Below are 72,089 nucleotides of genomic sequence, written 5' to 3' on the forward strand. Positions count from 1 at the left end.
TAAAATCCCGATTTCACCCGGAACACTTCCGATATCCAAATATAGGCTTCCAATATATCAATCTTTATGCCTTGACCATTTCGAGACTCCTCGTCATGTCCGTGATCACATCCGGGACTCCGAACAAACTTCGGTACATCAAAATGCATAAACTCATAATATAACTGTCATCAAAACCTTAAGCGTGCGGACCCTATGGGTTCGAGAACAATGTAGACATGACCGAGACACGTCTCCGGTCAATAACCAATAGCGGAACCTGGATGCTCATATTGGCTCCCACATATTCTACGAAGACCTTTATCGATCAGACCGCATAACAACATACGTTGTTCCCTTTGTCATCGGTATGTTACTTGCCCGAGATTCGATCGTCGGTATCTCAATACCTAGTTCAATCTCGTTACCGGAAAGTCTCTTTACTCATTCCGTAATGCATCATCCTACAACTAACTCATTAGTCACATTTCTTGCAAGGCTTATAGTGATGTGCATTACCGAGAGGGCTCAGAGATACCTCTCCGATACACGGAGTGACATGCATCTGAAGTGGACTGTACGTGGAGAGGCCGACAACTGGGTCCACGGCCGCACACAAGGAAATGCCTCCTTATTACGCGCAAAATAATGATTCCTCCACCTGACATCAGGACCCACCGAAAGGGCCTCTGTATTTCACAAAAAAACATTACCGCCGCTGACAGCTCGGACCCACCAGCTATATCTTCGCACGCAAGGAAGTGCCTCCTTATTACGCACAAAAAATGAATACTCCCCTGTTAGCTGGGACCCAGTATAGTGGCAGGCTGACTTGTGGGCCTACTAAGTTGACGGGGATGGAGGGCTTTATCAACTTAGTCAATATGCACGATTCTAGCTCCAGTGACTGTACGATGTCCATCCAACGGCCGTAGTGCTTCTTCAACCTCTGGTCTTCTTGCTCCAGCCACCCAAACCAACGCCGGTCGTGCCTCGTGCTCCTGCCTCCCATGGCCGGCTGCGATGCAGCGGAGGCCTCACCGCCCCCTACTACTCCCACCGCTGGCCAGGCCATCCCTCTACTCACCCACACCCCCTGTTATTCTGCGGCGATGGCAGCCTCACACCACAGCGAACCAATGAACCCTCGTACTCCTCTACGCGTGGGCATCCACTACTGCATCTTCCCCGGCTCCGCGTCGTCCCCTTCCTAGGCCTCGCCGTCGTCCACCGCCCTGGTGCTCTCGGCGCGGTGTGGTCAACGTGTCAAGGAACGGCTTCCATCGGACGTGGACTATACGTGGAGAGGCTGACAGCTGGGTCCACGGCCGCAGCAAGGAAGTGCCTCCTTATTATGTGCGAAATAATTATTCCTCCAGCTGACAGCGGGGACCCACAGGACGGGCCATCGTATTTTGCGAAAAAATGTTCCCCCCCTGACTGCTGGGACCCACCAGCTACACCTTCGCACGCAAGGAAGTGCCTGACAGTCGAGACCCACCTGGTCGAAGCGTACGTAGCGTTGTCATTCTGGTCACGAACGTGTACGTACATATATACCGGTGGATGTAGAGGCGCGCACGTGTCGTAGTAGAGGCGCGGCACGTAGCATGTACACATACGTACAACGGCCAGGGTGCAAGAAAGAAAATACGACCACGTATGTGTACATACGGTCCGGGGTCTCGAACGCCTACTCGCGCATACGTACGGCCATGGCTCGTGTACATGGACGGGTCGGAACGGATAAACAACATCGTCGTCATGTTCATGGGGAGGCAACGGAATATTTCGTGTTCATGGGCAGGCAACGGAATGCGTCGTGTTCATGGGGAGGCAATGGAATGCGTCGTGTTAATCGGGAGGCAACGAAATGTGTTCATCAGGCGATGGAAACGAGGCCTGGCATACCGCAAAACGGAGGAAACAAACCTCCTATGTTCGGAACGGGGTCCTGTTGATCATGAGGGGTGTGGCGTACCGCAAAACGGAGGAAACGGACCTCCTACAGTCGAAACGGGGGTCCTGTTGATCGGGAGGGGTGTGGCGTACCGCAAAACGGACGAAACGAACCTCCTACGGTCGAAACTGGGGTCCTGTTCATCGGGAGGGGTGTGGCGTACCGCAAAACGGGACTCCACGGGATACTGTTCATCTCCACCGTCGACCTCCACCAGCCTCCACAGGCTACCGTCGACCTCCTCCAGCCTCTACGGGCTCCTGTTCATCCAACCTCCACCGCGGCTACTCCACCGGCTACTGTTCAACCACCCCTCCACGGGCACCCCTCCACCGTCTATTGTTCATCCAGCCCTCCACACCATGGGGTCCTGTTCAACCACCCCTCCACGGGCACCCCTCCACCGTCTACTGTTTATCCAGCCCTCCACAGCACAGGGTCCTGTTCATCCAGAGGCAACACCACCGCTCACTGTGCATCCACCCCCCCGTGCAACGCTCACTGTTCATCCAATCGATCGGCTTCAGTTAGCAGCAGTAGCGAAGGAATCAATCGATCGGGTTCAGTTAACAGCCATCGATCGATCGCTCGGGTTTAGTAACGCGTAGCCTGCAGTGCAATCGCTCGGGTTCAGTTAGAGCCCAATACCTCGCTCGGGTTCAGTTAGAGCCAACGCCTCGCACACACGCGCGTACGTGTACGAGAGAAACGCGCATAGCTTGGCCCCGACCTCCCACCGTAACCGGGAACTCCCCGAAATTTTCCTCCCCCTCGCTTCTACCATGGTTTTTTCCGTCATGGACGGCCCAAAGAATGTCATGTAGCTGCGTCTCCGGCCCGCCCAGGACGAAAAGCCCATTTTCTGTCATGATTTTTTGTCATAGAAGTAGGCGCCCACCACATCTATGATGATACCGGGTTTTGTCACAATTATCATCATAGAAGTGTCATATGTATGACATAATTTTTTTTGTTCGGCCCAAAATGTCACGGATGTGTCCTTTTTTTGTAGTGCATAGATTGCAAAAGGGATGTTGTTACTATCGGTTTAGATGATATGACTCATGAATTTAACTTTTCTAAATTTAGTAGACAACACCGTGAAGAAGAATTACCTAGTAAGGACGAAATTATTGGTCTTGCCTCTATTGCCGTACCTCCTAGTGATCCTTTAGAACAATATTTGCTAGACCATGAAAATGATATGTTTATGAATGAAAAAAGGGAAATAGACGAAGTATTCTTTAAATAGGAGCCTATTCTGAAAAACAATTTGCCTATTGAAATCCTAGGGGATCCTCCTCCACCCAAGGGTGATCCCGTGTTTGAGCTTAAACCGCTGCCTGATACTCTTAAATATGCTTATCTTAATGAGAAAAAGATATATCCTATTATTATTAGTGCTAACCTTTCAGAGCATGAGGAAGAGAGATTATTGAAAACTCTGAAGAAGCATTGTGCTGCTATTGGGTATACTCTTGATGATCTTAAGGGCATTAGTCCCACTCTATGCCAACATAAAATTAATTTGGAAGAAGATGCTAAACCAGTTCGTGACCATCAACGACGGCTGAATCCTAAAATGAAAGAAGTGGTAAGAAAGGAAATACTAAAGCTCCTTGAGGCAGGTATAATTTATCCCGTTGCTGATAGCCAGTGGGTAAGTCCTGTCCATTGTGTCCCTAGGAAGGGAGGTATTACTGTTGTTCCTAATGATAAAGATGAATTGATTACTCAAAGAATTATTACAGGTTATAGGATGGTAATTGATTTCTGAAAATTAAATAAGGCAACAAAAAAGGATCATTACCCCTTACCTTTTATCGACCAAATGCTAGAAAGATTATCCAAACATACACATTTTTGCTTTTTATATGGTTATTCTGGTTTCTCTCAAATACCTGTGTCGGCCAAAGATCAATCAAAGACTACTTTTACTTGCCCTTTTGGTACTTTTGCTTATAGACGTATGCCTTTTGGTCTATGTAATGCACCTTCTACCTTTCAAAGATGCATGATGACTATATTCTCTGACTTTTGTGAAAAGATTTGTGAGGTTTTCATGGATGATTTCTCCGTCTATGGATCTTCTTTTGATGATTGCTTGAGCAACCTTGATCGAGTTTTGCAGAGATGTGAAGAAACCAATCTTGTCTTGAATTGGGAAAAGTGCCACTTTATGGTTAATGAAGGTATTGTCTTGGGGCACAAAGTTTCTAAAAGAGGTATTGAAGTTGATAAAGCGAAGGTTGATGCTATTGAGAAGATGCCATGTCCCAAGGACATCAAAGGTATAAGAAGTTTCCTTGGTCACGCCGGATTTTATAGGAGGTTCATTAAGGACTTCTCAAAAATTTCTCGTCCTCTGACTAATTTATTACAAAAATATATACCATTTGTTTTTGATGATGATTGTGTAGAAGCATTTGAAATACTTAAGAAAGCATTGATCTCTGCACCCATTGTTCAGCCACCTGATTGGAATTTACCCTTTGAAATTATGTGTGATGCTAGTGATTATGCTATAGGTGCTGTTCTAGGACAAAGAGTGGATAAGAAATTAAATGTTATTCAATATGCTAGTAAGACCCTAGACAATGCTCAAAGAAATTATGCTACTACTGAAAAAGAATTCTTAGCGGTTATATTTGCTTGTGATAAGTTCAGACCTTATATTGTTGATTCTAAAGTAACTATTCACACTGATCATGCTGCTATTAAATATCTTATGGAAAAGAAAGATGCTAAACCTAGATTTATTAGATGGGTTCTCTTGCTACAAGAATTTGACTTGCATATTGTTGATAGAAACGGAGCTGAGAACCCCGTTGCAGACAACTTATCTAGGTTAGAAAATGTACTTGATGACCCACTTCCTATTGATGATAGCTTTCCCGATGAGCAATTAAATGTCATAAATGCTTCTCATACTGCTCCATGGTATGCTGATTATGCTAATTACATTGTTACTAAGTTTATACCACCTAGTTTCACATACCAGCAAAAGAAAAAGTTCTTCTATGATTTGAGGCATTACTTTTGGGATGACCCACCTCTTTATAAAGAAGGAGTAGATGGTGTTATTAGATGTTGTGTACCTGAGCATGAACAGGAATAGATCCTACGCAAATGTCACTCCGAAGCTTATGGAGGACACCATGCTGGAGATAGAACTGCACATAAGGTATTGCAATCTGTTTTTTATTGGCCTACTCTCTTCAAGGATGCCCGTAAGTTTGTCTTATCTTGTGATGAATGTCAAAGAATTGGTAATATTAGTAGACGTCAAGAAATGCCTATGAATTATTCACTCGTTACTGAACCATTTGATGTTTGGGGCTTTGACTATATGGGACCTTTTCCTTCCTCTAATGGTTATACACATATATTAGTTGCTGTTGATTATGTTACTAAGTGGGTAGAAGCTATTCCAACTAGTAGTGCTGATCATAACACTTCTATTAAAATGCTTAAAGAAGTTATTTTTTCAAGGTTTGGAGTCCCTAGATATTTGATGATTGATGGTGGTTCACATTTTATTCATGGTGCTTTCCGTAAAATGCTTTCTAAGTATGATGTTAATCATAGAATTGCATTCCCTTATCACCCTCAGTCTAGTGGTCAAGTAGAATTGAGTAATAGAGAACTCAAATTAATTTTGTAAAAGACTGTCAATAGGTCTAGAAAGAATTGGTCCAAGAAACTTGATGATGCATTATGGGCCTATAGAACTGCATATAAAAATCCTATGGGTATGTCTCCGTATAAAATGGTCTATGGAAAAGCATGTCACTTACCTCTCAAACTAGAACATACGGCTTATTGGGCTATTAAAGAACTCAATTATGATTTTAAACTTGCCGGTGAGAAGAGGTTATTTGATATTAGCTCACTTGATGAATGGAGAACCCAAGCCTATGAAAATGCCAAGTTGTTTAAAGAAAAAGTTAAAAGATGGCATGAGAAAAGAATACAAAAGCGTGAGTTTAAAGTAGGTGATTATGTATTACTATACAACTCTCGTTTAAGATTTTTTGCAGGAAAACTTCTCTCTAAATGGGAAGGTCCTTACGTTATCGAGGAGGTCTATCATTCCGGTGCCATAAAAATCAACAACTTCGAAGGCACAAATCCGAAGGTGGTGAACGGTCAAAGAATCAAACATTATATCTCAGGTAATCCCATAAATGTTGAAACCAATGTTATTGAAATCGTAACCCCGAAGGAATAAATAAGGGACACTTTCCAGAACGTTTCAGACTCCGAAAAGGAATAGGTATGTGGTACGGTAAGTAAACTGACTCCAAAACAATTTTAAGGCAATATTTCTCCGTTTTGGAATATTTAGAAAAACAAAAAAATAAGAAGCAGTCCGGGAAGGACACGAGGGCTCCACAAGGGTGGAGGGCGCGCCCCCTACCTCGTGGGCACCTCGTGTGCTCTCCGGACTCCGTTTTCGTACACGACACATATTTTGGTCCGTAAAAATTCATTATATAATCTCCCGGAGGTTTTGACCACCGTATCACACAAATATCTCTTGTCTTTGTTTCGAGCTTCCCTGCTGCAGATAGAGCAACATGTCATCCCAGGATTCGGAAGGAGAAAGCTACGTGGCTGATTACCTTGCAGATCCTAAGGTCTATGGGGATGTGGAGCATTGTGGTTGGACTACGGAAGAAGAAGAGGACTATGAACCCAAGGGAAAGGAGGAGACGCGCACAAATGAAGATGAAGTCCCACTACCTCAACCTAGGGACATGCATGTGGAGTTCAAAAAGTCCAGCCTCCCGGATGGAGTAAAGAAACCTAAGATCGAGTTTATACCTTTTCGCCTCTTGCAAGAAAACAAGCAGGAACTATGCAAAAAGATACTGAGCTTGGAGCAGGAGATCGATGACCTAAGGGACCAAAACTCTGTCCTCAAGCGCAAATTAAGGAAGAAGCCTACGCCATCAACAAAACCATCACCTTCTCCACCAACAAAGAAGAATTGAGTATCTGGTATGGGCACTCCCCTTGGCAACTGCCAAGCTTGGGGGAGTGCCCCGGTATCGTATCACCATCACTTCTACCTTTACCGTATTTCTTAGTTCGATCCTTTTGGTAATATCTTGATCTAGTAGAATAAAAGTTCTTAGTATGATCTAGTTGTGAGTTTTGCTTTATAATCCTTCTATGTAATCGAGTCCGTGAGATATATAATAAAGATTAGTGTTGAGTCAAGGGCTTGATTATTTTGCCATGATCCTAAGTGAATAAAAGAAGAGAGAAAGAATAAAAAGAAACAAAGAGATCATGTGGATCTTATGGAGAGTAATGAGCTCACATAGAAAAAGTATGATGAATAAAAGTTGTTGAGAGTTGACAAACATAGTTTTGGTCATCGTTGAAATTAATAGGAAGTAATAAAGAAAGAGAGGTCTTCACATATAAATATACTATCTTGGACATCTTTTGTGATTGTGAGCACTCATTAAAATATGACATGCTAAAGAGTTGAAGTTGGACAAGGAAGACAACGTAATGGGTTATGTTTTCTTACATCTGAGATAAATTATATTGTCTTGGATCCTCCAACATGTTGAGCTTGCCTTTCCCCCTCGTGCTAGCCAAATTCATCACACCAAGTAGAGATACTACTTGTGCTTCGAAATACCCTTAAACCAGTTTTGCCATCAGAGTCCACCATACCTACCTATGGATTGAGTAAGATCCTCTAAGTAAGTTGTCATCGGTGCAAGCAATAAAAATTTCTCTCTAAATATGTACGACTTATTAGTGTGGGAGAAAATAAGCTTTATACGATCGTGTGATATGGAAGAAATAAAGGCGACAGACTGCATAATAAAGGTCCATATCACAAGTGGCAATATAAAGTGACGTTCTTTCGCATTAAGATTTTGTGCATCCAACCATAAAAGCGCATGACAACCTCTGCTTCCCTCTGCGAAGGGCCTATCTTTTACTTTTATCTCCTACCTTGCATAAGAGTCATGGTGATCTTCACCCTTCTTTTTACATTTTATCCTTTGGCAAGCACGGTATGTTGGAAAGATCCTAGTATATATGGCTAATTGGATGTGAGTTTTCATGAACTATTATTGTTGACATTACCCTTGAGTTAAAACGTTGGGAGGCAAAATTATAAGCCCCTATCTTTCTCTGTGTCCGATTAAAACTCCATACCCATAAGTATTGCGTGAGTGTCAGCAATTGTGAAAGATTATATGATAGTTGAGTATGTGGACTTGATGAAAAGCTCTTATACATTGACTCTTTCCTATGTTATGATAAATTGCAATTGCTCCAATGACTGAGATTATAGTTTGTTAGTTTTCAATGAAGTTTACGATTCATACTTGAAATTGTGATTGAATTATTACTCTAGCATAAGGGATTATATGACAAGAATTATATAAGTTGCTGTTCTAAGAATGATCATGATGCCCTCATGTCTGTATTTTATTTTTATCGACACCTCTATCTCTAAACATGTGGACATATTTTTCGATTTCGGCTTTCGCTTGAGGACAAGCGAGGTCTAAGCTTGGGGGAGTTGATACGTCCATTTTGCATCATGCTTTTATATCGATATTTATTGCATTATGGGCTGTTATTACACATTATGTCACAATACTTATGCATATTCTCTCTTATTTTACAAGGTTTACATAAAGAGGGAGAATGCCGGTAGCTGGGATTCTGGGCTGGAAAAGGAGCAAATATTAGAGACCTATTCTGCACAAATCCAAAAGTCCTGAAACTTCACGGAAGACGTTTTCAGAATATATAAAAAATACTCAGCGGAAGAGATTCACCAGGGGGCCACACCCTGCCCAAGAGGGTGGGGGCGCCCCCTACCTCGTGGGCCCCCTGGTGGCCCTCCGGTGGCCATCTTCTGCTATATGAAGTCTTTTGATGGGAAAAAAATAACAAGCCATCTTCTCGGATAAAACTCCGCCGCCATGAGGCGGAACCTTGGCGGAACCAATCTAGGGCTCTGGCGGAGCTGTTCTGCCAGGGAAACTTCCCACCCGGAGGGGGAAATCATCGCCATCGTCATCACCAACGCTCCTCTCATCGGGAGAGGGCAATCTCCATCAACATCTTCATCAGCACCATCTCCTCTCAAAACCCTAGTTCATCTCTTGTATCCAATTCTTGTCTCCAAGTCCGGGATTGGTGCTAGTAGGTTGCCACTAGTGTTAATTACTCCTTGTAGTTGATGCTAGTTGGTTTAATTGGTGGAAGATCATATGTTCAGATCCTATATGCATATTAATACCCCTCTGATTATGAACATGTTTATGCTTTGTGAGTAGTTACATTTGTTCCCGAGGACATTGGAGAAATCTTGCTATTAGTAGTCATGTGAATTTGGTATTCGTTCGATATTTTGATGAGATGTATGTTGTCTCTCCTCTAGTGGTGTTATGTGAACGTCGACTACATGACACTTCACCATTATTTGGGCCTAGAGGAAGGAATTGGGAAGTAATAAGTAGATGATGGGTTGCTAGAGTGACAGAAGCTTAAACCCTAGTTTATGTGTTGCTTCGTAAGGGGCTGATTTGGATCCATATGTTTCATGCTATGGTTAGGTTTACCTTAATACTTTTGTTGTAGTTGCGGATGCTTGCAATAGAGGTTAATCATAAGTGGGATGCTTGTCCAAGTAAGGGCAGTACCCAAGCATCGGTCCACCCACATACCAAATTATCAAAGTACCGAACGCGAATCATATGAACGTGATGAAAACTAGCTTGACGATATTCCCATGTGTCCTCGGGAGCGCTTTTCTCTATATAAGAATTTGTCCAGGCTTGTCCTTTGCTACAAAAAGGATTGGGCCTCCTTGCTGCACTTTATTTACTTTTGTTACTTGTTGCTCGTTACAAATTATCCTATCACAAAACTATCTGTTACCACTTATTTCAGTACTTGCAGAGAATACCTTGCTGGAAACCGCTTATCATTTTCTTCTGCTCCTCGTTGGGTTCGACACTCTTACTTATCGAAAGGACTACGATAGATCCCCTATACTTGTGGGTCATCAGGCATTGAGTCTGACTCAATTTCACACCTTGTAGCACAGGCAAGAACCCTTTCTTTGCTTGATCCGTTTTGAACTTCTTGAAAACTTTATCAAGGTATGTGCTTTGTGAAAGTCCAATTAAGCGTCTTGATCTATCTCTATACATTTTGATGCCCAATATATAAGCAGCTTCACCGAGGTCTTTCATTGAAAAACTCTTATTCAAGTATCCTTTTATGCTATCCAGAAATTCTGTATCATTTCCAATCAGCAATATGTCATCCACATATAATATTAGAAAATGCTACAGAGCTCCCACTCACTTTTTTGTAAATACAGGCTTCTCCAAAAGTCTGTATAAAACCATATGCTTTGATCATACTATCAAAACGTTTATTCCAACTCCGAGATGCTTGCACCAGTCCATAGATGGATCGCTGGAGCTTGCACACTTTGTTAGCACCCTTTGGATTGATAAAACCTTCAGGTTGCATCATATACAACTCTTTTTCCAGAAATCCATTCAGGAATGCAGTCTTTACATCCATTTGCCAAATTTCATAATCATAAAATACGGCAATTGCTAACATGATTCAAACGGACTTAAGCATCGCTACAGGTGAGAAAGTCTCATCATAGTCAACTCCTTGAACTTGTCGAAAACCTTTCACAACAAGTAGAGCTTTGTAGACAGTAACATTACCGTCAGCATTAGTCTTCTTCTTGAAGATCCATTTATTCTAGATGGCTTGCTGATCATCGGGCAAGTCAACCAAAGTCCACACTTTGTTATGGTCAAGTAACATGACCTCCAGAACAGGATTACCGTACCACTCTGGTGCGGATCTTACTCTGGTTGACCTACGAGGTTCAGTAGTAACTTGATCTGAAGTTATATGATCTTCATCATTAGCTTCCTCACTAATTGGTGTAGGAGTCACAGGAACAAATTTCTGTGATGAAATACTTTCCAATAAGGGAGCATGTACATTTACCTCATCAAGTTCCACTTTCCTCCCACTCACTTCTTTCGAGAGAAACTCCTTCTCTAGAAAGGATCCATTCTTAGCAACGAATGTCTTGCCTTCGGATCTGTGATAGAAGGTGTACCCAATAGTTTCCTTTGGGTATCCTATGAAGACACATTTCACCAATTTGGGTTCGGGCTTATCAGGTTGAAGCTTTTTCACATAAGCATCGCGGCCCCAAACTTTAAGAAATGACAACTTTGGTTCCTTGCCAAACCACAGTTCATAAGGCGGCGTCTCAATGGATTTAGATGGTGCCCTATTTAACGTGAATGGAACCATCTCTAAAGTATAACCTCAAAACGATAGCGGTAAATCAGTAAGAGACATCATAGATCGCACCATATCTAGTAAAGTACGATTACGACGTTCGGACACACCATTATGCCATGGTGTTCTGGGTGGCGTGAGTTGCGAAACTATTCCGCATTGTTTCAAATGAAGACCAAACTCATAACTCAAATATTCTCCTCCACGATCAGATCGTAGAAACTTTATTTTCTTGTTACGATGATTTTCCACTTCACTCTGAAATTCTTTAAACTTTTCAAATGGTTCAGACTTATGTTTCATCAAGTAGATATACCCATATCTGCTCAAATCATCTGTGAAGGTGAGAAAATAACGATACCCGCCGTGAGCCTCAACATTCATCGGAGCACACACATTAGTATGTATGATTTCCAACAAATATGTTGCTCGCTCCATAGTTCCGGAGAACGGCGTATTAGTCATCTTGCCCATGAGGCATGGTTCGCAAGTACCAAGTGATTCCTAATCAAGTGATTCCAAAAGTCCATGAGAATGGAGTTTCTTCATGCGTTTTACACCAATATGACCTAAACGGAAGTGCCACAAATAAGTTGCACTATCATTATCAACTCTGCATCTTTTAGCTTCAATATTATGAATATGTGTATCACTACTATCAAGATTCATCAAAAATAGACCACTCTTCAAGGGTGCATGACCATAAAAGATATTACTCATATAAATAGAACAACCATTATTCTCAGATTTAAATGAATAGCCGTCTCGCATCAAACAAGATCCAGATATAATGTTCATGCTCAATGCCGCACCAAATAAAAATTATTCAGGTCTAAAATTAATCCCGAAGGTAGATGTAGAGGTAGCATGCCGACCGCAATCGCATCGACTTTGGAACCATTTCCCACACGCATCGTCACCTCGTCCTTAGCCAATCTTCGCTTAATCCGTAGCCCCTGTTTCGAGTTGCAAATATTAGCAACAGAACCAGTATCAAATACCCAGGTGCTACTGCGAGCATTAGTAAGGTACACATCAATAACATGTATATCACATATACCTTTGTTCACCTTGCCATCCTTCTTATCCGCCAAATACTTGGGGCAGTTCCGCTTCCAGTGACCAGTCCCTTTGTAGTAGAAACACTCAGTCTCAGGTTTAGGTCCAGACTTGGGCTTCTTCACTTGAGCAGCAACTTGCTTGCCATTCTTCTTGAAGTTCCCCTTCTTCCCTTTACCCTTTTTCTTGAAACTGGTGGTCTTGTTGACCATCAACACTTGATGCTCCTTCTTGATTTCTACCTCCGCAGTCTTTAGCATTGCGAAAATCTCGGGAATTGTCTTATCCATCCCTTGCATATTATAGTTCATCACGAAGCTCTTGTAGCTTGGTGGCAGTGATTGAAGAATTCTGTCAATGACACTATCATCTGGAAGATTAACTCCCAGTTGAATCAAGTGATTGTTATACCCAAACATTTTGAGTATATGCTCACTGACAGAACTATTCTCTTCTATCTTGCAGATGTAGAACTTATTGGAGACTTTGTATCTCTCAATCCGGGCATTTGCTTGAAATATTAACTTCAACTCCTGGAACATCTCATATGCTCCATGACGTTCAAAATGTCGTTGAAGTCCCGGTTCTAAGTCGTAAAGCATGGCACATTGAACTATCGAGTAGTCATCAGCTCTGCTCTGCCAGGCGTTCATAACATCTGGCGTTGCTCCTGCAACGGGTTTGGCACCTTGCGGTGCTTCTAGGACATAATTCTTCTGTGAAGCAATGAGGATAATCCTCAAGTTACGGACCCAGTCCGTGTAATTGCTACCATCATCTTTCAACTTTGCTTTCTCAAGGAATGCATTAAAATTCAACGGAACAACAGCACGAGCCATCTATCTACAACAACATAGATATGCAAATAGTATTAGGACTAAGTTCATGATAAATTTAAGTTCAATTAATCATATTACTTAAGAACTCCCACTTAGATAGACATCCCTCTAATCATCTAAGTGATCACGTGATCCATATCAACTAAACCATGTTCGATCATCACGTGAGATGGAGTAGTTTTCAATGGTGAACATCACTATGTTGATCATATCTACTATATGATTCACGCTCAACCTTTTGGTCTCAGTGTTCCGAGGACATATCTGCATATGCTAGGCTCGTCAAGTTTAACCCGTGTATCTGCGTGTGCAAAACTGGCTTGCACCCGTTGTATGTGAACATAGAGCATATCACACCCGATCATCATGTGGTGTCTTGGCACAACGAACTGTCGCAACGGTGCATACTCAGGGAGAACACTTGTACCTTGAAATTTAGTGAGAGATAATCTTATAATGCTACCGCCGTACTAAGCAAAATAAGATGCATAAACGATTAACATCACATGCAATCGATATAAGTGATATGATATGGCCATCATCATCTTGTGCCTTTGATCTCCATCTCCAAAGAACCGTCATGATCACCATCATCACCGGCTTGACACCTCGATATCCATCAAAGCATCATTGTCGTCTCGCCAACTATTGCTTCTACGACTATCGCTACCGCTTAGTCATAAAGTAAAGCAATTACATGGCGATTGCATTTCATACAATAAAGCGACAACCATATGGCTCCAGCCAGTTGCCGATAACTCTGTTACAAAACATGATCATCTCATACAATAAAATTTAGCATCATGTCTTGACCATATCACATCACAACATGCCCTGCAAAAACAAGTTAGACGTCCTCTACTTTGTTGTTGCAAGTTTTATGTGGCTACTACGGGCTGAGAAAGAACCATTCTTACCTACGCATCAAAAACCACATCATGGTATAGTGATTGCTTATTGATCTTCAGAAAGAACCTTGTTTATTGAATACGATTCAACTAAAGTTGGAGAAACTGACGCCCGCCAGCTACTTGTGTGCAAAGCACATCGGTAGAACCAGTCTCGCGTAAGCATACGCATAATGTTGGTCTGAGCCGCTTCATCCAACAATACCGCTGAATCAAGAATTAACTAGTGACGGCAAGCAATATGTATATACCCACGCAAATAACTCCTTTGTGTTCTACTCGTGCATATAACATCTACGCATAGACCTGACTCTGATACCACTGTTGGAGAACGCAGTAATTTCAAAAAAATTCCTACGCACACGCAAGATCTATCATGATGATGCATAGCACCGAGAGAGGAAGAGCGTTGTCCATGTACCCTCCTAGACCGTAAGCGGAAGCGTTATGACAACAAGGTTGATGTAGTCGAACATCTTCACGGTCCGACCTATCCTAGCACCGAAGGTATGGCACCTCCGCGATCTGCACACGTTCAGCCCGGAGACGTCCCACGAACTCTAGATCCAGCTGAGTGTCGAGGGAGAGTTTCGTCATCACGACAACGTGATGATGGTGATGATGAAGCTACCGGAACAGGGCTTCGCCCAAGCACTGCAACGATATGACCGAGATGGATTATGGTGGAGGGGGGCACCGCACACGGCTAAGACAATTGTCAACTTGTGTGTCTATGGGGTTCCCCCTCCCCTGTATATAAAGGAGTCGAGGAGGGGGAGGGGCCGGCCCTCTATGGCGCGCCCAAGGGAGTCCTACTCCCACCGGGAGTAGGATCCCCCTTCCCTAGTTGAGAGGAAGGAAGGGGGGAGAGGGGGAAAGGAAAGGGGAGGCCGCCCCCCACCCAATTTGGATTGGGTTTGGGGGGCGCGCCCCTCCTAGGCTTCCTTCTCCTCTCTTCCACTATGGCCCAATAAGGCCCATATACTTCCCGGGGGGTTCCTGTAACCTTCCGGTACTCGGGTATATTCCCGAACTCACCCGGAACCATTTTGATGTCCAAACATAGGCTTCCAATATATCAATCTTTATGTGTCGACCATTTCGAGACTCCTCGTCATGCCCGTGATCACATCCGAGACTCCGAACAACCTTTGGTACATCAAAACACATAAACTCATAATACCGATCGTCACCAAACGTTAAGCGTGGGGACCCTACGGGTTCGAGAACTATGTAGACATGACCGAGACTCATCTCCGGTCAATAACCAATAGCGGAACCTGGATGCTCATATTGGTTCCTACAAATTCTACGAAGATCTTTATCGGTCAAACCGCATAACAACATACGTTGTTCCCTTTGTCATCGATATGTTACTTGCTCGAGATTATCGTCGGTATCTCAATACCTAGTTCAATCTTTTTACCGGCAAGTCTCTTTACTCGTTCCGTAATTCAACATCCCGTAACTAACCCATTAGTCACATTGCTTGCAAGGCTTATAGTGATGTGCATTACCAAGAGGACCCAGAGATACCTCTCTGATACATGGAGTGACAAATCCTAATCTCGATCTATGCCAACTCGACAAACACCATCGGAGACACCTATAGAGCATCTTTATAGTCACCTAGTTACGTTGTGATGTTTGATAGCACACTAAGTGTTCCTCCGGTATTCGGGAGTTGCATAATCTCATAGTCATAGGAACATGTATAAGTTATGGAGAAAGCAATAGCAGTAAACTAAACGACAATTGTGGTAAGCTAAAAAATGGGTCAAGTCAATCACATCATTCTCTAATGATGTGATCCCGTTCATCAAATGACAACTCTTTCTCCATGGCTAGAAACTTAACCATCTTTGATTAATGAGCTAGTCAAGTACAGGCATACTAGTGACACTTTGTTTGTCTATGTATTCACACATATACTAAGTTTCCGGTTAATACAATTCTAGCATGAATAATAAACATTTATCATGATATAAGGAAATAAATAATAACTTTATTAGCCTCTAGGGCATATTTCCTTCACCAGCTTAGTCTCTCGGTAGAACAAACTAAGCCAGCAGCAGCAGGTACATAGAGGCAAAGCATCCCCGTGTCCTATGCAATGCACGAGAGCGCAAGAGAGATCTGAAAGCACAAGTTCTCCCTGGGTGATTTTGATAATTAATGACAACATATCTCTTGTTGGACTAATACTTTTACCTAGTATGTTTCATACAAGTTCAACAAATTAAGTGGCATGGACTAAAGGATGTGGAACCCCTTGAAGATGCTAAGGATAAAGGATTAGCTCAAGCTTCAAGATCAAGACTCTACATTTTCTATTTTAGTGATCCAAGATCACATTGAGTCTATAGGAAAAGCCAATACTATCAAGAGGGCATGAGGTGTTGCTTGATGAGGTTATTGCTTCATAGTGCTTAGTGATATGCTCCAAAACCCTCAACTACCTTCCCACATCCACATATGACCTAAACCAAAAGTCAAACTCGGCCCCACCGATTCTTTCTATCCGGCGCCACCGAGTTCAGATGTCATAGCCACTACCACAAATCCTAGGCAAATCGGTTTCACCGATAGGGATCTCAGTCTCACCGAGATGGGATTGTAATCTCTCTGTGTATGTCCATTACCAAAATCGGTCCCACCGAGATTGAGCAATCGGTACTACCGAGATTACAATGCAAACTTTCTGGTTAGCTTATTACCAAAATCGGTCCCACCGAGTTTGTGTAATCGGTCTCACCAAGTTTGTCTGACCAACTCTCTGGTTAGCTTATTACCAAAATTGGTCCCACCGAGTTTGTGTAATCGGTGTCACCGAGATTACGTTATGCCCTAACCCTAACCATATCGGTCCTACCGAGTTGTATCTTAGTCCCACCGAAAATCCTAACGGTCACTAGGTTTGCTAAATCGGTCCGACCGAGTTTCTCAATTCGGTCTCATCGAGATTGGTAAATCGTGTGTAACGGTTAGTTTTTGTGTGGAGGCTATATATACCCCTCCACCCACTCGTCATTCCTGGAGAGAGCCATCATAACATACCTACACTTCCAATACACATTTTCTGAGACAGAACCACCTACTCATGTGTTGAGGCCAAGATATTCCATTCCCACCATATGAATCTTGATCTCTAGCCTTCCCCAAGTTGCTTTCCACTCAAATCTTCTTTCCACCAAATCCAAATCCTGTGAGAGAGAGTTGAGTGTTGGGGAGATTATCATTTGAAGCACAAGAGCAAGGAGTTCATCATCAACACACCGTTTGTTACTTCTTGGAGAGTGGTGTCTCCTAGATTGGCTAGGTGTCAGTTGGGAGCCTCCGACAAGATTGTGGAGTTGAACCAAGGAGTTTGTAAGGGCAAGGAGATCGCCTACTTCGTGAAGATCTACCGCTAGTGAGGCAAGTCCTTCGTGGGCGATGGCCATGATGGGATAGACAAGGTTGCTTCTTCGTGGACCCTTCGTGGGTGGAGCCCTCCATGGACTCACGCAACCGTTACCCTTCGTGGGTTGAAGTCTCCATCAACGTGGATGTACGATAGCACCACCTATCGGAACCACGACAAAAACATTAGTGTCTCCAATTGAGTTTGAATTCTCCAAACCCTTCCCCTTACATTCTTGCAAGTTGCATGCTTTACTTTCCGCTGCTCATACACTCTTTGCATGCTTGCTTGATATGTATTGTGTTTGTTAAACTTGTGCCAAAACTCCACTTCAACTTAAAGAAATTAAAATCTGCAACTTTTGGTACTTAGTGTCTAATCACCTCCCTCTAGACACCTCTTCTCGATCCTTTCAATTGGTATCAGAGCATTGGTCTCCATTGTCTTGGTTTAAACACCTTTGGAGGAAGATGAATGTGTCTACTTTGGGGAGTCTTAGACATAGAGTGCCTATTCTTGATGGAGAATATTTTCATGAGTGGAAAAATGAAATGCTTGAGATTTTCAATGAATATCACTTGAACAAGTACATTGCTAGCCCTTGTGCACCTCATATTGGTCCCTTGCATCCCACACCCGAAGAGGATCTTGACATGATTCGCAATCTTAGAACCATCAATCTTAACATAAGAGGATTGCCAAAAATTTGATTGCTAGTTTGCCTACTCTTGATTGTGCCTATACTATATGGAAATTTCTTGAGGAACGATTTCCAGATTATTCCTTGAAAAATTTAGACGAAATTCTCCATAAGTCTATTGCTTTGAGTAAGATGAATTCTACTGACCCTAGCTTTGGTGATTGTCTATTTGAGCTTACCAATCTCATGCGTGCCATAGGAAATGTTGGGATCATTAGCGATATCATATCCAAAGCTATTAGAATTCATAAAGGTGACCATTGTGATGATCATTTGTCTAATGAATTACCCTCTCTAAGAATTGATCAATCACAAATTGATGTTGAACATGGATACTATGATGAGAATGATGATAGTGACTATGATCTCGATGATGCGATGAGACACTTCGGTCTTATGGCAAATCTTCGTGGCTACATGGCTGGAGGAAAGGAATGGGTCCTTGATAGTGGATGTACTGATCATATGACCGGAGATAAAGACATGTTCCGTGAGCTTGCTGGAAACGACGGCCCTCGAAAGTATGTCACTTTTGGTGATAATTCAAAGGGTAAGGTGGTTGGCCTTGGTAAGGTGGCCATCTCACATGATAGCTCCATACAAAATGTCATGCTCATTGAATCTCTTGGCTACAACTTACTTTCAGTATCTAGACTTGCCGATTTCGGTTTCAATGTCCTATTTACAGAAGTAGACTGCCAAGTGTTTCGTAGAGATAATCATAAAATGGTCTTTACGATATACGTAGAGGAGATCTTTACATTGTTGATTTCACTAAAAAGGCTCAACCTAGAACTTGCTTAATTGCTAAATCTTCTAAATGCTGGTTGTGGCATAGAAGGCTAGGCCATGTGGGCATGCGAAACCTGGACAAACTCATTAAAGGAAATCATATCCTTGGCGTTAACGATGTCATATTTGACAAGGATAGACTTTGTAGTGCTTGTCAAGAAGGGAAACAAGTTGGAGGAAGTCATCGCGCTAAGAACATCATGACCACAAGAAGACCACTCGAGCTACTTCACATGGATCTCTTTGGTCCAAATGCCTACAAGAGTCTCGGTGGTAACTCATTTGGTCTAGTCATAGTTGATGACTTTTCAAGATTTACGTGGGTGTTCTTTCTTGATGACAAATCGCAGGTCCAAAAGATCTTCAAAAACTTTGCTAGGAAGGCCCAAAATCAATTTGACATGAAGATCAAGAAGGTTCGGAGCGACAACGGAACGGAGTTCAAGAACGCAAATGTAGACACCTTTCTTGACGAAGAAGGGATTGCACATGAGTTCTCAGCTACGTACACACCTCAACAAAATGGAGTCGTTGAGAGGAAGAACCAGACTCTTATCGAGATGGCAAGAACGATGCTTGATGAGTACAAGACGCCAAAACACTTTTGGGCGGAAGTGGTTGAGACAACTTGTCATGCAACAAATCGCTTGTATCTTCACAAGCTACTTGGCAAGACGGCATACGAGCTCCTCACCGGTAACAAACCCAAAGTTGGATACTTTTGAGTATTCGGCTCAAAGTGCTACATTCTTGATAAGCATCGTTGTTCTAAATTTGCTCCTAAGTCTCATGAAGGTTTCCTACTTGGTTATGGCTCAAACTCTCACACATACCGTGTCTACAACAATTTCACTCGAAAGGTTGAAGAAACGGTAGATGTGAAGTTTGATGAATCTAACGGCTCGCAAGTAGAGCAATTGCAATTGATGTAGGAGACAAAGATCCGTCGAAAGCAATCCAAGACTTGTCTATTGGCAAGATTCGTCCAACGGAGATAAAGGAGAGTACCTCGTCCATCCAAGTGGAAGCTTCTACCTCACGACAAGGTGAACCAAGAGTTGATACGAAAGCATCCACGAGTAGGACACACCAAGATGAAGAAGACGAGGAAGTGCACCAAGACGAACATCAACAACCTCCTTCTCCACCACGACAATAGAAACGACAACGATAACAATGAAGAAGGCCAAGAAGAAGAACAAGATGAAGAAGATGTTCAACCAAGACCCAAGCAAAAGCTTTCACGAGTTCGAGCAAGAATTGCCAAAGATCATCCTGTGGAGCAAATCTACAATGATATCCAAACTGGGAGAATCACTCGCTCTAAAACTCGTTTGGCTAACTTTTGTGAACATTACTCATTCATCTCTAGCATTGAACCTATGAAGGTTGAAGAAGCATTGGAGGATTCAGACTGGATAAATGCTATGCATGAAGAGCTACACAACTTTGAGAGAAATCAAGTGTGGACATTGGTCGAGAAGCCCGACAACAACCACAACATCATCGGTACCAAATGGGTGTTTCGCAACAAGCAAGATGAAGATGGACAAGTGGTTCGCAACAAAGCATGTCTCGTCGCCCAAGGCTACACACAAGTCGAAGGTATGGACTATGGTGAGACATATGCTGCCGTTGCTAGACTTGAGTCCATTCGCACCTTACTTGCTTATGTTAATCACCATGATATCACTTTGTACCAAATGGACATTAAAAGTGCTTTTCTAAATGGTGAAATTGAGGAGGAAGTTTATGTTAAGCAACCTCCCGGCTTTGTCAATCCTAAGAAACCTAATCATGTCTACAAACTTCACAAAGCCCTTTATGGTCTTAAACAAGCTCCTAGAGCATGGTATAAATGCTTGACCAAGTTCCTTATTGAAAAAGGCTTTGAAATTGGAAAACATAGATTCTACTCTTTTTACTAAAAGGGTTAATGGAGAACTATTTGTATGCCAAATTTATGTCGATGATATTATATTTGGATCAACTAACCCTCATTTTAGTGAAAAGTTTGGGAAGCTAATGTCGAAGAAGTTTGAGATGTCTATGATGAGTGAACTCAAATTCTTTCTTGGTTTGCAAATCAAGCAAACTAAGGAAGGCACCTTTGTCTTTCAAATGAAGTACACCAAGGACTTATTTAAGAAGTTCAATATGCAAGAATGCAAAGGTATGACTACACCCATGCCTACTAGTGGACATCTTGATTTGACCAAAGATAGTGAACCGGTTGATCAAAAAGTTTACCGCTCTATGATTGGTTCATTGTTATATCTATGTGCTTCACGTCCCGATATCATGCTAAGTGTGTGCATGTGTGCACGATATCAAGCTGCTCCTAAGGAATGTCATCTTAAGGTCGTGAAGAGGATAGTGAGATACTTAATACATACATCAAATTTTGGCATTTGGTATCCAAAGAGGGCTTCCTTTGATCTTGTTGGCTACTCCGACTCGGACTATGCCGGTGACAAGGTTGATAGAAAGTCCACTTCGGGTACTTGTCAATTCCTTGGTAGATCTCTTGTGTTTTGGTCTTTCAAGAAACAAAACTCGGTATCCTTATCCACCGCCGAAGCGGAATACATTGCCGCTGGTTCATGTTGTGCTCAATTACTTTGGATGACCCAAACTCTTAAAGATTATGGGATATATGTGAAACATGTTCCATTACTTTGTGACAATGAAAGTGCTATCAAGATTGCTCACAATCCCGTGCCGCACTCTCGAACTAAGCATATTGAAGTTCGTCATCATTTCATTCGAGATCACGTTGCTAAGGGTGACATAAACCTTAAGCATGTTCGCACCAATAAGCAATTAGCAGATATATTGACTAAAGCACTTGATGAGAAAGTGTTTTGCAGGTTAAGAGGTGAATTGAACATCATTGATGCTTCAAACTTGGAGTAGGAACTCCATTGGATACATGCAAGACTTGAGCTTACGACTAATCACTTGATATTTCTCCTATGATGATTATCTTATGTCTTGAAAATTTGCATCTTGCATGTTATCTAACCCTTGGAGGTACTTGGATGAATCTAATTCTATGAGATTGCAACTCACTCACATCTTGAACAATCTCTACATCACCAAGTCTCTACACAATGGTGGTTGATGACAAGGAAGCACGAAACCTTTCAAACATATCCTTTGACAAATTCTATGTTGAGTTTCATGATTGTCATGTTGGATACACAAGTGATCTTCCTTGCGAAAACTAACCCATGTAGGTAGATGAACTCAAAATCCAAAGGGTACTCCCAACTCTTGATGGGCTACATCAACCTTGAGCAACCCACACAAGTTCAACTACATGATCAAGATCAACACCGCCACCCAAGGTATGTTATTCCATCTTAGAGTAGCTTTACTCCAAGTCATGAGTCAAAGCAACTCGACAAGATGTGAATACATCAAGATACTTAAACGAAAAATGGTAACCCCATTTTGAGCTTAAACAATGAGTACGACCTATGATCAAGTGATATACTCTAATATAGGTGACTTTGTCACTGCCCAACTCTAGATGAAGTTCTCTTGTGTTCTTTTCTGTGTTCTTGCATTTGTCTCATGCATATTTGTTTCCCCTTTCAAAAAAAACTTCATCTAGATCTTTTAGTTTCTTTTCTTTGCTTTTTGTTCTGCATTTTTTGCATCCAATTCATTGCAAATCTTTGTGAGATCTTATTTGTCCAGTGAGCTGAGGTGACAAGTGTTTTTCTCTGTGATGAACTCGGTTCCATCGGTTTCATGTCTCCGGTCTAGCCGAAGATTTTCGGAGCAACCGAAGCATACAACTCGGTGACACCGATTTCACTACAGGAAAAGCATTTTGCCATTTATTCCTGCTTTATTCTTGATCCAGCTCCACTCAATGAATCTTGTCCTCTGCAAGCATCACATTTACCTTAATGCTTTGTACTGTGATTCAAGGACCGAACCCATTCACAACAAATTCCAGAAGACCCTTCTTGGAAATTGATGTTAAAGGGGGATAGAGAGATCACATCAAAGCTTAATCATATCTCTAGGGGGAGGGAATACTCCAGGAACGTGTAATCTTCAAGGATCCCAGATGCTTGATGTTCAAGAGGAGAGATGCCACATGTCTTCTTGGGGGAAAGACATGTTCATATGTGCTTATTTGCATTAGCTCTGTTCATTTGTTTCTTTGAGCTCTGTTTTTCTGTTCCCTATCTTCTCCCAGTATCCCATGCTAAATTCAGGGGGAGCAAGACATCCAAGGGAAAGAAATTTATTAAATTCATTGCATATCTTTCTCTTTGGGGACATGTCAATATCTATCGTGGTACTCTGTACTCACTCTACATGTCATCCCAGTCTTGGTACTCTTGTGGTTTCTTTTGTTTGCTCTAGATAGTGGGTGCATCTGTGTTATCTAACCTTGTTTACGCAGGCTCATCCCATCCTAGCCAACTCAAGACCACAAGGTAAGTATATGCATCATAGTCATGTGTATGAGAAATTCTTGCTGATGTACATACCGTTTGCAAGAAGAACTCATGGGCATGAAGGTACATTTCCCATATTCATATCTTTTGCCCTGATGCATATAGCCAAGATACATGTAACACATTGCTACTCTGTCATGGTTATGCTCTCACATGCTTCTATATTAAATATTCACATGATTGCATACATGTGGGGGAGCCTATGCTTGTTACATGTCTTTCCATAGCTTTACTTGCTATTCTCTATATCTTTATCTAAAGCTTTGATGTATGTTGCCATCAATTACCAAAAAGGGGGAGATTGAAAGCACAAGTACTCCCTGGGTGATTTTGATAATTAATGACAACATATCTCTTGTTGGACTAATACTTTTACCTAGTATGTTTCAGACAAGTTCAACAAATTAAGTGGCATGGACTAAAGGATGTGGAACCACTTGAAGATGCTAAGGACAAAGGATTAGTTCAAGCTTCAAGATCAAGACTCTACATTTTCTATTTTAGTGATCCAAGATCACATTGAGTCTATAGGAAAAGCCAATACTATCAAGAGGGGATGAGGTGTTGCTTGATGAGGTTCTTGCTTCATAGTGCTTAGTGATATGCTCCAAAACCCTCAACTACCTTCCCACATCCACATATGACCTAAACCAAAAGTCAAACTCGGCCCCACCGATTCTTTCTATCCGGCGTCACCGAGTTCAGATGTCATAGCCACTGCTACAAACCCTAGGCAAATCGGTTTCACCGATAGGGATCTCGGTCTCACCGAGATGGGATTGTAATCTCTCTGTGTATGTCCATTACCAAAATCGGTCCCACCGAGATTGAGCAATTGGTACTACTGAGATTACAATGCAAACTTTCTGGTTAGCTTATTACCAAAATCGGTCCCACCGAGTTTGTGTAATCGGTCTCATCGAGATTACGTTATGCCCTAACCCTAACCATATCGGTCCTACCGAGTTGTATCTCAGTCCCATCGAAAATCCTAACGGTCACTAGGTTTGCTAAATCGGTCCGACCGAGTTTCTCAATTCGCTCTCACCGAGATTAGTAAATTGTGTGTAACGGTTAGTTTTTGTGTGGAGACTATATATACCCCTCCACCCACTCTTCATTCGTGGAGAGAGCCATCAGAACATACCTACACTTGCAATACACATTTTCTGAGAGAGAACCACCTACTCATGTGTTGAGGCCAAGATATTCCATTCCCACCATATGAATCTTGATCTCTAGCCTTCCCCAAGTTGCTTTCCACTCAAATCTTCTTTCCACCAAATCCAAATCCTGTGAAAGAGAGTTGAGTGTTGGGAAGACTATCATTTGAAGCACAAGAGCAAGGAGTTCATCATTAACACACCATTTGTTACTTCTTGGAGTGTGGTGTCTCCTAGATTGGCTAGGTGTCAGTTGGGAGCCTCCGACAAGATTGTGGAGTTGAACCAAGGAGTTTGTAAGGGCAAGGAGATTGCCTACGTCGTGAAGATCTACCGCTAGTGAGGCAAGTCCTTCATGAGAGATGACCATGATGGGATAGACAAGGTTGCTTCTTCGTGGACCCTTCGTGGGTGGAGCCCTCCGTGGACTCGCGCAACCGTTACCCTTCGTGGGTTGAAGTCTCCATCAATGTGGATGTACGATAGCACCAACTATCGGAACCACGACAAAAACATTAGTGTCTCCAATTGAGTTTGAATTCTCCAAACCCTTCCCCTTACATTCTTGCAAGTTACATGATTTACTTTCCGCTGCTCATACACTCTTTGCATGCTTGCTTGATATGTATTGTGTTTGTTAAACTTGTGCCAAAACTCCACTTCAACTTAAAGAAATTAAAAACTGTAACTTTTGGTACTTAGTGTCTAATCACCCCCCTCTAAACACCTTTTTTCGATCCTTTCAAGATCCTCATCACGCGCTTCTCACGACCGGCAAGATAGAACAAGTCGTTGTCCTCGTTAGGCTTCGGTGAGGAGAGGATGGTGCCATTGCGGTGTAGTGCCGAACCATCTCCTCACCGAGAGAAGAGCACTACGACAACGGCCGGCGTGGGCGGATGAAGGTCAATGACTCCAGCGTCTTGCACACGAGCTACACGGCCACGACGGGAATCAGCAGCACACGTGATGCCCTCCCTAGTGGCCGTGCCCGCCACCACCCCCCCTTGCCATGACGCCTTCCCTGGCTCCCTCCCCTCCCTTGCTGCTGCTGCTGGTCACGCAGCACACGCAGGGCTCGCACGCGGGGCACGCAGACGCAGTACACACCCCCACTGCCATCGGTGGTTTTCCATGCCAGTCGGGTTCAGGAAAAGAGGTCCGCTAGATACCTCGGTCTGGTTTGGTCCGGTCCACCGGCGGTGCCGGTGAGGACCATGGCAGCGCGAGGCGCACGATGTCATCCGTGTAGAGGAGGAGCGCTCCCCTGCCGTGATGCTTGGGGCTCGTAGTGCCTTTGATTGGTTGCCCTTCTCAAGTCAGGCGAGGGCCTTGTGGCGGGTGTTCACGCGGTGACATCGCCGCAACACATCGATGAGCAGAAGCGCCCGGCGGGCCGGCGGTGGGATAGGGTTCGGTTGGAGATTGCCCTTCTGTAGGCCCATCTAGGGAAGGAAAGAGATTTGGCAGAGAGTAATTAAGGTGGTTTTTAGAGAAAGAAAAAAAATCATGCGTGAGATACGGGATTAGATCGTGGGCGTGGGGGTGGGAATCAGACGATGACCAGGCAGGCAGGAGATGGTCCGTGGCAGGAAAAAGAACCTTATTATTTCCTTTGTTTGGAGATTGATTACCATTCGTGAGTTAAGCTGGGTATCAAAGAAGAATCTGACTGTGATAAAGTGGATTGATTGTTGTCTTGTATGTTTGGTTTTGATATTTGAAAATTGATTACCATTCATTAGTTGAGTTATCAAAGAAGAAATCAATCACCATATGTGAATTCATTGTGTTACCAAATAAACGTTGGGTTTGTCCGGCCAGTGGGAGGGGGGTGAATAAAAAATCGACAAAAAAAACCGACGAAATTAGGAGGTGGGATCGTTAGTGCGGGAATTGGGAGGTGGAAGGGAGGACGAAAAACCAAGAAAGATGGGACGAAAATTAACCGCGGAGACTATCAAATGAGACATTAAAAGTAGAGATTATATAATGAAAATTCGTTTAGCCCGATTTAAAAAAAGTACCACTCACTTCACAACATCATGAAGAAATTCAGCGGAACCACAAAAAAGACGGATAAAGTCGTGGTGTGGCGGTGTTCCTTTTTTCACTTTGGAGAACCACACACGCATAGATAAACCTGAATTCAACTCTCATTTCAAAGAAAATACACCGAATAAACTCTAGCTGTATTTACCTACGCTTCACACCCAGCACCAGAACAATGATGGCGAGGGCCGCGAGGCACACCATAGCAGCAGCAGCAGCAGCCCACATCGTCGTCTTCATCATCTTCTTTTTCTTCTGTTGCCGCCTCTGCTTTCCGCGGCAAACACGAGCTGCGCGCGGCGGACGGCGGGACGGGACGACGCGAGCTCCAGGGTCTCTCATGACCACGCTGCTCCCGAAGAGCACGGAGTTGGTGACGCCCTGCACGTTGTTGTTCACGTAGATGTTGATGCAGCGGCAGCGGCAGCAGCGGGCGTTGTTACCGCCGCTCGCCGGCGCCACCGACATCGTCGCCCCCGTGCTCCTGCACCTCGACGCCGACGCCGACGAACCACCTTCTACACCCATCCTCACCCGATCCCCTTGTATTCACAATCACAGGCCCCAGTTTCGTTTATGTGTAAGCTACTAATACTAGTACTACAAGGAAGGAGATGAAGGAGGCGCGCGTTGTTGTTCTTTGCTCCAACGCCAAGAAAAGCATCGGGCATCAATGGCTCCCTTGTTCTTTTTGCGCCTTGCAGCATAGGACAGGCATCTTAAATTCTTAATTGCCCAGTGTGCTTCATTGCATAGGCAGGATACGAGAAGTAGATGATGCTGTAAAATAAACAGAAAGTTACCAGATGAAATTACGCGTGATCACTTATTTGGACCATGGGGACAGTTAGTATATATTCAGATTTTAACATAACGCAGAGCTTCAAGCTAACATTTTATTTCGTTGATATTTCACAACCTAAACTACAAGCAAACTATTATCAGTGTGCCAGTGCCTTCCAAAATCGCAATCAATCTTCTGAATCGCAATGCTCCTCCCGCCTACGCTAGTGTTGAACGGCATACTCGGTTGCTTTCTTTTAGAGGTTTTCATGGTCCAAATTGTTGAACTGTCACATACATTGTAACGTTGGGTTGTTGTATATTTCTTTCTGTTGTAACAAGGTAGGCCTAGTCTTTAGGGATAGACCTAATCTAGCGTCACCATCCGGGACGTGCCCTGCATGTAGGGCTGGCTTTCTATATGTACGTGTAAACAATTATGAAAACATAGAGTGTGATTGATCGCTCAGTTTGGTAATCAGAGCTATGGCTTCCCCTTCCTCCTCTTCCGAGCGAACGGCTGATGCCGCTGCCGCCGCCTCCGGCAACCTTGTTGATGCGCCAGCTCCACGCGCTCCGGTTTCTGACGAGACCTCTGGCTCCGGCGGTCTTCCTCTTGCAGCTATCCCACCCACCCCCTTAATCCTGCCTTCCTCCTCCAATCCTCCCCCACCTCTCCCGTCCAGCGTCGCCGGCGTCATCGACTTCAAACTTGCGCTCGACGGCCGCAACTTCACGCGCTGGAGGAACTACATCACCCTGCTGCTTGCGCGGCACCACGCCGAGGATCATGTCCGGGCCGTCTCGACTCGCCGGCTGGCCGACCCGGCATGGCGTGATGACGACACCACCGTCGTCCTTTGGTTCTACACCACGATCGAGGGGGACCTCCTTGACATCGTCGCCCCCGCCGGCTCCTCCGCCTTCACCATCTGGACGCGGCTCCATGAGTACTTCCTCGCCAACGAAGCTGAACATGCTATGCATCTGGGCCAGGAGTTTCGGGCGTGCGTGCGCGGCGACCTCACCGTCCACGAGTACTGCCGTCGGCTGCAAGGCATCGCGGCCGCCCTCGCCGACGTCCGTGAGCCCGTCACAGATCGCACCCTCACCTTGCAGATGCTCGATGGGCTGGGGCCCAAGTTCGCGATGCAGTCGGCGATCCTTCAGTCCACCGTGCCACTGCCCACCTTCAACCAGGCGCGCGCCCGTCTCGTCCTCGCCGAACTATCCATGGACAAACATGTCCGTGCTGAGGGGGCTCAGGTCCTCGCGGTGCAGCATGATGACCGCGGCCCCGCCGGCAACCGTGGTGGTGCGCGCGGTGGCGACCGCGGCGACCGAGGCGGAGATCGCGCCCCTGCTGGCGGTGGTGGTGGCCGTGGTGGCCAGCTCGGGGCAAACCGCAGCCAGCGCGGTGGGCGCGGACGCGGCCGCGGCCGTGGGCGTGGTGATGCCCCTGCTGGACGTGGTGCGGGTGCTCAGCCGTGGCTAGGCTACTTCGTGCCGATGGGCGCACCCTTCCCTCTGCCGCGCAGCCCGTGGATTCCACCGAACTCCGCCGGTGTCCTCGGCCCTCGCCCCGGTGCGCCCGCACAGGCCTACCCGCTGCTGTACCCGCCTACTCCGGCCCCTCCAGGCCCTGTCTACGGCGCACCTCCAACCAGCTGGGACGCCGCGGCCATGTACCACGCTGCCCCCAGCTACGGCACTGCCTTCCACCCCAACGCCGAGTGGATCATGGACACAGGCGCTGCATCCCACGTCACTGGCGATCCAGGTACCTTGACTTCATATCATCCCCTCTTAGCGCCTTCTACTCGTCATATCATTGTCGGCAATGGCTCTCGTCTACCCGTGCTCGCTGTTGTACTACTCATCTCCCACCCAAACCCTTTTATCTACGCCATATTCTTCTTTCCCCTAATATAGTCAAGAATCTTATTTCCGTTCGAAAGTTTACTCGTGATAATTTGTGTTCCGTTGAATTTTACCCCCTTGGCTTTTCCGTGAAGGATCTAGCCACCAAGGAGGTACTTCTAAGGGTCAACAGTGATGGGGACTTGTATCCCTTCTCCGGAAATAATGGGCTTGCTCCCACTGCCGTCCTCACTATCTCCATGCACGACCTTCGGCATCGGCGGCTTGGACACCCCGGCTCCTCTACTTTTTCCCATTTTTTTTTAGATTTTCTTACCGCATGTAATAATGATGTCCGTCCTTCCCATCTATGTAGTGCGTGTCAAATGGGCAAACATACACGCCTGCCCTTTGCCACGTCCACCTCCTACACTACCACCCCCTTCCATTTAATTCACTGTGACATTTGGACATCTCCGGTTGTGAGTTATTCTTGCTACAAATATTATCTTATTATTGTTGATGATTATACTCATTTTTCTTGGACTTTCCCGTTACGTACAAAATCTGAAACATGCGACACCCTCCTCCATTTCTTTCAGTTTATTTTCACCCAATTTGGCGTGCTTATTAGGTGCGTGCAATGTGATAACGACGGCGAATTCCTCACCACTTCCCTACGTGACTACTTCTCTAACAACAGTGTCTCTTTTCGTCTCACTTGTCCCCATACTTCTCCGCAAAACGGTAAAGCGGAACGCCACATCCATACGACAAATGACGTAGTCCGTACCTTGCTCTTGCAAGCCGGCATGCCTCCTTCCTTTTGGATTGAGGCGCTGCACACCGCCACCATCTTGCTCAACATTCGTCCCTCGCGCGCAATACATCACTTCACGCCTCACTTTATTCTCTATGGCGTCCACCCCACCTATGATCATCTCCGGACGTTCGGATGTCTCTGTTTTCCCAACACATCCGTCACAGCCACACATAAACTCTCTCCCCGCTTCACCCGCTGCGTTTTTATTGGCTACCCGCGTGAACAGAAAGGATACAGGTGCTTCGATCTCGCCACTAGGAAAGTCATCATCTCGCGGCATGTTACCTTTTATGAAAATTCCTTTCCTTTTTCTGAGACCACAGGATCGGCGGACGCAGAAAATCCTCCCGCTGCCAAACCTGTCAGCCGCCCCATCCCCACCTCGTACCCATCCCACCCGTGCCCACCACCTGATTCCGCGCCCGCCACTCATGCACCGCCAACTGTCCCGGCGGCCCCTCACACGCACTACCGACACGGTCTCCCGATCCCACCGCGGGGCCCAGTCCGCTAACCGCCAGCGCCCCGCATGCATGCAACGCCCCCACTCCCGGCCTCCTCTCGGGATCACGCCCGCGAACCCCACCCACTGCGGGACCTCTGCGCCCGACTCCCTCCACCCCGCGGGCCAGCCTCTCTTCCTCGATTGACGCGCGCGCCCATTTGTTTCCCACACCCACGCTGCCACGTCTGCCTGTGTCCCCCGCTCGCCCACCACTACCGCCCCATGCAGTCCCGATTTCACCACCTGCCAACCCACATCCAATGCGGACACGGGGCAAAACCGGTTATGCCATGCCCAAGAAAATTCTTGATCTTCATGTTAGTGACGCCCCCTCCCCTCTTCCGTCATCGTACCGTGCAGCACTTAAGGACCCAAACTGGCACGCCGCAATGCTTGATGAGTTTAACGCGCTAATTCGGAATGATACGTGGTCTTTGGTTCCTTGTCCTGCAGGTGTTAACGTGGTGACCGGCAAGTGGATATTTCGTCACAAGCTTCACCCCGACGGTACCTTGGCGCGGTACAAAGCGCGCTGGGTGGTGCGCGGCTTCACACAGCAGCCGGGCGTCGACTATGGGGAGACATTTAGCCCTGTGGTCAAACCGGCGACTATACGGGTCGTTCTCAGCATCGCGACGGCCAACGCTTGGCCTATCCGCCAGATGGACGTCAAGAACACCTTTCTTCATGGCGACCTTGCCGAGACTGTCTACTGCGAGCAGCCCGCCGGCTTCGCGGATGCCTCATTTCCCACGCATGTTTGTCGACTCCACAAGTCCCTCTACGGGCTAAAGCAGGCGGCACGCACTTGGTTCCTTCGGTTCACCCGTTTCCTTCATTCACTTGGATTTGTGTCGTCCAAGTGTGACACGTCGCTCTTCATCTTGCGTCGTGGCACCTCTCTCGCGTACTTGCTCGTCTACGTCGATGACATCATCCTCACTGCCAGTACCACCGCTCTCCTCCAGTCGCTTGTCACCTCTCTCTCCAGTGAGTTTTCCATGAGTGACCTCGGTGACATCCATCACTTCCTCGGCATTAATGTCCATCGCTCCACCACTGGTCTTTTCCTATCGCAGGAACAGTACGCTCTTGAGATATTGGACAGGGCTAACATGCTTAACTGCAGGCCTATCTCCACCCCCGTCGACACCTGTAGTAAGTTGTCTGGCACTGATGGGGTTCCCTATTCCGATCCCACACACTACCGCCGTCTTTCCGGTGCCCTACAGTATCTCACACTCACGCGGCCGGATATCTCTTATGCCGTGCAGCAGCTTTGTCTCGTCATGCATGCTCCTTTGGATAGTCACTACCAGCTACTTAAGCGTGTCTTACGCTACATCTGGGGCACGACTCACTATGGGCTTCAGCTCTACCGCTCCTCACACGATCTCCTCGCGTACAGTGATGTTGATTGGGCCGGATGCCCTGACACTCGGCGATCTACCTCGGGCTTCTGTGTGTTTCTCGGCGCCAACATGGTCTCTTGGTCATCCAAGCGACAACACACGGTGTCCCGCTGCAGCGCCGAGGCCGAGTACCGTGCAGTTGCTAACTGTGTGGCCGAGTCGTGCTGGCTTCGGCAACTCCTCAGCGAGCTTCATCGTCCTCCTCGTCGCGCCACGCTCGTCTACTATGATAACGTGAGTGCTGTGTACCTGTCCACCAACCCCGTCCAGCATCAGCGCACCAAGCATGTGGAGATTGACTTGCACTTCGTCCGTGACCGTGTGGCGCTCGGCGACGTCAAGGTGTTACATGTCCCGACTACGTCGCAGTTTGCCGATGTCTTCACCAAGGGCTTGCCGTCTTCAGTCTTTCGTGACTTTCGCTCCAGTCTGAACGTCTTGCCGGGCGCCGTTCGGACTGCGCGCGCGCAGGGGGGGGGGGGGGGGGGGGTTGAACTGTCACATACATTGTAACGTTGGGTTGTTGTATATCTCTTTCTGTTGTAACAAGGTAGGCCTAGTCTTTAGGGATAGACCTTATCTAGCGCCACCATCCGGGACGTGCCCTGCATGTAGGGCTGGTAAACAGTTATGGAAACATAGAGTGTGATTGATCGCTCAGTTCAAACTGAGAATGTTGCCAGCTCAGTGTCAGTATGTCACAAATGCTTAAGTTTAGGCAGTGCCACATCTTTGGTTATGACACATTTTTCACCAAGGTCAATATGGTAAATTTTATTGTAGTTGTATAATGAGTCACGGCGAAAGCTGGTCGCAGCAAAATAGTATAGTTGTCGGGAACCTCTGGTATATAACTTACTGGCAACCAAACAAAGCTACCAATAGACCTGCGGCACATCCAAAGTTATCATGTTGGCCAAATTAAGGTGTCCTAGATTGGCTTGAGTCTAACCATACTGAAATTTAACACTGAAATTCGCAGAGTCGCTAGTAGCCTTTTACATTGTACAGAGATGCCAGATTCAAAGCAAGTGTACTTGCAGAAATCTACAAACTAGTATGTTTCATCTGTTATCTACTGGAGATTGGACACATCCATTTGCAAATTCATATTGATGTACGTGATACACATATCTTCTTATTTCATATCACACAGTGCTACAATTGTTACTTGATGAGGATGCATCTCGCTGGAGAGCCTTCAGCACCGCGCAACCTTAGTGGCAAGCAATGCAATGTGTATATTCCAGTGGCAACATGTTCAAGGTTCAAGGCTTCCACAAGGATGACTTCCTGAAAGGAACAGATAACAGGTTTAAAAGGAGTCTCAATCTGGTTTTCAGGGATTTTACATGGAGAGAGTGATCTCAATATTAAAACCAATGTTTTTTTTGGAAGTTACGAAAATTACAAGTGGTGAAAGGGTTACTACCGAACAACCAATTTTTATGTTGAATATGAACTTTTCGTATCTTCCAAATACGGATGAGATTGATTTGAACTAAGCGGGTTTATGTAATATGTCACCTCCCTAAGATATGTTCCCACGGAGACCAAAAGTTTACCACTCGAATGGGTTTAAACCCTTACCCTTTTATCAAGAAATACTAGATGAGCTGGAATACATTCCTCATATGCTCCCACAGACAAGTAATCAACTCCTGCATGAACAAAATATTAATTAACATTAGAGAAGGGAATGTGAGTAAGATGGGAGACTAAGACCAAGATATATTACATGTTCAGTAATTTAAAATTTAAAACCAGTCATTTTCGCTTTGGTGATTTACCACGCATTATTGGTAGCAACGGTATTGCTGATGAAAAATATATCTTGCAAATTTAATCAAAAGACTGTTGTGCACAAAGTGAATGAATACATTTCGACTTACCAACTAGTTGGATGTCAGTGTTATCAATCAACCACTGAGCACCGTCCTCCATGAAGCCAACATAACTTGAATCAAACTCTTTCTTCCACATAAGCTTTCTGCATTAAGGAAAGATTGATGTTTGATATAGTTTACATAGTTTTTATTAAATAATAACTCACTTCGAATATGATATAAATTTTGCTCCATAAGAAAATGTCATCCACACTCAATTAAAAATTGAGTATCAGGAACATTAAACAAATCAATGAGCCAACATCATATATTAAATATACAATTAAAATGGGTTGATCCACTAAAAGGAAATATAAACAAAGACCGATATTGAAATTTCTGTTGTTTCATATTGCGTTAGCACATGCATTTTATTTTCAATTTACATGATTACTACTCCCTCTGTCCCATAATATAGTGTCAAAAACGCTCTTATATTATGGGACGGAGGGAGTATTACCTAAGTCATGCACATAACATAGACAACATAAGTGCAAGGTAAGTATTGAAAATATTTGGATATGCTTATCTTTTCTATAACGTACTTTAGTTGTCATGCTTAAAATTGCATGTTTAGACGATTTTTTTGTGGGATATATATGTTCTTTTGAGATGGACTATGAAGTTAAAAATAAGTGGCAACCAGTGTTAAACAGTAATAAGATCATACCATGAAAATCCAACTATAGAAGTGTAGGATGTGGGCTCAATTGAACCCCCACCCCCACACCCCACACACAATTTTGTAAAACAGTCTAAATTTTATGGCCGACATACAATGTAATTCCAAGTGTTAAATCCACCTCAAATTTCTGATCGGCAGTGATCACAAGGTTAAAAATGACATAATACACTAACTGAAGTTTTATGGGGGAAGACTTGTGCGAGATCTTACATTAGGTGAGATCTATGAGATCGATTTTTTTGAAAAAAAATACATGTTCAAACATTCTCAAATTTTTTGTAGACACACATCAATGTTTGATGTACAACCTAAAAAAGTTTCAGCTCCTAAATCAACTTACATTAATAGAAACAAAAAAGACAAAATCAGATATGAATAGTGTCAAAGTACTATTCACCCAAAACTGCTACTATTCACATTTGAATTTGTATTTTTTGAATCTCTAAATGTACATCAAGTTTTGAGCTGATTTTTTTCAGAGCTGTAGACATATCCCACATGAATGTTGTCAAATTATTTCAGGTTTTTTCAAAATGTCTAGATATGATTTTTTTTTTTGTGGGTTGATCTCACGATCTCACCTAAAAGTGAGATCTCATATAAGTCTCCCCCAAGTTTTATGTATGCCATCACCATCATCATAGAGTAAAGCCACCATGTGTTGTATGTGCACACGTATACATGAATGTGATGCGAGTTCTTGTGTGCATGCATAGTATGTTGGTATTACCTGTCGGTGTTTAAGGTTCTGAAGAGTACACGGCGGACTCCTTTAGGAATATGCAAGGACTCCATGACATCAGCTGCAAGAAAAGAAGTTTGTATTTGGGGGTGTTTTTCATGAACATATATGCACACATTGTCTACCATGAGTCCATGAAACATTATGAAACAATATAATTTGAGGTGGCAGAACCAGTATTACATGATCATGATGTAACATGGAAATATCATCTTTACAGTTCAAAATGAAAGACAGTGATGTGCGCATATATATTATTCTCGCTTGCGCTCTTAATCCTGACAATTTGCTATTTTTACTTTCCAATTGGTGTGTCTTACAGGGACACAAATTTGACACATGCCAATTTAAATATCTAAAATTAAATTTGTTAACCGGGTGAGATTACTTCCTGAAATTCAAAAATGTAACATTTTTTTACTTCAAATTCAGACATGTGAGAGTACTTCCTGAAATTCAAAATGTAATACTCCCTCTGTAAAGAAATATAAAAGCGTTTACATCACTACACTTAGTGATGTAAACGCTCTTATATTTCTTTATAGAGGGGGTACTTTTTTGCATGGGTTGAAATGATTGGGCTTTTCCCCTAAACAATACAGATAACATTTGGACATGAACATGTAGATGTCTATTTTTTTTGTATTTTTTTCACATTTACTAAACTATTTTAGAGCAAATGCTCCATGGAGTCTAACTGAATATCTGACTTTATGAACGACCCTGAAATATGCAAGTGTAGTGGGGGTCTATGTAGTTTACCTGTTATGTTACTGTCCCTTGGAACATCTACCAACAGCGCTGGTCCTGCGGCACACCAGATTACAAGTCAGAGATTTAAAAATTACTATTCCTGTGATCGATAATTAGTACCGCTAATGAATCACATGCCTACCGCTAGCTACCTATCCAGCGATTTATATATTTATATAAAGAATCAAAATACAAGAAGCGTACGCGCGGCGGAACTCCACGCGCGGCGTACCGTTGAGGACGGCGAGGTCGAGCGTGTCGACGTCGAAGCCGGCGTCGTAGTAGTGCTCGAAGACGTGGCCCGGCGCGTCGACGTGGGTGCCGGAGTGCGCCGTGAGGCGGAGCTCGGAGAAGTTGGCGATGTCGGAGCCGTTGCGCATGGACCGGGCCAGCTGCAGGAACCCGGGCGTGCCCTCCGCCGACTCGAACGCCGGCATGTCCTCCCGGTAGTAGTGGCTGATGTCCAGGATCCGCCCGCCGTCGAACTCCTCGCGCCTCTCCGGCACGGGCACCGGCGCCTCCTCCTTCACGCCGCACGCCGGCTCGGCGTCGGTGGCGCCGTAGCCAGGGTACGCCGGCTCGCCGGAGGCCACCGCGGCGCCGGTGAGTAGCAGGAGGAGGAAGGGGAGGAGCTCCATGGCCGTGGAGTTGGAGTGTTTGCTTCTGCTACGCATGCGGCTGGTCAAAAAGGAACAAGGTGTATGTGTATCGATCATTGGTAGGTGATGATCTCATGGAGATGGACATTTGCCATCATCTTGTAATCTTGTATAGTCTTCTTCTTCGGAAAAAGAATCATGCCAAATCTTCTGTTGGGGCGGCTAGGAGTAGTTAATTCAGCAAAAGATACTTCGAGGATTTTACATGGACATGGATGTGCTTGCAGATAGGGACGGAGCTCCATGGACATGGAGTGTTTGCTTATGCGGCCGGTCAATGGTTAGCTGGGTGATGGAAATGGACGGCGAAGAATTTTCGTCACCCTTGTTTGCGATCATCTTCTATATCTAATATTCTCTAGAAAAATATCAGTTGTTGGGGCAGCTAGGAACTGGAGTAGTTAATTCAGTAAACGATATTTTGAGGATTGTCCTGAATAAATAAACAGGAATGACACCTGTCAGTATGCTAGACGTTGACGGTATTTTTTTTCCTCTAGGGTTTCCCTAGAGTCCACCCCTTCCTCTAGCGGTGCGCCAGAGTCCACGTAACTTCACCGGTGTCTCGCCTCCTATTCCGGCGATTAACTTCCCTGGTGCGTCCCAGCAATGCGCTAGGTCTCCATGGCGTCGGCTCTAGGGTTGGAAGACGGCGGCGGATCAGAGAAAGCAAAGGAGGCCGAGATTTGGGTGGGAGAGATGCGTGAGGATGGGGAAGCGATCGGGCAATCATCCAATCCGTCCATGGAGTTGCCTGAGGGCTGCCCGAAGGAGGACGTGGGTGGGGCGGTTCGTGAAGAGGACGAGGATGGGAGTTGGGATCACTATGGCCCAGATCTAAATCTGGAGGATGCGTTTGAGGGCTTGAATTTGCACTAAGAGGAGGAAGAAGACCTGGACTTGTCCGGGGAGGTTGAAGATCTGACAAAAGAAGTTCGGTGGCTGGCTCTGTTTAGGGTTCATACGATGAGGTCGTTCAGTCATGCAGCTCTGTTAAACTCGATGAGGAACGCATGGTCGTGTGCTAAAGGAGTTACCTTTAACATAAAGGGACCAAACCAAATCTTTTTTGGCTCAATGTCACTGCTTGGAGGATTGGAAACGAGTAATGGATGGGGGACCTTGGCAGTTCCAACGGGATCCGGTGGTGCTAGTAGAGTATGATGGCTTCACAAATGTTACTGAATATGCCCTGAATATGTATCCATTATGGGCTAGAATCAAAGAGTTGCCGGATGGCCTCACAGGAAAGAAGGAATTGGCGGAAAAAGTGGCGAAGAAGGTTGGAGAACTGCCCTTTAATGTAGTTGTTAATGAAGGAAAAAATCAATCCCTCAAACTATCTACGGGTAAGGGTTTTTGTGAACGTGAACATCCCACTAGTCAAATTTGTCCCTATAACTTTGAAGGAAAGAAAGAAATACCCGGTGTGCTATGAAAAACTTCCAGACTTTTGCTTCTTTTGTGGGTGCATGGGACATGTGGTGGAGGAATGTGGTGATGGAATTCATGACCCTGATTCTTGTGACTGGGGCGATTGGTTACACTGGAATAATGAATCCGATGGTAGTGGCTCAAGGGGCGGTAGAGGAGATGGTCCCGTAAGTTCTGGAGGAAGAGGAATTGCCCCTACAGGCTTTGGCCGAGGAGGAAGAATAGGTGGTCATGGAGGAAGGGGAGGTATGAACCTCCAGGAGGACGTGGACAAGGGGGAGGGCCATGGGATGGTAAGCACGACGAGTTTGCATGACCCATTTGCGAGCAATGATAGCAAAGGGGTTCGTAAGAGGCTGATTAGGGAGGATGGCTCTATGAATATCCGTGGCCAAGTAGCGCCAAATCTAATAGGGAAAGTGTCTAACACAGTGCTTATGCTAGAGAATGGCGGGGATGAGAAAGGTTCGGGGGGTGCTTTACCACCTAGCACAACTCTAGGCAAGGACCCTATTGTCAAGAGAAGAAGACAAGGTGAAGGAATTGAAGAGGTGGATACAGATATGACTTTTGAGGCGGCCTCCGTGCTGGAGGACCGCTGGTCCCAATGAATCTACTTAGCTGGAACTGCCGGGGTGGGGGGAATATCCGGACAGTTTGAGAAGTGACGACTTTCATTAAGTCACATTCCCCCATTTTGGTATTTTTGTGTGAAACAAGGCAGCCCAAGGATAAAATGAAGAAACATCGGTCAAATTTTGGCTTGGAGGGTTTTGATGGAGTTGATAGCATTGGCAATAGTGGTGGTTTGGCTTTGTATTGGCATGAAACAATCGAGGTGAAGGTTGTGTTTGCAAGTCACAGATGCATTGATGCGCATGTTAAGCTAGGGCCAGATGAGGAGACTTGGCATCTCACATGTGTATATGGAGAGCCAAGAGTCGATGATAGACACAATATGTGGACTCTTCTTACTGATCTAGGTACCCAGTCTAGTTTGTCATGGCTTATGGTAGGAGACTTCAACGAGTGCATGTGGGATTTTGAGCATTTCTCTTTGTCACCTAGATCCCAAGCACAGATGCAAGATTTTCGAGACTCTCTTGAATTATGTGAACTTGTAGACTTGGATTTCCCAGGAGTCCCCCGCACCTATGATAACAAAAGAAGCGGGAACGGTAATGTGAAAGTACGACTAGATCGGAAGGTTGCGTCCCTAGCTGGTACAATTGTTTTGAGCACCCAACTGTCCGGTACCTGATCTCCCCCGCGTTGGACCATGTGGCGCTGCATGTATGCTGTGATAAGTATGTGGACTTGCATGTAAAAAATAAGTTTAGACAATATGAAGTGATGTGGGAGAGAGAACCGGCTCTTCAAGAAATAACTGTGCGTGCTTGGGAAGAGGCCAGACAAAAAAGGTGTCTCGGTGACGTCCACGCCACTCTCAGATCCATGATGCGTAAGCTCTATTCTTGAAGCAAAGAAAAATTTAGAAGGGTAACAAAAGAGATTGACAAATCTAGAACATAGCTTGAGGAACTAATTCTTATGAATGCAGACATATGTGAGATTCGGAAAGCTACTGATAGGCTGAACGAACTACTGTATAAAGAAGAAATGATGTGGTTGCAACGATCCCGTGTCGATTGGTTGAAGGAGGGCGACTGTAACACAAGATTTTTTTTTCATGCAAGAGCTATTTGGAGAGCCCGAAAGAACCAGATTAAGAAGCTACATGATGCTTTTGGTACTGTCCATACGGGGATAAAAGAGATGGGTGCGGCGGCTTCTGCTTACTTTGAAAATGTTTTTAAGCTGATCCTTTGCTTGACCCCTCTCCAATTACAGAGTTTTTCGGTGCCGTGGTTTCAGATGAGTCTAATGATAACACTACAAAAAAAAGACACTTCCGTGATGATACGTGTTTATCACAGTAGGTCACGTTTTCTGTCATGCATGTACATCCATGACAAATTTATGACAGAATCAAGATAGTCATACATGTGCTGTCGTAGAAGTGTTCCATGCCATTACCAAAATTATCATCATGGAAGTGTCCACTTCCATGACGATAAATCGCGCGTCATGGAAGTGCTTTCGTCAAGGGTGACCGACACGTGGCATCCACCGTAACGGAATGCCATTAAGATATCAGGTCCGGTTTTGGATTCGATAACCCGCTAACAGCCCGGACCAATGAGGATTTTCCATGTGTAAAATTCTCATTGGATAGAGGAAACACGTGTTGGCTCACCGTTCGGACAGATGCCATCCATTCATTGGACATGAGGCACCTATGATACATCGACACCTGGCACGGCCCAACAAAGGCCCATTCCGGTGAAAAGGCCGCCTTTTTGACTTGGTTAAAAGGTAACGGGCCGGCCCACGGAAAGCCTGTTAATGACATGTTCGTATATAGCCCATTTACGGCCTGCTAACTCATGGCCCGTTATGGCCTATCCGAATTAAGCCCAGTATCTTCATCTGGGCTTTCCAATATGATTCCAGCCCGTTGTAACTTCCGGCCCATGTATGGCCCATGATGTCTTTCGGCCCATACAAGACCATTTGTAACTCTTGGCCCATTAACGGCCCATGGTGAATCTGGCCCGCAATGAACAGCGTACCCCTTTATACCCAATAACGGCCCATTATTCCATTGGGCCGTTTCCAACCCGTGTTATCTTTTGGCCTTCTTAGGGCCCATTTATTCTTGGGCTCATTTTCAGCATTCGGTTACTTATGGCCCGTCATTGGCTTTTTCTGCCTGTGGGCCAAATTCAGCCCGCGGTTACAATCGGCCCGTTACTCCATTGGGCCATTTTCTTAATGTCATTAAATACAGCTGATTAACGACGGCCTGTTATTGTCGGCCCATAAACGGACGATTCCAAATCTAGCTCGTTTACGGCCCATAATGTGGTCTGTTATTGGCCCATGTTTGGCCTATCGATCATACGGCACGTAGAAGGCCCATTGATGCTACAACCCGTAGAAGGCCCATTCTTTCTACTACCCTAAGAAGGCCCATTGTTTCTACGGCCCGTAGGAGGCCCATTGTAACTACAGTAAATATGTAGCCCATGGTTATTGTGGCCTAGTTTTAAAAAATATGTTATTGCGACCACTAGCAAACCGCAGAAAAAGAACTACAATGACTACAAGCAAACAAATAAACAAGACAACAAGGAAATAAATAAGCAAGCAACTTACGCTAGGCTATCATGGCTATTACACATATTACATCCACTGGGCATCAAAGTTCGCCACCAGTGCAAATATAGGGAACAAAGCAGCATATCATATACATTGGTTGTCAAAGTCGACGACCAGTGCAAATAAACGCCGCAGCAAAACAAATCCAGAACTGAAACCACTTCATAAGAGCTGAAGAAACAATATCCTGGGTACCCATAATGCTGGCAAGATGCTTAGCAATCTTATTAACTTTCTTTTGTTTGGCTCTTAAATCCTCCTGCACTTGCTGTTACACCCGAAAGTATGCATCTGAATTCTGCAGGGACTTCCTCTGTCCTTCGGCTTCCTGTCGCATAACATCTGATCGATGTCTTTCGACTTGAAGTTGAGACTCAAGAAGCCGAACTGATTCAGGCAGCGAGTTCGAAGAGTTGGTGCCAGCAGTAGTAGCCAGTAACTCGAACACTACATCAAGATATGACTTTGGGGTTGTCTCGGTGTCTTCAATATAGTTTTTATCAGCTTTCTTGGAGACCAACAGGGATGTCTCACTATCTTGAACCTTATCTGCATTACTTCCTTTACCATTGCATAACGGGGCACCCTTCTCCAATATTTTATCCGCGTTCTAAAAGAGAAACAAACAAACACATCACAGGTTTACAATGTAGCATATGAAACTCATTTTGGTAAACCAGTTCAGTAGTAAGGTGGACAGGATAACAACATGAAACAAACATATATCTATGTAGTACGTTCAGTGTATGGTCTATATCATTCTAGTTTATGTTGCCAAATCAAGATAGATACAGTTTGAATCAGATCTATTTAATACAAAGCAGCATAGACAGAATATAAGTGTGGGAAACTACACAGCAATAACAACACTTGTAATGTGCATGGCATGAGAACATAACTGTTTATTCAATTGAAACTGAAATCAACATAAAGCAAGTTACAACAACAAACACGCTAAAGAAACAGGTTTAAACATACCTATTGCGCCATTGGAGTTTCAATTGCATCCTTCAATTTGAAATTAGTTTGTATGAGTAAATACAGTGATGCAAGAGCAAAGTAGTATGAACCATAGCTATGGAACCTGACATGAGAATAATTCTTCTTCTGCTTTAAGCATTGACTTGGGGTTTGGAGTGGTGGTCCTCGTGCTTTGGGCACTGCATTTGCCTTACTAACTGCTCGTGTTTGGATGCTCTGTGGTGGAGACGGTGTTGTGTCAACTGGAACTGGGTTACTATCTGCTGGGTTTGGGGTTAGAAGGGGTGTAGCTGGTTCTCTGTCCAACTGGGTAGGGGTACAATCTGCGTGAGTTCTATCGAGAGGTAGCACAATCTTTTCTGAAGACCGTGTTTTTACTCCCACAGATACTGCCATCACCCCCTCCAATAGAAATGGCTGATAAATAAGTAAAGTAATTGAATGTACAGACATTGTAAGATAGAAAGGTGCAATGGATGTATGGAAGAAAACGGGATAGCATGACACAATTTCAAATGTATGATGGCTAACTAAACAGGATAGAATGACAATTCCTATGTTTTTCCTTTACTTTTCCGTTCAAGCACTGGCGATTCTAGTAGGCAGGCTTCAGCAAGGAAAAGCCTACACTTAAGAAATGTTTTGTGCTATTTCTATTACTTTGGACCCAGGCCACTGCCCTACTAGCTCAACTCCCAGGCCCATCGACAAATGCACACCTCAAACGCACAGAGATTAATAATGATGGCGTTCAAGAGAGTCCATCACGGATAGCTAAGTTGCCTAGTACCTCACTGCTTGTCATATAGTAGGAGAAACTAATCATATTTCACGTTACTACGTGTGCTCACTGGACAATATATATAACATGCAGAGTAAAAAAGAGATGCAACAAGTGTACAACCTCTTTGGCGAAGTCATGTCGTTCTCAGCGTGATTGGGTTGGTCGGTGAGGATGATCCGGCTGACTTGGCTGTCGGAGGAGGGGAAAAAGATCTTAGGCATCTTGAGATGGAGCTCGGGGTACTGCTCCGCTGTGATGGAGGGTTTCATCGTTGGAGCAGCTCCGGTGAGTTGTACGACGCCGAGGCTGAAGCAGGACACAAGAGACAACGTTAACCTGAGTGGAATTCTAATAGCATCTCCAATAGATGACGTAAAATACATAATCACAAAGTGCTAGATGTAAAATACATTAGCCACTCATCTCTAAACTTAACTGTCGAAACTGAATTTAACTGTCGAAAATGAACTTAACTGTCGAAACTGAATTTAACTGTCGAAACTGAATTTTACTGTCGAAACTGAACGCACTAGCTAGTAGCAGAAAAGCAGTAGCAGCAGCAGCGCGTGCGAGAGCCGGGGCAGCTGGTCGTGTAGCAGCATCAGGTGAGGCTACCCTGAGCCGCCAGCCACCACCGGCCGAACAGCCGCCCCGCCGTCCGCGGCCGGCAGTGCGCCGCCCGGCCCGCCCCGAAACCACTCCCCACCGCCGGTCTGCCGCCGCCCCGACCATCCCTCTAGGCCCCCTGTGCCGAGCTTTTTCTCCGGCAATCCCCACGCCACCGCCCCACCACCGCCGGCGACCACCGTCCCGACCCTGAAGCCTAAGATAGATACTGGGGTACCTCTCCGGCGAGCTCCCCTCCCCGCTGCGGCTGGTTCTTCCTTAACTCCGGCGAGCCCCCTCCCCCTGAAAATCGACTGACCTGAAAGTTGATTCAGTCGACTGAAGTGTAGCTAAATCGGAGCAGAATCGCAAGCAAGAGCAAGAGCGAGAGCAGCAACGCGAGCAAGAGCAATAGCAAGAGGAGACCAAGCAAAGGACCGAGAGCAAGATCAGAGCAGCAGCTCGAGCGAGAGATAAAGTAGCAGCAGCTCCTACTAATGTGGACGTCGCCGCCGAGGGAGCGATGCCGTGGAGGAAGTGGCCTGCGATGCCGCCTTGGATGGAGCCGTGCCGTGTCGGCTCGGGACCGAGAGCCGGCAGCACTGTTAGATCGAATCAAGAAGAAAATGCGGCGATTAGTTTACAACCTCTTTGGTGGCGCCGATTAGGCCTCAGCTTTATCCGAGGAAACGGTGATGATGATGCTCTTCCGGTGGTGCAGGTGAAGACGGCGGTGTGGGAATGGAGGTGGCGCGAAAGACGAGGGGAACATCGGGGCAACTCCTTGGAGGTGGAGGACAGGGTGGCTGAGCCGGCGGGACGACGAGATCGACGATGGATCCTCATCCTGTACGGTGGATGAGGGACGTCGAGGTGTTGCTGTGGACGACGTCATCGGGGAAGAGGCTCCGGCTGGGTGGCGAACGGAGGAGGGTGTGGGGCTTCGCGGGTTTTCGCGGCCTCGGTGTACGAATGGGTGGGCGGATGGGATGGGAGTGAGGAACCATGGCTTAGGGACGCGCTTGTCCGAAATGTGGGGTAAATTACGAAATTACCCCCGCCGATTTGAGCTAGGCGGTTCACGGGAATTTCATGTGTCGGGATTTCACATGAGGTGGGAGTTTTCGCGCGCGTTGTAATTTTTGGAATAGCAAGACGCGGGTTGAGATGGAGGGAGTTGTCGGAGCACAACGAGACAAAGATATATCTTAAATATTTCAGGGTAACAAGGCGCGGGTTGAAGAGGCGGGAGTTCCGCAGCAGGATAGACAAAGACGCTAGCTTGAAATTTCGGCATAACAAGGCGCGGCTTGAAATTTCGGGAGAACAAGCTTAGCGTGTACCAAAAAAAACAATCCAGACCTCATCACTAGAAAGAGTTATGTCCCGTTTTACTATATTACTAGAAATGCATTCAAATACAACAAACTAAATAAAAAATCAGGACAACAAACATAACGTGTACAGTACCAAAACAATTTGCACTTCCCTCAATAATAATAAAAGAATGTGTGTTGTCTAGCATATGGACTAAATTTGAGTACATTTTCCCTGTTTGAATGGGATTCTACTTGGGTTAGACAACCATCTAAATATTATCTTCACAACACATGACATGAATATAGGAGAAGTAAATTCCTATATAAATACGAACTACATGGACATACGATCTCAAATTCAAATATATGTATAGATTTTATGTTGAATTCAAATCATAGTACATGTATACACTAGCTAGATGTTCATAATCTAAACCATGTATGATATACTACGTACAATGTGTTTAACAAGCATAACCCACACACAACAAACACCATTTAGACTAGTAAGGTACACGTGCATTGCACGCATGAGATTTAGCAACCAAATTATGAATAAATACCATATTATAGCATATAAGTTTTGAGTCATATATGCATGATGTAGATGTTCGTTTAATTCTTACAGTTCATTTCATTCAAAATCATCTAGTTTTTATAAGAAAGCTAATCTATTTTAAGATTCATGGAATTGTGCGTTGTAAGGCATAAAGTAAAAAACAAATAATGGCAAATCATGTAGAAAAATATTTAGGCAATTCTGATACGGAAGATTCTAGAACAAAGATGAAGTGCTTGTGTTTTGAGGTTTGTGCATTATGCTTAAGTTCAACCATGGAGTCTTCTAGATTATACATGTGGCAAAATCTGGTGAAATCTAGATGATATCCAACGACCAATTGTACTCAAATTTGCCATCTCTGCACCGTCGAATTGGCCTCATCCAACGATCATCTTTCAAAGTTAAAGTTATCCGCACATTATATAAAAAATATATAATATAATATATATAGGGGTATAGATATAGATATGTGATGCGAAAGCCACCCATCATCTCCAATTAGAATTGTGTGTCCATGCACGGATGCAATGTGGCCAAACGATGTCTACCATCGATATCTCAAATACAAATCAGTCTGACCTTGTTCAATGTGTATACAGTACAACATGCTTGTTTCCAAACCACACCACGCATATATCAGTTATATTCATGCATGCATGGGTTTCAAACATCATGATCTCTTATTCAAATATTTGAATTCTACTTTACATTGATTATGACGTCACTTAGTATTTTATACCCACACAGTCATCTTCTCTTTATAATTGTACCATTAACTTTCTCTTGTGCATGCATGCACACACAGTATCAGTCGGCATTATCCATCACACACATGCAATCTTTTTCTTCAGGTCGGTCTCCCATGCATGCGCGCACACACATACCTCCCTCTCCCCATCATATCAGGCATTCTTCGGGTCTTCCACAGTTTTCCACACAAATCGATCAATCTATATATCTAGCGAGGTCTCACACTCTTTCCCACGTCCACATCGATTAATCTATACCTCTCTTTATATAGGATTACATAGCTAATATACCCACACTAATTATATATCCAACGTCCCCCTCTCATCATCCATGCCTCCGCTTCATCTCTCAGACGCGCGCACGGTGGCGAAGACAGGGGGCAGCAAGGGCCCTGCCCCCTAACATCACTATATATCGAGGCTAATATGAATGTGATCATTAGACAATTGCTGGTAAAATGGTTTAAGTTGATGAATTGGCCCTCCTCGTAAAGGATTAGCAATGATTGGCCCCCTGGCTCATTTATTTTTCATGGTTCTGCCACTGCGCAACAGCGCACGTTCTCTCTCCCTCTCTTCAAATATCGATCTCGCACTTGTGCACTCCTTCATAGTCTCCCTCCACTTGGCCCCTCGCACCATCTTCTAGCCCCCACCGGATTTTGCCATATGTACAATCTAGCAGACTCCATGGTTGAACTTAAGCATAATGCACAAACCTTAAAACACAAGTGCTTCTCCTTTGTTCTAGAATCTTCCGTATCATAACTGCCCAAACTTTTTTTATAGTTGAATTGCCATTATTTGTTTCTACTTTATGCTTTACAACGCACAATTCCATGAATCATAAAATAGATTAAGGGCTTCTTTGATTCAAAGGATTCTCAAAGGAATTTTGGAGGATTCTAATCCTTAGGATTTTTTTTCTTATCTTGGTTGTTTGATTCGTAGGTTTGTAAACCATAGAAATTTTTCCATAGGATTCATTTGCACTAGATTTCATAGGAAACATCCCATCCACTCAAACCACTTGGAAAGAATCCTGCATTTTTTCTATGCATAATCAAACACTCGTACAATCCTGTAGAATTCAAGACGACATTCCACTCTAATCCCATGTTTTTCCTATTCCCGCGTTTTGGAAATCCTACGAATCAAAGAGGCCCTATCTTTTTATATAAAAACTAATTTATTTTGAATGAAATGAACTATAAAAATTAAACGAAGGTCTACATTAGGCATATATGACTCAGAGCTTACATGCTATAGTGTGGTATTTATTCATAATTTGGTTGCCAAATCTGACGCGTGCAATGCACGTGTACCTTACTAGTACTTCGAGTATGTGCAAACACGTAAATTAGAATTTCAATGGCACGCTACACAGTGTCTCTCTTACAATTCATGAAGCTACATGGCACATGTGGAGGCGTTGTCGCGGCCTCCTTGTATGGATTGATCACAGTGACGTGCTGCTGCTTCCAGAAGAATATACTCGTCCTCTTTGAGCCACACTGGCGGTACATGCACGAAGCGAATATGTGCACGCATGCCACGCACGCACTCATTCCCTCGCGCGCACACGCGGGTACACGGGGTGATGCATTTTTTATGAAGATCCACCCCATGTGATAATTTGACGCGTGTAAAGTCCTTCATTTCATTGATGATCAATTAATACAGCGCATGCAAATTGAGTGGACGTGAGGGCGGAGGAAAGACATTACTACTCCACTGCGCACATGCGAGTAGTTAAATCATGGGGTGCCAGTACTTTCATTGGTCTCCTTCGTATTTTGTGCCAACTTTTGACCATATTTGTAAGTAACATAATATTTATGCATGTCATAAAAAGTGGCACAAAAAAGGGGGCCAATAAACCAGGACGCAGGCAGCATGATCAATTTTTGCCAGGGCTACTGTTGGTGGCCTTTGTATTTAAATATGGACGGAGTGGAGTAGTACTATCTTTATCTTAGCCTCATAGGGCTCTCCCAGAGCCTAGTTTCGCCTCACTGCCTCACCCACCGGATCCCGCCATGGATAATCCCTTAGATCCCAGGATCCCGCGGGCTGCCCTCTCACTGCGGCCCGCAGCACTGCCTCCTTTGAGCGAAACCCACATTTGTTTTAGAGGTAATCCATTGCTCTGGAATCACAAATCGGTGGCGCCGGAGGACATGCCAGGGCAGCGTTTCAGGTGGTGGGCAGCAAGGGCAAATCAGATCGAGGAAGCGTCGCATTGATTGGAGAGAAGTTCCAAGGAGCTGCGCCTGGCGCAACACAAGGCGGAGGCGCAAGTCGATCTCAGGGGAAAGATGCTGAGGGATGTCAGCATCTGGCAGCGTCGCGTTGATTTCTAGCTAGGGCTAATGGCAGAGATCATATTCATGGAGCCGACTGCGGAGGAAAGAACGCGCATGCCTGCACAATGATATGAGCAGTCGGTGCAACTGTTCAAATGGGCGGTAGGAGAAGCCAAATCCCGGGACCAGTTGCGGCGGCGCCGCTGGGCATCAGGGCATGCATCGTAGGCGACGTGAGCTGCCCTCCTTCCCCGCCAGCAATGCAGTGACCTAGTCGGTTGCTGCTGCAGTGAACTTGCAACGCTATGTCTGTTTGCAATCTTGAAAATCACTCCATCTATATGTATTGTTTTCCTGTAAAAAATACTTGGTCGTTTGGAAAAAAGATGGTAATTGATTTATCACTAGTTTTGGAATGCTTGGTCATGACAATCATCCGAAGCCACAACCAGAAGTCTCCATTGCCGCACGTGTCACGTTCTCTGCGAGGCATGAATAGAACAATGCTAAAAATGAGATGACTAGCAAATTAGATCATTCTTTATCGCTAATAGAACAATACCTCTTGCTAGTAATATATAATAAGAGTAGAGAGTATAGATATGGCACTGGGTTGCCGTGTTTCATGCTCCTCCGTCGTACTCCAGTGAAAAACTTGAGTATACCGCATGGTTCTTTGCTCCTCCTCATGTTGTTGACACATTTATACGAGCAGTCAAATCACAAGGCGTCGCCTTCCAGCAGTAATGAGCCGTCAAATCACAAAGGCCCTCACCTCTCTTGAAACCGACCTAGCTAGACTGCCCCGCCCTCCAACCTTTGAAAAAATGTATACTTTTGTACAGTAGTAGGATCCATGGATTGCGCCATGGAGCAAAACTAACAAGATAAAATTAAAGAAAAAAGGTGGTACATATAGAGAGCACTCGTCGCCAAATTATTCATATAGTATTATTAAAAAAAGCTAGTACGTGCTTAAATGGGGTGCTAAATTCTATTAAAGAAATTAGCATACCTATTTAATTCTTGGGTTCTTATTATTTATGCCACTAGTTTGTGTATCACTACTTAGTTTTGCCATTAGAAGTTACAACTACTCAAAAATGCCATCGATCCATTAGATGCCTGCTCAAAAATGCAATTAGATATCTCAAAAATGCCATAGTTAAGTTAGATGTTTGCTCAAAAATACCATTAGACATTGTGATTTTCACGTCAAACCCGTTGACCATGTTACATGACAAAAAATAAGCCGATTCTCACAATGATAAGTGTGGCCCCGCTTGTCAGGAGTAACCAAGCGAACAATTTTACATGAAAATAAGAACGTTATTGGGATCAAGTAGGCCCCACACTTTATTTTACTGTAGTGAGATAGAGGGAGAGCTGGCATGTTGGTCCATCGGTATTTATGTTATTACAACATGGCAAAAGAGATTTGAGTCACAATAATGGTGTCCAGCACAACACACCCGTCAAATAAAACTAAGCATCCTAATTTTTTTTGACAAAACTAAGCCCCCTGAAATTCTTTGACAACTAAACTGTTGGCTATATGATGTTGGCCTTATATATTGTACATATATAATGTGAAGAAACGAGTGGTAGTCGTAGTACTATACCAACTAAAAGATGAACTGTAAGAAATACTAGTATGTACGTACTGAAGAGTTAAAGTAATAAGAAGAAACATAACATAGTTCTGTTGGGGGCTCAGCACAACACACTCCTCAAATAAAACTAAGCACACTAGAAATTAAACTAAGCAACTAATCCGGTAGACACTACATTAGAACCACCATGAGCCACGACACTGCCACCTTACTCGGAATCCTCGTCCACGTCCTCGACTTCGTCCTTGTCCCTCTTCCTCTTGGGCGATACTTCTTTGCTTGAACCGCACCCTTGGCTCTTGCTCTTCATCCAACCCTTGTAGATATTGAAACAAAGGTAGCCATCCATTGCAGCGTAGTGGATGTGGTCTATATCTAGCACATTCCACTGCTGAAAGTGCAACTATCCCTGGGTGGTTTTGGTAATTCCTAACAACATATAGTTCATTGAGCTAATGCTATTTGAAGAAAAACATTTCAGGAAAAGCTCAATGATTGGCATGGCATGGATTAGAAAAGTGGATCCCTCAAAATTCTAAGGACAAAGAATTGGCTCAAGCTCAAAGCAGGACTCTACATTTTCCAGGAGCTCATCAACTCAAAGATGGGCACAGACACATAGCTTTTGGATAAGGAGCACCTGCCCATATACCAAGCTCAAAGTGTGAGATACTTATATGATCATGTGTTTGATCATATGCTATCCTTAATGTTTGGTTGAATGATGCTATCTTTTATATTCCATATATGATCATTCACTTGCTTAGTGATGAGTGCATGCTTTTAATCTCTATCATTTTGAGCGATCCACCAAGATGTATGTGACATGGAAGAGTAACCCATGATCCTATTTGATTGTGCATTTGCATTCAAAAGCAAATTTCAAATAATGCACAAATTTAGGGGGAGCTCTTTCTTATCACATACTTCTCAAAGCGGCGATGTTTTTCAATCTTATTTATCATTTTTCGAAGCTTTGATCTATATGTTGTCATCAATTACCAAAAAGGGGGAGATTGAAAGTGCAACTATCCCTGGGTGGTTTTGGTAATTCCTAACAACATATAGTTCATTAAGCTAATGCTATTTGAAGATAAACATTTCAGGAAAGCTCAATGATTGGCATGGCATGGATGAGAAAAGTGGATCCCTAAAAATTCTAGGGACAAAGAATTGGCTCAAGCTCAAAGCTCAGGACTCTACATTTTTCAGTTTAAGTGGTCCAAGATCACATTGAGTCCATAGGAAAAGCCAATACTATTAAGAGGGGATGAGGTGTTGCTTAATGAGTTTCTTACTCAAAGTGCTTAGTGATATGCTCCAAAAACCCTCAACTACTTTCTCACATCCACATATGTCTCAAACCAAAATTCCAACTCGGCCCCACCGAATCCGGCGCCACCAAGTTTAGTTAACATAGCCACTGCCAGAAATCCTAATCTTTTCGGTCGCAACGATAGGGATCTTGGTCTCACCGAGATGGGATTGTAATCTCTCTGTTTCCCTTCGTAACGTTTCGGTCAAACCGAGATGAGCGATCGGTCCCACCGAGATTGCAATGCAAACTCTCTATTTCCCTTTCGTAACATTTCGCTCCTACCGAAAGAGCGAATCGGTCCCACCGAGTTTGCCTGACCAACTCTCTATTAGTACATTACCAAAATTGGTCTCACCGAGTTTGTGTAATCGGTCTCACCGAGATTACGTTATGCCCTAACCCTAACAGAATCGGTCCCACCGAGTTGACATGTCGGTCCCATCGAAAATCCTAACGTTCACATTTTGAACTAAATTGGTCTGACCGAGTTTTATGATTCGGTCTCACCGAGTTTTATGATTCGGTCCCACCGAGTTTGGTGATTTGTGTGTAACGCTTAGATTTTGTGTGGAGGCTATATATACCCCTCCACCCACTCTTCATTTATGGAGAGAGCCATCAGAACATGCCTACACTTCCAACATATATTTTCTGAGAGAGAACCACCTACGCTTGTGTTGAGGTCAAGATATTCCACTCCAACCATATGAATCTTGATCTCTAGCCTTCCCCAAGTTGCTTTTCACTCAAATCATCTTTCCACCAAATCCAAATCATGTGAGAGAGAGTTGAGTGTGGGGAGACTATCATTTGAAGCACAAGATCAAGGAGTTCATCATCAACACACCATCTATTACCTTTTGGAGAGTGGTGTCTCCTAGATTGGTTAGGTGTCACTTGGGAGCCTCCGTCAAGATTGTGGACTTGAACCAAGGAGTTTGTAAGGGCAAGGAGATCGCCTACTTCATGAAGATCTACCCGAGTGAGGCAAGTCCTTCGTGGGCGACGACCATGGTGGGATAGACAAGGTTGCTTCTTCGTGGACCCTTCATGGGTGGAGCCCTCGGTGGACTCGCGCAGCCGTTACCCTTCGTGGATTGAAGTCTCCATCAACGTGGATGTACGATAGCACCACCTATCGGAACCACGCCAAAAATCTCTGTGTCTCAAATTGCGTTTGCTCCCTCCAAACTCCTCCCTTTACCTTCATATGAAATTGTTTTACTTTCCGCTGCTATACTCTTAGAATTGCATGTGTAGGTTGATTGCTTGACTTGTCCTAAGTTGCTAAAATCTACCAAGAACTAAAATTGGGAAAAGGCTAGATTTTTATTTGGTCAAGTAGTCTAATCACCCCCCCTCTAGACATACTTTCGATCCTACAACTGCCATGCATGATGAAACGTGTATGGAGGTTTCTTCAGTTTACTGTACGAAGGATGAACCATGGCTCCTGCTAGGGTCAGCATTGAAGGCTCATACGTCTCCAACGTATCTATAATTTTTGATTGTTCCATTCTATTATATTATCTGTTTTGGATGTTAATGGGCTTTATTTTACACTTTTATATTATTTTTGGGACTAACCTATTAACCCAAGGCCCAGTGCAAATTACTGTTTTTTTTGCCTATTTGAGTGTTTTGCAGAAAAGGGATATCAAGCGGAGTCCAAACGGAATGAAACCTTTGGGAGCGTGATTTTTGGAACAAACATGATCCAGAGGACTTGGAGTGGACGTCAAGCAACCAACGAGGAGGCCACAAGGAAGTGGGCGCGCCCTCCCCCTCGTGGCTCAACCGACCTACTTCTTCCTCCTATATATGTTTACATACCCCGAAAACATCCAGGAGCACCACGAAACCCTATTTCCACCGCCGCAATCTTCTGTACCCAAGAGATCCCATCTTGGGGCCTTTTTCGGAGCTCCACCGGAGGGGGCATTGATCACAGAGGGCCTCTACATCAACTCCATGGCCCCTCTGATGATGTGTGAGTAGTTTACTTCAGAACTTCGGGTCCATAGCTAGTTGCTAGATGGCCTCTTCTCTCTATTTGGATCTCAATACAAAGTTCTCCTCGATCTTCTTGGAGATCTATTTGATGTAACTCTTTTTGCGGTTGTTTGTCTAGATCCGATGAATTGTGGGTTTATGATCAAGTCTATCTATGAACAATATTTGATTCTTCTCTGAAATCTTTTATGCATGATTGGTTATCTTTGCAAGTCTCTTCGAATTATCAGTTTGGTTTGGCCTACAAGATTGATCTTTCCTGCAATGGGACAAGTGCTTAGCTTTGGGTTCAATCTTGCGGTGCTCGATCCCAGTGACAGAAAGGGAAACGACACGTATTGTATTGTTGCCATCGAGGATAAAAAGATGGGGTTTATATCATATTGCTTGAGTTTATCCCTCTACATCATGTCATCTTACCTAAGGCATTACTCTGTTCTTATGAACTTAATACTCTAGATGCATGCTGGATAGCGGTCGATGTGTGGAGTAATAGTAGTAGATGCAGGCAGGAGTCGGTCTACTTGTCACGGACGTGATGCATATATACATGATCATGCTTAGATATTCTCATAATTCTTCGCTTTTCTATCAATTGCTCGAGAGTAATTCGTTCACCCACCGCAATACTTATGCTATCTTGAGAGAAGCCACTAGTGAAACCTATGGCCCCCGGGTCTATTCTCCATCATATAAGTTTCCAATCTATTTTATTTTGCAATCTTTACTTTCAATCTATATCATAAAAATACCAAAAATATTTATCTTATCATTATTATCTCTATCAGATCTCACTCTCATAACTGACCGTGAAGGGATTGACAACCCCTTTATCGCGTTGGTTGCGAGGTTCTTATTTGTTTGTGTAGGTACAAGGGACTTACGTGTGTCCTCCTACTGGATTGATACCTTGGTTCTCAAAAACTGAGGGAAATACTTACGCTACTTTGCTGCATCACCCTTTCCTCTTCAAGGGAAAACCAACGCAGTGCTCAAGAGGTAGCAAGAAGGATTTCTGGCACCGTTGTCGGGGAGGTTTCACCAAGTCAAGTCAAGATTTGATCTCCCGTCAACGAGCCATTTCTGGCGCCGTTGCTCGGGATTCTACGCACAAGTCAAGACATACCAAGTACCCATCACAAACTCTTATCCCTCGCGTTACATTATTTGCCATTTGCCTCTCGTTTTCCTCTCCCCCACTTCACCCTTGTCGTTTTATTCACCCTGTTTTTCATTCGCCTTTTCTTTCGCTTGCTTCGTCGTTATGGCTAGTCCTTTATCTACTCCGCTGTCTCCCAATTTTGAAGTTCTCCACTTCAAACAAAGATAAGGAGAAAACTTAAAAGATGCTTGGTATAGGATGATAAAATATTATCATGATTGCACTATAGAGGGAGATTCTAAGATTTTACTTTGTAATTTTTATATTGGGCCCACCATACCCCATAGGCAACTCCTTGATTTTGCCGCCAAAGGGAATTTTATTGATATTGATCCTAGTGTTGCTTATGAAATCATAGAAGGGGTAGTAGGAATACTTCCCCCACAAAAGGGACCATCTCCCGAGGGAACCCAAATCTTAGAGAAATTATGCAAATTGCAAAAGTCTATTAAACCTCTTAAAAATGTTGGAGGGAACCTTCACCACATGAATACATTGATTAAACTTTGCAATAAGCGGTTGGATACTCTAGATCTAAAAATCTCCGAGTATGAAGGGAAACGAAAGGAACCTCCCAGATTCGAGCATAACTCCATTAAAAAGATAAATACCAAAGATGATAATACCTAGATCTATCCTTGCTTTTATGCCTAGCTAGGGGCGTTAAACGATAGCGCTTGTTGGGAGGCAACCCAATTTTATTTTTGTTTCTTGCTTTTTTATTCTGTTTAGTAATAAAAAATTCATCTAGCCTCTGTTTAGATGTGGTTTTATGCATTTAATTAGTGTTTGTGCCAAGTAGAACCTTTGGGAAGACTTGGGGAAAGTCTTTGCGATCATGCTGTAAAAAACAGAAACTTTAGTGCTCACGAGATTTGCTGCCATTTTTTTACTGGAGAGTGCTATTTAGTTAATTCTTTTTGAAGATGATTAATAGATAAATTCCTCACGTCCAGAAATTACTTCAGAATTTTTGGGGTTCCAGAAGTATTCGAAACCTACAGATTACTACAGACTGTTGTGTTTTTGACAAATTCTGTTTTTCGTGTGTTGTTTGCTTATTTTGATGAATCTATGGCTAGTAATAGAGTTTATGAACCATAGAAAAGTTGGAATACAGTAGGTTTAACACTAATATAAATAAAGAAGGAGTTCATTACAGTACCTTGAAGTGGTGGTTTGTTTTCTTTTACTAACGGAGCTCACGAGATTTTCTTTTAAGTTTTGTGTTGTGAAGTTTTCAAGTTTTGGGTAAAGATTTGATGGGTTATGGAACAAGGAGTGGCAAGAGCCTAAGCTTGGAGATGCCCAAGGCACCCCAAGGTAAAATTCAAGGACAACCAAAAGCCTATGCTTGGGGATGCCCCGGAAGGCATCCCCTCTTTCGTCTTCGTCCATCGGTAACTTTACTTGGAGCTATATTTTTATTCACCACATGATATGTGTTTTGCTTGGAGCGTGTTGTATGATTTGAGTCTTTGCTTTTTAGTTTACCACAATCATCCTTGCTCTACACACCTTTTGGGAGAGACACACATGAATTGGAATTTATTAGAATACTCTATGTGCTTCACTTATATCTTTTGAGTTGGATAATTTTTTGCTCTAGTGCTTCGCTTATATCTTTTAGAGCACGACGGTGGTTCTATTTTATAGAAATAATTGATCTCTCATGATTCACTTATATAATTTTGACAGTCTTTTAGAACAGCATGGTAAATCACTTTGGTTATAAATTTTAAATGCTAAGAGAAGTTGGATGCTTGATAGTTGTTTTGAGATATAAAGGTGGTAATATTAGAGGTGTGCTAGTTGAGTAATTGTGAAATTGATGAATACTTGTGTTGAAGTTGACAAGTCCCGTAGCATGCACGTATGGTAAACGTTGTGTGACAAATTTGAAGCATGGGGTGTTCTTTGATTGCTTTCCTTATGAGTGGCGGTCGGGGACGAGCGATGGTCTTTTCCTACCAATCTATCCCCCTAGGAGCATGCGTGTAGTGCTGGGTTTTGATGACTTGTAGATTTTTGCAATAAGTATGTGAGTTCTTCATGACTAATGTTGAGTCCATGGATTATACGCACTCTCACCCTTCAATCATTGCTAGCCTCTTCGGTACCGTGCATTGCCCTTTCTCACCTTGAGAGTTGGTGCAAACTTCGCCGGTGCATCCAAACCCCGTGATATGATACTCTCTATCACACATAAGCCTCCTTATAGCTTCCTCAAAACAGCCACCATACCTACCTATTATGGCATTTTCGTAGCCATTCCGAGATATATTGCCATGCAACTTTCCACCGTTCCATTTATTATGACACACATCATCATTGTCATATTGCTTTGAATGATCATGTAGTTGACATCGTATTTGTGGAAAAGCCACCATGCTTCATTTTTCATACATGTCACTCTTGATTCATCGCAATCCCGGTACACCGCCGAAGGCGTTCACATAGAGTCATATTTTGTTCTAAGTATCGAGTTGTAATTCTTGAGTTGTAAGAAAATAAAAGTGTGATGATCATCATTAGAGCATTGTCCCATGTGAGGAAAGGATGATGGAGACTATGATTCCCCCACAAGTCGGGATGAGACTCCGTACGAAAAAAAGAGGCCATAAAAAAGAGAAAAGAAGGCCCAAATAAAAAAATGAGAGAAAAAGAGTGAAGGGATACTATCCTTTTTCCACACTTGTGCTTCAGAGTAGCACCATGATCTTCATGATATAGAGTCTCTTATTTTGTCACTTTCATATACTAGTGGGAATTTTTCATTATAGAACTTGGCTTGTATATTCCAATGATGGGATTCCTCAAATGCCCTAGGTCTTCGTGAGCAAGCGAGTTGGATGCACACCCACTTAGTTTCTTTGATGAGCTTTCATATATTTATAGCTCTAGTGCATCCATTACATGGCAATCCCTACTCCTTGCATTGACATCAATCGGTGGGCATCTCCATAGCCCATTGATTAGCCGCGTCAATGTGAGACTTTCTCCCTTTTTGTCTTCTCACACAACCTTAATCATCATATTCTATTCCACCCATAGTGCTATGTCCATGGCTCGCGCTCATATATTGCGTAAAAGTTGAAAGAGTTTGAAAAGGCTAAGTATGAAACAATTGCTTGGCTTATCATCGGGGTTGTGCATGATGGGAGAATTTTGTGTGACGAAAATGAAGCATGGCCAGACTATATGACTTTGTAGGGATAAGTTTTCTTTGGCTATGGTATATTGATAAGACATAATTGCTTGATTAGCATACTTGGAGTATTACTATTTTTATGTCAACAATAAACTTTTATCTTGAATCTTTCGGATCTGAACATTCATGCCACAATAGAGAAAAATACATTGAAGAATATTCTAGGAAGCATTCCACATCAAAAATTCTGTTTTTATCATTTACCTACTCAAGGACGAGCAGGAACTAAGCTTGGGGATGCTGATACGTCTCCAATGTCTCTATAATTTTTTATTGTTCCATGCTATTATATTATCTGTTTTAGATGTTAATGGGCTTTATTTTACACTTTTATATTATTTTTGGGACTAGCCTATTAACCCAAGGCCCAGTGCAAATTGCTATTTTTTGCCTATTTTAGTGTTTCGCAGAAATGGGATATCAATCGGAGTCCAAACGGAATGAAACCTTTAGGAGCGTGATTTTTGGAACAAACGTGATCCAGAGGACTAGGAGTGGACGTCAAGCAACCAACGAGGAGGCCACGAGGCAGGGGCGCGCCCTCCCCCCTCGTGGGCCCCTCGTGGATCAACCGACCTACTTCTTCCTCCTATATATGTTCACATACCCCGAAAACATTCAGGAGCACCACGAAACCCTATTTCCATCGCCGCAACCTTCTGTACCCAAGAGATCCCATCTTGGGGCCTTTTCTGGAGCTCCGCCGGAGGAGGCATTGAACACGGAGGGCCTCTACATCAACTCCATGGCCCCTCCGATGATGTGTGAGTAGTTTACTTCAGACCTTCGGGTCCATAGCTAGTAGCTAGATGGCTTCTTCTCTCTCTTTGGATCTCAATACAAAGTTCTCCTCGATCTTCTTGGAGATCTATTTGGTGTAACTCTTTTTGCGGTGTGTTTGTCGAGATCCGATGAATTGTGGGTTTATGATCAAGTCCATCTATGAACAATATTTGATTCTTCTCTGAAATCTTTTATGCATGATTGGTTATCTTTGCAAGTCTCTTTGAATTATCAGTTTGGTTTGGCCTACTAGATTGATCTTTCTTGCAATGGGACAAGTGCTTAGCTTTGGGTTCAATCTTGTGGGGCTCGATCCGAGTGACAGAAAGGGAAACGACACATATTGTATTGTTGCCATCGAGGATAAAAAGATGGGGTTTATATCATATTGCTTGAGTTTATCCCTCTACATCATGTCATCTTACCTAAGGCATTACTCTGTTCTTATGAACTTAATACTCTAGATGCATGCTGGATAGCGGTCGATGTGTGGAGTAATAGTAGTAGATGCAGGCAGGAGTCGGTCTACTTGTCACGGACGTGGTGCCTATATACATGATCATGCCTAGATATTCTCATAATTATTCGCTTTTCTATCAATTGCTCGACAGTAATTCATTCACCCACCGCAATACTTATGCTATCTTGAGAGAAGCCACTAGTGAAACCTATGGCCCCCGGGTCTATTCTCCATCATATAAGTTTCCAATCTATTTTATTTTGCAATCTTTACTTTCAATCTATTTCATAAAAATACCAAATATATTTATCTTATCATTATTATCTCTATCAGATCTCACTCTCGTAAGTGATCGTGAAGGGATTGACAACCCCTTTATCGCGTTGGTTGCGAGGTTCTTATTTGTTTGTGTAGGTACAAGGGACTTGCGTGTGGCCTCCTACTAGATTGATACCTTGGTTCTCAAAAGCTGAGGGAAATACTTACACTAGTTTTCTGCATCACCCTTTCCTCTTCAAGGGAAAACCAACGTAGTGCTCAAGAGGTAGCAAAGGCTTATCACGGGAGGACACCGGCCCATTTTTCTGGAGGTCAAAGGGTTTGCCTACAACGAGGCCTATCCGTTCCAGGACTCTTTCATCGTTCATAAAGTCTACAGTAACGAATTTGACTCGGCCGCCCTCGAGCAACTTCTTAAATTCCCCGCACTCAACGTCAGCATGGCATATGTGGTAGACCAAGCATAAGTCATGCACGCAAACTTGGATCACGGCGGGCTTCTTCCTCTCTTGCTCCTTTAGATTATTCTCTTTTCCCATGACTGTGGTGTACTCAACATCTAGCCCAGCGACCCACTCATCATTTGAGTTTTCGAACATGCGTCTGAACGATCAAGGCATCCTTTCACCGTCGCAGAAGAACGGGTGTAGATGACATCGAACTCATCGCCGGTGATGGTTCTGACCTTGTACTCACCGCTGACCATGAAGATTTGGACGCCATGGATTTGGGAGGAGGGTTAGGATTAGTGGAACTGCCGTAATGTGAAAGGACGGGACGACTAGGAGCGGTCTATCGATTGTAAAAATGCCGAGTGGGGGGGGGGCGTGCGAACGGCAGGGTAGTGGCTTGCCTAGTGGATAAATGGATTCATGCACAGTACTATGGGGGCCAATTAGATGTCATGTCTACTCGACGCCCAATTAAATGGCTATCAATGTCATGTCAAGCGTCGGGAAAATTACAGGTGATACGAAGCTTCCGAGAGCCCTTGGATCTGAGATCGAACGGTTGCATGGCGTGATTCTAGACCTATGGGTGAATATCCTATCCTGGAGGGTTATTCTGCAAATTTTCAGCAACTTAGCATGTGACCGATCGATCTTAGATCCAAGGGCTGCCAGCAGCCCATATCATGATCGCGCCTACTGAGGGAATCCTGGACTAAGGGGTCCTCGGGCGTCCGGCCTGTTATCCGTGGGCCGGACTAATGGGCTGTGAAGATCGAAGAACATACCCGTGTCCGGATTGGACTCTACTTGGCGTGGAAGGCAAGCTTGGCGACCGAATATTCCTTTTTATGTAACCGACTCCATGTAAACCCTAGATCCCCTTGGTGTCTATATAAACCGAAGAGGATAGTCTGGAAAGGACAACACATATACTCATTACCATATTCATAGGCTAGACTTCTAGGGTTTAGTCATTACGATCTTGTGGTAGATCAACTCTTGTAATACTCATATTCATCAAGGTCAATCAAGCAGGAAGTAGGGTATTACCTCCATAGAGAGGGCCCGAACCTGGGTAAACATCGTGTCCCCTGTCTCTGGTTACCATCGACCCTAGACGCACAGTTCGGGACCCCCTACCCGAGATCCACCGGTTTTGACACCGACATCTACCACGACCGTCGCCTCGCTCGCACGGTCGCGCCCTTGGAGATTTAACACGGTGCATTAGGCTATCTGATGTTGGCATGTCATACATAGTCATCACTTAGTCACTCATACTACAACAAGGTTAGCTATAAGGTTGGCTATAAGAGTATTTTTTTGTTTACTTCTCTCTATCTCTTTCTTCATAGTATTTATTGCATTTGCCAAGGAGTGACCTCTTCCAATGAAATGGTGCTTAGATGAGGTGCTATGGGCATTAAATGGCTTAGCAACTCAAGTCCCCAATGCATAGGTGCTTAGTTTTCTGTTGCTAAGTTTGCTTCATCTAGGTACACGCGCTTAACACCGTTTCTTCCTGGGGTCACCAAACTAGTCTCTCTCTTCTTAATTAACTTGCCACATCAGACTTTATGCCTATGTGGCAGGCTTAGCACCTGTAGGATCAAGTACAATAGTGGGCTATAAGCTCGCTTTACATGGCATCTTTGCATATGTGGGGGAAAGAGGCAAGGAAAAAGTGGAGGAGTGGGCTCTCAAGCAAGAGCCAGCCTCTACATGGTGGAGCATCGGAGAGGCACCTGTATGGAGGTGATAACCCAAAAGTATAGGGGATCAGAACAGTTTTCGAGGGTAAAGTATTCAACCCAAATTTATTGATTCGACACAAGGGGAGCCAAAGAATACTCTCAAGTATTAGCAGCTGAGTTGTCAATTCAACCACACTTGAAAACTTAATATCTACAGCAAAGTATTTAGTAGAAAAGTAATATGATAGTAGTGATAACGGTAGCAAAAGGTAACAGTAGTAAAAGTAATGTTTTTGGTATTTTGTAGTGATGATAGCAATAGCAACGGGAAAGTAAATAAGCGAAGAACAATATATGGAAAGCTCGTAGGCAATGGATCGGTGATGGAGTTATGCCGGATGCGGTTCATCATGTAACAGTCATAACCTAGGGTGACACAGAACTAGCTCCAGTTCATCAATGTAATGTAGGCATGTATTCCGAATATAGTCTTACGTGCTTATGGAAAAGAACTTGCATGACATCTTTTGTCCTACCCTCCTGTGGCAGCGGGGTCCTTACGGAAACTAAGGGATATTAAGGCCTCCTTTTAATAGAGTACCGGAACAAAGCATTAACACATAGTGAATACATGAACTCCTCAAACTATGGTCATCACCGCTAAGTATCCCGATTATTGTCACTTCGGGGTTAACGGATCATAACACATAATAGGTGACTATAGACTTGCAAGATAGGATCAAGAACACTCATATATTGATGAAAACATAATAGGTTCAGATCTGAAATCATGGCACTCGGGCCCTAGTGACAAGCATTAAGCATAGCAAAGTCATAGCAACATCAATCTCAGAACATAGTGGATACTAGGGATCAAACCCTAACAAAACTAACTCGATTACATGATAGATCCCATCCAACCCATCACCGTCCAGCAAGCCTACGATGGAATTACTCACGCACGGCGGTGAGCATCATGAAATTGGTGATGGAGGATGGTTGATGATGACAATGACGATAGATTCCCCTCTCTGGAGCCCCGAACGGACTCCAGATCAGCCCTCCCGAGAGGTTTTAGGGCTTGGCGGCGGCTCCGTATCGTAAAACATGATGAATTCTTCTCTCTGATTTTTTTCTCCGCGAAACACAATATATAGACTTGGAGTTGGAGTCGGAGGAGCTCTAGGGCCCATGAGGTAGGGGGCACGCGCCCACCCTCGTGGACAGGTGGTGGGCCCCCTGGCCTTCATCTTTTGCAGGTATTTTTTATATTTTCCAAAAAGTTGCTCCGTGAAGTTTCAGGTCATTCCGAGAATGTTTGTTTCTGCACATAAATAACACCATGGTAATTCTGCTGAAAACAGCGTCAGTCCGGGTTAGTTCCATTCAAATCATGCAAGTTAGAGTCCAAAACAAGGGAAAAAGTGTTTGGAAAAGTAGATACGATGGAGATGTATCAACTCCCCCAAGCTTAAACCTTTGCTTGTCCTCAAGCAATTCAGTTGACAAACTGAAAGTGATAAAGAAAAACTTTTACAAACTATGTTTGCTCTTGTTGTTGTAAATATGTAAAGCCAGCATTCAAGTTTTCAGCAAAGATTATAACTAACCACATTTGCAATAATGCTTAGGTCTCAAGTTTACTCATATCAATAGCATAATCAACTAGCGAGCAATAATAATAAATCTCGGATGACAACACTTTCTCAAAACAATCATAATATGATATAACAAGATGGTATCTCGCTAGCCCTTTCTGAGACCGCAAAACATAAATGCAGAGCACCTTTAAAGACCAAGGACTGACTAGACATTGTAATTCATGGTAAAAGAGATCCAGTCAAGTCATACTCAATGTAAACTAACAGTAATGAATGCAAATGACAGCGGTGCTCTCCAACCGGTGCTTTTTAATAAGAGGATGATGACTCAGCATAAAAGTAAATAGATAGGCCCTTCGCAGAGGGAAGCAGGGATTTGTAGAGGTGCCAGAGCTCGGTTTTGAAATAGAAGTGAATAATATTTTGAGCGGTATACTTTCATTGTCAACATAACAACCAAGAGATGGCGATATCTTCCATGCTACACACATTATAGGCGGTTCCCAAACAGAATGGTAAAGTTTATACTCCCCCTTCCACCAACAAGCATCAATCCAAGGCTTGCTCGAAACAACAAGTGCCTCCAACTAACAAGAGTCCCAGGGGGAGTTTTGTTTTGCAATTATTTTGATTTAGTTTGCATAAAGCATGGGACTGGGTATCCCGGTGACCAGCCATTTATCTCGTGAGTGAGGAGCGGAGTCCACTCCTCTTGAGAATAACCCGCCTAACATGGAAGATACGGACAACCCTAGTTGATACATGAGCTATTCGAGCATACAAAACATGATATTTATTTGAAGGTTTAGAGTTTGGCACATACAAATTTACTTGGAACGGCAGGTAGATACCGTATATAGGTAGGTATAGTGGACTCATGTGGAATAGCTTTGGGGTTTAAGGGATTGGATGCACAAGCAGTATTCCCGCTTAGTACAGGTGAAGGCTAGCAAAAGACTGGGAAGCGACCAGCTAGAGAGCGACAATAGTCATGAACATGCATTAAAATTAATCAACACCGAGTGCAAGCATGAGTAGGATATAATCCACCATGAACATAAATATCGTGAAGGCTATGTTGATTTTGTTTCAACTACATGCGTGAACATGCGCCAAGTCAAGTCACTTAAATCATTCAGAGGAGGATACCACCCTATCATACCACATCACAACCATTTTAATAGAATGTTGGCACGCAAGGTAAACCATTGTAACTCATAGCTAATCAAGCATGGCACAAGAAACTATGATCTCTAGTTGTCATTGCAAACATGTTTATTCATAATAGGCTGAATCAGGAACGATGAACTAATCATATTTACAAAAACAAAAGAGGTCAAGTTCATACCAGCTTTTCTTATCTCAATCAGTCCATCATATATCATCATAATTGCCTTTCACTTGCATGACCGAACGATGTGAATAATAATAATAGTGCACGTGCATTGGACTAAGATGGAATCTGCAAGCATTCAATAAACAGGAGAAGACAAGGCAATATGGGCTCTTTTGTCAGATCAGCAATAATGTATATAAGAGCCACTTCAACAATTTAATTATGGTCTTCTCCTATCGACCCCCAAAGGAAAGAAAACAAATAAAACTGTTTACACGGGAGAGCTCCCAACAAGTAAAAGAAGAACAGGAAATCTTTTCGGGTTTTCTTGTAGTTACTACTACAAGCATGGAAAGTAAACTAATTAAAAGCTACAACTATTTTTTTTTGTTTTTTTAAGGTTTATCAAACACACAAGAAGAAAGCATAAAAAGGAAATAAAGTAGCATGGATGATACAATGAAAAAGTATGAGCACCGACATCTAGCAATAACTGTGTGAACATAAATGTAATGTCGGTGGGAAATACGTACTCCCCCAAGCTTAGGATTTGGGCCTAAGTTGGTCTATGGCCACGGCTGGTCTGGCGGATATCCATAATAGTAGTTGGGGTCGTACTGAGAAGAAGAAGAAGAAGAAGACTTCGATTGCCACTGGTTGGCAATCATCTCCGGATCCCACTAGTAATTAGACTGTCGTGAAGGATCAACTTGTGGTTCCGGCTCTGGCTCCATAGCTGGAGCAGGGTTCCGGTAGGCGTGAATAGCCTCTAACGGAACAAGGTACTGGCATGCAGATAAATCAAACAAAGAAGGAACAGGCAAGGTAATAGTCTCAGGATGATGTTTATCAATGAACAATTTGTATTTAAGCTCTCCTTCCCTATTCTTAACAATAAAATCATGTGCCACCATACTTTTATAATCTAAATAAACACAAGGCAGCACTTTTTCTTCCTTCTCATAATGCCTAATAGGTATGTTAAAATGTGCAGCTAGGCGTGAAGCATAGATGCCTCCAAAGATGGGGCCCTTGGTACGGTTCAGACTTAACCGTTTAGCAATAATGCCGCCCATACTAATAGAGTTATCACCGTATAAACCGTGGAGCAAAATAATAATATCAGGGACACTAAGGTTTCCACAGTTTCCGCGACCAATTAAACAACGACTAGCAAATAATGCAAAGTAGCGTAAAACAGGAAAATGTATGCTAGTTATTCGTGCATTAGAAACCTTCCTTGTTTCCCCTATAGTGATAGTATCAATAAACCCATCCACATCCTCGCGATGTGGTTCCTCTGTCTTGCCTTCGAAAGGGACTAAACAAACCCGACAAAAATCACAAAGTGACATCTCCTTATGCTCATCATATAAATGAAACTCCACCGTAGGTGGTGAGCTCCTAGAATGGAAATGAAAGTTTTGCACAAAGATATTTGTGAGTAAGAGATACTGATCGTGTTGGTCGTGGAGGAAAGCGGTGAGGCTTGCATTCTTAGCCAATCCATGAAAATCTTCATAAATCCCGGCTGCTCTCAAGAAATCATCGGAAGGCCATTCACACGAGCGAACCTCCGCAGTGCGAGGTAGATTATACTTAGGCTTCGGTGCCTTTTCCTTCGAGCTTCGGCTCGATGAGCCCCTCAAAAGTCTCTTCATCATTTTCTGAAAAATTCTGAAATTTTTAGTAACTTCAAAATAAAAGTAAACCAAACTCAATAATATTGATAGCAACTACTCCTACAAGTGCCTAGGGCCTATATCATGCATCAAAACTACTTTTGACCATATAAATTTGACATGCAAGCTCAAGAACAGGGCCACCTAAGCAGCAAAAATTTGCAATGAATAAAGCACTAGAACAAAAAGTAATTGGACCAATGGAGGAGTCACATACCAAGGAACAATCTCCCCAAGCAGTTTTGTGAGAGGTGCTTTGAGCAAGGAGATCGAAAATGGAAGCAAAACGAGCTTGGACTCAGGTTTGAGCTGGTTATTCGTGTTTGGGGGAGGAAGGGGAGGAAGAAGGAGTGTGTGGGTGAAAGGATAAGTGGAGGAGGGCCACCGTGGGCCCACGAGGCAAGGGGGCGCGCCTAGGGGGTAGGGCGTGCCCTCCACCCTCGTGGCCAGGTGGATGGCCCCCCTGCTGAGTTCTCAGTGCCAAATATTCTCAAATATTCTAGAAAAAATCATATTTAAATTTCAGGGCATTTGGAGAACTTTTATTTTCGGGGTATTTTTATATTGCACGGATAATCAGATAGCAGACAGAAAAATACTATTTTTATTTTATTTAATACAAATAACACAAAGTAAAAGGAGGGTACAGAAGGTTGTGCCTTCTAGTTTCATCCATCTCATGATCATCAAAAGGAATCCACTAACAAGGTTGATCAAGTCTTGTTAACGAACTCATTCCGAATAACATGGAACCGGAGAAATTTCGAATAACACTAGGTTACCTCAACGGGGATATGCACATCCCCAATAATAATAATATCATATTTCTTCTTGAAAGTAGGAAGAGGAAATTCAAAACCTCCAAATATAATCGATGGAATTTTTCCAGTAGAGTTGATACTATGAACTTGAGGTTGTTTCCTCGGAAAGTGCACCGTATGCTCATTACCATTAACATGAAAAGTGACATTGCCTTTGGTGCAATCAATAACAGCCCCTGCAGTATTCAAAAAGGGTCTTCCAAGAATAATAGACATACTATCGTCCTCGGGAATATCAAGAATAACAAAGTCCATTAAAATAGTAACGTTTGCAACTACAACAGGCACATCCTCACAAATACCGACATGTATAGCAGTTGATTTATCAGCCATTTGCAAAGATATTTCAGTAGGTGTCAACTTATTCAAATCAAGTCTACAATATAAAGAGAGAGGCATAACACTAACACCGGCTCCAAGATCACATAAAGCAGTTTTAACATAGTTTCTTTTAATGGAGCATGGCATAGTGGGTACTCCTGGATCTCCAAGTTTCTTTGGTATTCCACCCTTAAAAGTATAATTAGCAAGCATGGTGGAAATGTCAGCTTCCAGTATCTTTCTTTTATTTGTAACAATTTCTTTCATATACTTAGCATAAGGATTCATTTTGAGCATATCAGTTAATCGCATACGCAAAAAGATAGGTCTAATCATTTCAACAAAGTGCTCAAAATCCTCATCATCCTTTTTCTTGGATGGTTTGGGAGGAAAAGGCATGGGTTTCTGAACCCATGGTTCTCTTTCTTTACCGTGTTTCCTTGCAATAAAGTCTTTCTTATCATAATGTTGATTCTTTGATTGTGGGTTATCAAGATCAACAGCAGGTTCAATTTCTACATCATTATCATTACTAGGTTGAGCATCATCGTGAACATTATTACTAGTTTCAGGTTCATTACCAGATTGTGTTTCAGCATCAGAGATAGAAATATCATTTGGATTCTCAGGTGTTTTAGTGATAGGTTTACTAGAAGTATGCAAAGTCCTATCATTTTTATTTTTCTTCCTATTAGAAGGACTAGGTGCATCTACATTATTTCTCTGAGAATCTTGCTCAATTCCCTTAGGGTGGCCTTCAGGATACAAAGGTTCCTGAGTCATTCTACCAGTTCTAGTAGCCACTCTAACAGCATAATCATTATTCTTACTATTCAATTCATTGAGCAAATCATTTTGAGCTTTAAGTACTTGTTCTACTTGAGTGGTAACCATAGAAGCATGTTTACTAATAAGTTTAAGTTCACCTTTAACATTAGCCATATAATCATCCAAGTGTTCAAGCATATTTGAATTGTATTTCAATTGTCTACCAAAATAAGCATTAAAGTCTTCTTGCTTAACCATAAATTTATCAAACTCGTCTAAGCATGGGCTAGCAAACTTAGTAAATGGGATTTCAGCTTTATCATATCTATAGAGAGAATTTACCTTTACTACCTGTGTCGGGTTATCAAGACCATGAGTTTCTTCAATAGGTAATAGATTAAGATCATATGTTTCTTCAACATGCGGTAAATTAGGACCATGTATTTCTTCAATAGGAGGTAAATTCTTAACATCTTCAGCTTTAATACCTTTTTCTTTCATAGATTTCTTTGCCTCTTGCATATCTTCAGGACTGAGAAATAGAATACCCCTCTTCTTCGGAGTTGGTTTAGGAATAGGATCAGGAATTGGCTCCGGAGGTGTCCAATTATTTTCATTTGTCAACATATGATTCAATAGAATTTCAGCTTCATCTGGTGTTCTTTCCCTGAAAACAGAACCAGCATAACTATCCAGGTAATCTCTGGAGGCATCGGTTAGTCCATTATAAAAGATATCAAGTATTTCATTTTTCTTAAGAGGATGATCAGGAAAAGCATTAAGTAATTGGAGAAGCCTCCCCCAAGCTTGTGGGAGACTCTCTTCTTCAATTTGCACAAAATTATATATATCCCTTAAAGCAGCTTGTTTCTTATGAGCAGGGAAATATTTTGCAGAGAAGTAATAAATCATATCCTGGGGACTACGCACACAACCAGGATCAAGAGAATTAAACCATATCTTAGCATCACCCTTTACTGAGAACAGAAATATTTTAAGGATATAAAAGTAGCGAGTGCTCTCATCATTAGTGAACAGGGTGGCTATATCATTTAATTTAGTAAGATGTGCCACAACCGGTTCAGATTCATAGCCATGGAAAGGATCAGATTCAACCAAAGTAATTATATCAGGATCAACAGAGAATTCATAATCCTTATCAGTAACACAGATAGGTGAAGTAGCAAAAGCAGGGTCAGGTTTCATTCTAGCATTTAGAGATTGCTTATTCCATTTAGTTAATAACCTCTTAAGTTCGTGTCTATCCTTGCAAGCTAAAATAGCTAAAGAAGCTTCTTTATCAAAAACATAACCCTCAGGAATAACAGGCAAGTCTTCATCATCAATTTCATCAGTATTACCAGATTCAATATTTTCAATCTCTCTAGCCCTAGCAAGTTGTTCATCAAGAAATTCACCAAGTGGCACAGTAGTATCAAGCATAGAAGTAGTTTCATCATAAGTATCATGTATAGCAGAAGTGGCATCATCAATAACATGCGACATATCAGAACGAATAGAAGAAGCAGGTTTAGGTGTCGCGGGCTTACTCAAAACAGAAGGTGAATCAAGTGCAGAGCTAGATGGCAGTTCCTTACCTCCCCTCGTAGTTGAGGGATAAATCTTGGTTCTTGGATCTTTCATGTTCTTCATAATGATAAGCAGATATTAATCCCAAGTGACTCAAAGAATAGAGTTATGCTCCCCGGCAACGGCGCCAGAAAATAGTCTTGATAACCCACAAGTATAGGGCATCGCAATAGTTTTCGAGGGTAAAGTATTCAACCCAAATTTATTGATTCAACACAAGGGGAGCCAAAGAATACTCTCAAGTATTAGTAGCTGAGTTGTCAATTCAACCACACCTGGAAACTTAATATCTGCAGCAAAGTATTTAGTAGCAAAGTAATATGATAGTAGTGATAACGGTAGCAAAAGGTAACAATAGTAAAAGTAATGTTTTTGGTATTTTGTAGTGATGATAGCAAGAGCAACGGGAAAAAAATAAGCGAAGAACAATATATGGAAAGCTCGTAGGCAATGGATCGGTGATGGAGAATTATGCCGGATGCGGTTCATCATGTAACAGTCATAACCTAGGGTGACACAGAACTAGCTCCAGTTCATCAATGTAATGTAGGCATGTATTCCGAATATAGTCATACGTGCTTATGGAAAAGAACTTGCATGACATATTTTGTCCTACCCTCCCGTGGCAGCGGGGTCCTTACGAAAACTAAGGGATATTAAGGCCTCCTTTTAATAGAGTACCGGAACAAAGCATTAACACATAGTGAATACATGAACTCCTCAAACTACGGTCATCACCGCTAAGTATCCCGATTATTGTCACTTCGGGGTTAACGGATCATAACACATAATAGGTGACTATAGACTTGCAAGATAGGATCAAGAACACTCATATATTGATGAAAACATAATAGGTTCAGATCTGAAATCATGGCACTCGGGCCCTAGTGACAAGCATTAAGCATAGCAAAGTCATAGCAACATCAATCTCAGAACATAGTGGATACTAGGGATCAAACCCTAACAAAACTAACTCGATTACATGATAGATCCCATCCAACCCATCACCGTCCAGCAAGCCTACGATGGAATTACTCACGCACGGTGATGAGCATCATGAAATTGGTGATGGAGGATGGTTGATGATGACGATGGTGACGGATTCCCCTCTCCGGAGCCCCGAACGGACTCCAGATCAGCCCTCCCGAGAGGTTTTAGGGCTTGGCGGCGGCTCTGTATCGTAAAACGCGATGAATTCTTCTCTCTGATTTTTTTCTCCCCAAAACACAATATATAGAGTTGGAGTTGGAGTCAAAGGAGCTCCAGGGGGCCCACGAGGTAGGGGGGCGCGCCCTAGGGTGGCAGGCGCACCTCCCACCCTCGTGGACAGGTGGTGGGCCCCCTGGCCTTCATCTTTTGCAGGTATTTTTTATATTTTCCAAAAAGTTGCTCCGTGAAGTTTCAGGTCATTCCGAGAACGTTTGTTTCTGTACATAAATAACACCATGGTAATTCTGCTGAAAACAGCGTCAGTCCGGGTTAATTCCATTCAAATCATGTAATTTAGAGTCCAAAACAAGGGCAAAAGTGTTTGGAAAAGCAGATACGACAGAGACGTATCAGGAGGTGGTCAGGAATCGGGAGACTCACACTGGTCATAGCGACGCAGTTAAAATGATAATGGCAAGTCAAATCATTGGGCCCCGCCTGTCCAATGTAAGGGAAGCTTCGAGGAGGCCACGAGGTAGGGGGCGCGCCCACCCCCCCTGGGCGCGCCCTCCACCCTCGTGGGCCCCTCGTGGCCCCCCTGACGTACTTCTTCCGCCTATATATCTCCATATACCCTAAAAACATCCGGGAGCACAATAGATCGGGAGTTCCGCCGCCAGAAGCCTCCGTAGCCACCGAAAGCCAATCTAGACCCGTTCCGGCACCCTGCCGGAGGGGGCAACCCCTCTCCGGTGGCCATCTTCATCATCCCGGTGCTCTCCATGACGAGGAGGGAGTAGTTCTCCCTCGGGGCTCAGGGTATGTACCAGTAGCTATGTGCTTGATCTCTCTCTCTCTCTCTCTTGTGTTCTTGAGGTGGTACGATCTTGATGTATCGCAAGATTTGCTATTATAGTTGGATCTTATGTTTCTCCTCCCCATCTACTCTCTTGTAATGGATTGAGTTTCCCCTTTGAAGTTATCTTATCAGACTGAGTCTTTAAAGATTTGAGAACACTTGATGTATGTCTTGCTGTGCGTATCTGTGGTGACAACGGGATATCACGTGATTCACTTGATGTATGTTTTGGTG

The 72,089-nt window shown here is 43.7% G+C and overlaps 3 protein-coding genes across 3 annotated transcripts; 1 reads left to right on the plus strand and 2 right to left on the minus strand.

Annotated features, from left to right (window-relative positions):
* Window positions 1-26,681: 26,681 nt before the first annotated feature.
* LOC147971312 (uncharacterized) lies at window positions 26,682-27,653 on the minus strand. The gene has a single exon (XM_087522762.1). It carries the CDS (start codon window positions 27,198-27,200, stop codon window positions 26,817-26,819), a length of 384 nt encoding a protein of 127 aa, XP_087378888.1. The 5' UTR covers window positions 27,201-27,653; the 3' UTR covers window positions 26,682-26,816.
* A 288-nt stretch (window positions 27,654-27,941) lies between these two features.
* On the plus strand, window positions 27,942-29,751 carry LOC147971313 (uncharacterized). The gene is made up of 2 exons (XM_087523912.1): window positions 27,942-29,235; window positions 29,471-29,751. The coding sequence occupies exons 1-2, from the start codon at window positions 27,942-27,944 to the stop codon at window positions 29,509-29,511; spliced, it is 1,335 nt and encodes a 444-aa protein (XP_087380038.1). The 3' UTR covers window positions 29,512-29,751.
* A 3,245-nt stretch (window positions 29,752-32,996) lies between these two features.
* On the minus strand, window positions 32,997-36,968 carry LOC125508854 (cyclase-like protein 4). The gene is made up of 6 exons (XM_048673648.2): window positions 36,354-36,968; window positions 36,131-36,175; window positions 35,357-35,429; window positions 33,948-34,045; window positions 33,646-33,716; window positions 32,997-33,348 (listed from the first exon to the last, which is right to left on the minus strand). Exons 1-6 carry the CDS (start codon window positions 36,835-36,837, stop codon window positions 33,223-33,225), a joined length of 897 nt encoding a protein of 298 aa, XP_048529605.1. The 5' UTR covers window positions 36,838-36,968; the 3' UTR covers window positions 32,997-33,222.
* Window positions 36,969-72,089: the final 35,121 nt, after the last annotated feature.

Source organism: Triticum urartu, chromosome 5A (genome assembly GCF_056163025.1).
Source record: "Triticum urartu cultivar PI428250 chromosome 5A, HENAU_Tu73, whole genome shotgun sequence".
Classification (NCBI taxonomy): Eukaryota; Viridiplantae; Streptophyta; class Magnoliopsida; order Poales; family Poaceae; genus Triticum; species Triticum urartu.

What these genes read in the sequence shown, in the direction of transcription:
- LOC147971312 (XM_087522762.1), bottom strand. Translation starts at nt 27,200, where the DNA reads ATGGGTGTAGAAGGTGGTTCGTCGGCGTCGGCGTCGAGGTGCAGGAGC.
- LOC147971313 (XM_087523912.1), top strand. Translation starts at nt 27,942, where the DNA reads ATGGCTTCCCCTTCCTCCTCTTCCGAGCGAACGGCTGATGCCGCTGCC. An exon ending in CCACGTCACTGGCGATCCAG is followed by an intron (nt 29,236 to 29,470) that starts GTACCTTGACTT and finishes TTTTCCGTGAAG; the next exon opens with GATCTAGCCACCAAGGAGGT.
- LOC125508854 (XM_048673648.2), bottom strand. Translation starts at nt 36,837, where the DNA reads ATGATCGATACACATACACCTTGTTCCTTTTTGACCAGCCGCATGCGT. An exon ending in AGAACCTTAAACACCGACAG is followed by an intron (nt 34,046 to 35,356) that starts GTAATACCAACA and finishes TCCTTAATGCAG; the next exon opens with AAAGCTTATGTGGAAGAAAG. An exon ending in TAGTATTTCTTGATAAAAGG is followed by an intron (nt 33,349 to 33,645) that starts GTAAGGGTTTAA and finishes TGTTCCTTTCAG; the next exon opens with GAAGTCATCCTTGTGGAAGC.